The 60,948-nt window shown below is 37.3% G+C and overlaps 7 protein-coding genes across 8 annotated transcripts; 3 read left to right on the top strand and 4 right to left on the bottom strand.

The window, feature by feature from the left end:
• Nucleotides 1-663: 663 nt before the first annotated feature.
• On the bottom strand, nucleotides 664-14,735 carry LOC103977673 (uncharacterized). The gene is made up of 9 exons (XM_009393250.3): nucleotides 14,432-14,735; nucleotides 13,506-13,619; nucleotides 13,257-13,325; nucleotides 13,075-13,094; nucleotides 12,953-13,005; nucleotides 12,833-12,863; nucleotides 12,637-12,715; nucleotides 1,108-1,241; nucleotides 664-1,001 (listed from the first exon to the last, which is right to left on the bottom strand). The coding sequence occupies exons 1-9, from the start codon at nucleotides 14,589-14,591 to the stop codon at nucleotides 945-947; spliced, it is 717 nt and encodes a 238-aa protein (XP_009391525.1). The 5' UTR covers nucleotides 14,592-14,735; the 3' UTR covers nucleotides 664-944.
• Nucleotides 14,736-20,101: 5,366 nt separating this feature from the next.
• On the top strand, nucleotides 20,102-20,871 carry LOC103977672 (ubiquitin-ribosomal protein eS31 fusion protein). Its single transcript, XM_009393249.3, has one exon. It carries the CDS (start codon nucleotides 20,178-20,180, stop codon nucleotides 20,649-20,651), a length of 474 nt encoding a protein of 157 aa, XP_009391524.1. The 5' UTR covers nucleotides 20,102-20,177; the 3' UTR covers nucleotides 20,652-20,871.
• Nucleotides 20,872-23,210: 2,339 nt separating this feature from the next.
• LOC135607104 (uncharacterized) lies at nucleotides 23,211-25,619 on the top strand. The gene is made up of 3 exons (XM_065098632.1): nucleotides 23,211-23,835; nucleotides 24,142-24,386; nucleotides 25,132-25,619. Exons 1-3 carry the CDS (start codon nucleotides 23,387-23,389, stop codon nucleotides 25,377-25,379), a joined length of 942 nt encoding a protein of 313 aa, XP_064954704.1. The 5' UTR covers nucleotides 23,211-23,386; the 3' UTR covers nucleotides 25,380-25,619.
• Nucleotides 25,620-26,831: 1,212 nt separating this feature from the next.
• Nucleotides 26,832-30,165, bottom strand: LOC103977670 (probable protein phosphatase 2C 47). The gene is made up of 4 exons (XM_009393246.3): nucleotides 29,776-30,165; nucleotides 28,621-28,812; nucleotides 28,292-28,527; nucleotides 26,832-27,704 (listed from the first exon to the last, which is right to left on the bottom strand). Exons 1-4 carry the CDS (start codon nucleotides 29,980-29,982, stop codon nucleotides 27,119-27,121), a joined length of 1,221 nt encoding a protein of 406 aa, XP_009391521.2. The 5' UTR covers nucleotides 29,983-30,165; the 3' UTR covers nucleotides 26,832-27,118.
• Nucleotides 30,166-39,679: 9,514 nt separating this feature from the next.
• LOC135607103 (polygalacturonase At1g48100-like) lies at nucleotides 39,680-42,225 on the top strand. The gene is made up of 6 exons (XM_065098630.1): nucleotides 39,680-40,657; nucleotides 40,721-40,888; nucleotides 40,965-41,009; nucleotides 41,087-41,294; nucleotides 41,370-41,451; nucleotides 41,534-42,225. Exons 1-6 carry the CDS (start codon nucleotides 40,067-40,069, stop codon nucleotides 42,036-42,038), a joined length of 1,599 nt encoding a protein of 532 aa, XP_064954702.1. The 5' UTR covers nucleotides 39,680-40,066; the 3' UTR covers nucleotides 42,039-42,225.
• Nucleotides 42,226-45,783: 3,558 nt separating this feature from the next.
• On the bottom strand, nucleotides 45,784-49,715 carry LOC135607102 (ABC transporter I family member 20-like). The gene is made up of 7 exons (XM_065098629.1): nucleotides 49,419-49,715; nucleotides 49,162-49,295; nucleotides 47,815-47,934; nucleotides 47,528-47,623; nucleotides 47,282-47,434; nucleotides 47,124-47,201; nucleotides 45,784-46,212 (listed from the first exon to the last, which is right to left on the bottom strand). The coding sequence occupies exons 1-7, from the start codon at nucleotides 49,603-49,605 to the stop codon at nucleotides 45,973-45,975; spliced, it is 1,008 nt and encodes a 335-aa protein (XP_064954701.1). The 5' UTR covers nucleotides 49,606-49,715; the 3' UTR covers nucleotides 45,784-45,972.
• A 930-nt stretch (nucleotides 49,716-50,645) lies between these two features.
• Nucleotides 50,646-56,555, bottom strand: LOC103977666 (pentatricopeptide repeat-containing protein At1g13040, mitochondrial). Of its 2 annotated transcripts, XM_009393243.3 has the most exons (4): nucleotides 54,283-56,553; nucleotides 54,076-54,201; nucleotides 51,699-51,773; nucleotides 50,646-51,112 (listed from the first exon to the last, which is right to left on the bottom strand). In XM_009393243.3, the coding sequence occupies exons 1-2, from the start codon at nucleotides 56,288-56,290 to the stop codon at nucleotides 54,179-54,181; spliced, it is 2,031 nt and encodes a 676-aa protein (XP_009391518.3). In that variant the 5' UTR covers nucleotides 56,291-56,553; the 3' UTR covers nucleotides 50,646-51,112; nucleotides 51,699-51,773; nucleotides 54,076-54,178. The 2 variants fall into 2 exon arrangements, with proteins under 2 accessions (XP_009391518.3, XP_064954700.1); XM_065098628.1 differs by lacking the exons at nucleotides 50,646-51,112; nucleotides 51,699-51,773; nucleotides 54,076-54,201 and having other exon boundaries at nucleotides 54,398-54,533; nucleotides 54,601-56,555.
• Between the last annotated feature and the right edge of the window lie 4,393 nt (nucleotides 56,556-60,948).

The following is a 60,948-nucleotide window of genomic DNA, read 5'->3' as shown; positions in this document are numbered from 1 at the left end:
AGGGCTGCGGCCTTTTACTCCAAGGTGCTTTTTTTTGCGTTTTGCTGCATGGTAAAAGTGGGCCACATGTTGGCCCCGCCATTCTCGCCAATCAGAAGGGGGCAGCGTGATCCCATACGGTGACCGATCCGAGCCCCTTTCTGGCCAAAGAAATGTATCTGAAAACTACTTTTCGCAAACCCAGAAGGCTTTCCGGAGATGGACGAGTTCTCACGTGATGCCATAGAAAGGTTCGAGATTTACTTCTGCATAAAAGGACGGCTGCTCTGCACCGTGGCTGGAGAGAGGGAAAGGTGGAAAAGGGTGAACCGGCCATCAGGGGAAGGCAGCTTCCGGGGACGGTTAGTCAACCAGAAGGAATTGGTCAGACACAACACTGCACCCGATACAGATCACTCTCTGGCAGTCTTACCTGGCAGAGTCAAAGAACGATAAACCAAAGGCACGTCAGCCATACTACTAAACAAAATCATACAGAGGTGACATGGTGGTTCAGTGTTCTTACATCTGTAACAGGGGTATGGATCAATGTCCGTGCAGGTTCTGTACGATTAACATCACAGGACACTCAAAATTGCCATGCGTGCAGCTTCATCAGTGTCGATAATGGCTGCATTGCTCGTGAGGATCGACTGTCAGCAACTCTATATAAAAACCACAGGATGAAGATTCAGAACTGATCACGATGGAATATCCGAAAATTGCTATCAGCTAAGCATCTCAGAAAGTATACTAGTGGCCCAATCCCACACACGCACACGATAAACTCCTCGAACAAGGATTAGTGTGCAAAAACCCAGCTCAACTCCGTTTGGGAAATAAGAGTAACTCCCCAAAAATGAATACAGACAGAATACAGCAATTATTCTTTCCTCGTTCCAGTGTCACAGTTTCCCACGGTGGGAGGCCCAAGAATTATGGGATCCCCCTATCAATATCTGGAGCTATTGTTCGGCTGTGACATCGTCAGTCTCATTCTGAGGCGGTCTTTGAGATTCAAGCTGAAAGTGTGCATACCAGCATGAGGAGTTCACAAATTGGGTAATCAGATGACGAGTTTAGAGAAATGAAAGTCCTGCATATAAAGATTTGGAAAGCTATACTAACCTTGGTGCAGACATAAATGTAATGGACTTCAGGGTTTGAACCGAGAAGTGTAGCAATTGAGCTACCATCGGTATTTAATGGCACCGGATTGGTCAGCGTCCAAGTCTTCGGCCCTGGACTCTTCTCTACTCTATCTTCAATAGAGGAATTGAGTGGCAGTCAGTGAGTAGAGAAATTAACCAAGTTTATCCAATAATTGCATGTTACATACAACCTCAAATGTACAGAATGAAAGCACCGCATGTCATGTTACATGGAAGGATAGTTAATAGAAAACAGGTATTTAGGAAGGCACACTTGTTCATTCAAAGAAGAAGCAGATACTATTAGCACATCATATTATAATCTCACATAGACAGGACACGAGAAGCAAGTTTTATAACACACTACATGATTCTTCAATAGAGTCGGAAAAGCTCCCAAAAAGAGATCAGTTCCTTATATGACTAAATTGGAATACTGTTACGATACATATGCATATAACATTTGCATATTATAACAGGCAACACAACTTATTCCTCTTTCTGACCTACACCAGGATATCATGGAAAGGCCAATGCACATCAAAGGGTTTCTACTCCAAATAATATATATTTTTAGCAGCTTAATTTATCCCTGACCATGGTTCCGAAACCAATGGTTCCAGTTTGGCAAAACCTAGAACCAAAATCAAATCGACAAGGGTCGATTCTAGAACCAAATCTGCAACCGACGGTTTCAGTTTTGGTTTTGGTTCGAACAGATATTATTTTATTATTTTTATTTAAATTTTTTTATAATATGAAGAAAATTTATATTTTATTTCTAAAATTCGAAAAAAAAAATAGATGTATAACTATAATGAGTGTAAATATGTAATAATATTAAAAAAATAATATAAAATTGAGTAAAATTATAAATCGTTAATCACTTCCGATGTGGAATGTTTCGAACCAATTTTTTAATTTCCCTAGTTTTATTACTGATATCAACATCTAATTTTAAACTTTCATAATAAGTGATTAAATAATCACTTAAGCCATCTAATCTAATACAATGATAAAAAACACAAGAAACTAAATAAACCGATGGAATTTCAAAAAAATAATTAGTCTATTTTGATTTCATAGCCATTCTAGTCATATATTTAAATCATTATCATATTGATATTCTTCTAAGGCACCAACAATATTAATAAAAATAACTAAAAATATATGGGCAGTAGGATAATAAACACCAAAAAAAGTATATGTTGTATTATTAAAAATTCTTAAAATTTCTAAAATTCTTTTACACACAATCCAACGTCGTGAATATAAATTAACTTGCCTAACATTATTTGCAATAAAAGTGTATAATAATTCTTTATATTCAAAAAATTCCTTCAGTAATTCATATGTAGAATTCCATCATATAGAAATATCCTTAAATTTTTTGGACCTGTTATTTAATTTGCAAAATCTGGCTCATTTTTTCATTACTTATGGATGACCCCACAAGAATGAAATAGCCTGCTTAATGAGAGAAAGAAAAGTTTCAAGAGATCTAAGACCTTGTACACATAAATTTAATATATGGCAAGCACATCTAACATGGGAAAAAATACCACCAAAAGCAGGTTGACATACTTGTTGTAATTCCGGAATAAAAGCGGTATTTGTCACTGTATTATCAAGACCAATGGAAAAATTTTAAAAAACCAAATAATATTCTTCTAAAATTATTTTTATCATTCTATAAATATTATCGGTTGTATGTCGTTTATCAAAAACTCTAAAAGCAATAATTCATTTTTGTATGGTCCAATCACTGTCAATCCAACAACAAGTGATTCTCATGTAGGAGTGCATTTACCAGTGATCACTCCAAATATCAGCAACAGATAAAAACACGATCATCTAAAGCTCGAAAACTTTTTGTAAATCCCTTTTTTCCTTTTCTATAAAGATTATGTAAAGTACGGGTAAGAGTAGTTCAAGGATGCGGCAGACTTTAAAACCTCTTGACAATCATCAACAAAACCGATTTTTCACCCAAACTAAAAGATAAATGTTCAACGAAAATTAATCTAGTTAACGCTTCATGATTTTTTTCAATAAAAAATAAAAAGTGGGATTAGTAGAGTACCCAAAAATTTGCGTTTAACTTTTCTCCATACCAACTTATATTTGATGTTTCTTCTGATATGCTTTTAAAAGGCTTCATATCCTCTTCATCCTTTGAATTTGAAATTTTAACCACAGCAATTGCATATGACATGGAAGGAGTCATGAATGTTTCAGACCTTCTTGAAGTGTAGCATGAAGATGTCCCACTTGACTTTGGACGTCGTATCGATTTCCTCCGGCTTATATTAGATGTTTCTTCTAAATATGCTTTTAATAAGTTTCATATCCTCTTCCTCCTTTTGAATTTGAAATTTTAATCACAGTAATTGCATATGACATGGAAGAAGTCATGAATGTTTCAGATCTTCTTTAAGTGTAGCATGAAGATGTCGAACTTGACTTTGGTCATCGTATCGATTTCCTTCAGCTTGGAATCAATGTTGATGTGTTAGCTTTCTTGAGTTGCCATGGTCAATTTTTTTAAAACCTCCTTGGTGGTGAAGTGGTGGCTTCCACTTACCATTGGAATTAGGGAGAGAGCTTCCCAACGTTCAAGCTTGAAAGAGTTCTTAATCAAATATGTAAGGAAGAATGAGGGGTTTGAGAGGGTGTTTATATTTTTGAATATTTTTTCCTAAAATGGCCCAAAAACAAGCTATTATTTGGTTGTTAAAATGGGTCAATCTATCTATTTTAGATATTTATATTTTTAATTATAAAATAACCAAAATAAGCCTCAAAATAGTCATCAATATGACTGTTGGGAGGGGCAAAGTAGTCATTTGCTCCTCCATCGACCATTGGGTTAGCACAAACCATTGGGCCCGACCGTTTAACACAACGGTCAGTCAATAGTCCTATTTGACCGCACCTTTTTATATTTTTAAAAAACGACCAAACCAACAGTCCAAACCGAAACCGTTAGTTCCAGAATCAATGGTTCCGGTTTCCCAAACCTAGGAATCAAAACCGAAACACCCCTGGCCAATTCCGATTTAGTTAATTGGAGAACTACCAGATCAATTCGGTTCCAGTTTCGACCCGGTTCGATTCCAGTTTGAACCAAAACGTGGTCAGGGCTAGCTTAATTACCGCAATCATTAGCCTAGACTAAAGTTTCAAAGATAATTTGATAGAGAACCATCGAGCTTTACAAAGGATTTCAGAAAAGTTTATTCTGAGCAAAGATATCAACAAAAAGTTATCAATTGGCCTAGAAATTATAAGAGTTGTGTTGAAAATTAAAGTCTTTTGGTCTTTCTAGGAACTCCTTGTGTATCAAGTGCACTCATTTACTATTTAGGTATCTTAGAAGTTACATTTTGGATTTCTAAATGACATACTAATTCCCTAGGAGATTACTCTTGGGAATCATTATCTTCATCAAGTGTACCAAGACTCCTAAACCCCTATAAATAGTGGAGCTTGTTATGGATCAAACATTTCAAATTTGAATGAAAAGAATTGCATCTTCTTTAGGCTTTTACTCTCCTCACTTATCTCACACTTCTCTTTCTTCTCTTCTCCTTTCTCTCTCTACTTCCCTACTTTGTTCTACATCAGTCTGGTATCAGAGCCCATCAAGAAACCTGCCCTGTACCCCATTGAGTTCCAACTAGTGGCAAATGCTTCGATCAACACTCAAGAATCAACGTGTGGAGTTAGACTTTGGGGCGATTTTCTCCACAAAATTGGTGGACCACATAGCTCTCAATGCCGAGTAAATTTACTAATATTTTTTGTCGAAAAGAAAATTTGTATATTTAATTAGATCATGGTTTTCATCGCTTCTCTCTCCCCCCCCCAAAAAAAACATCATTTTCTTTGTTTTATCTCTATGAATCATCCTCTCTCTCCCCTTTAACTACAACTACAATACCACTAAAATTTGAACCCTTGACAGTTGTCCAAAAAAACAAAAAAAAACAAAAAGTGAGAACCATTTGAAGCATTCCATATCTGCCTTGTGCATTGCAACAATTAACAACCTTATTACCGAAAGGTAATATGTCGATAGCATTAGAATCAGGACTCGGCAAGGTGAAAACCAAGTCAATCCTAACGAATCCCTAATCCAACAGAGTGACGTAGACACCCTTAGGACCAAACTAGCATATCATGATGTCGAATCTCGTATTTTGATGATGAAACCACTTGATATGTGTTTATGTTTTAATCTGCGTTTTGAGTGACGCTGGATGCTTCGATCAGGATGAGAAAATTAAAACAGGAAAAATCATGTTGTGCCGGAGGAACATGTCAGAAGATTGGACGTCGGGCCGATGGATCGGTCGACGTATCGACAAAAGGCTTCAGGCCGTGGACTTGGGCATCGGGCCAAGAAGAGCGGGTATTGCGCCAAGGATATCGGAGTTGCGGAGTCAACTGGCCGATTGGGCAATAGGCCGCAGGAGAGGACGATGCGCCGAAGAATCGGACGAAGCGTTGAGGGACCAATGACATGCCCGACAACTTAGTTAATTGCTTAGAATTAATTGTCTCGATCGAAGTTTTGTTTTAAGTGTGCAGGATTAACTACGATGAAAGAAAGACATGCAGCAGGAGTTGCGCCGGAGTCAAGACTATGATCACGTTGGGAGTTCGAGAGCTCGACGGAAGTTCAGACGGTCATCGGAGGTTCTGCGGGAACAAATCCGAGAAGTCCAGGAGCTTGCCAAAAGAAGCTCGTCGGAACTCGCCAAGTGAATCGTCGCAAGTCCAAGAGTTTGTCGAAAGTCCGTCGGAGCATCGCCGGAGGTTCGCCGGAAGCTCGCCGGAAGAAGCGATTGATGCACCGAAGCAAGTTGCAGTAAATGTCTTAAGAAATTCGTAGTTAGCACGATGATTTAAGTTAGAAATGGGAGGTGATCCCATTAACTTAATCTTGGGGCAATTGGGCCCTTGAAAGACCCAAATTGGGCCGAATGGATCAGCCCATTCGGACCCAGATTACTTGGCCAGAGGTGGCACCGCCTGGATCGGCGGTGGCACCGCCTGGATCGGCGGTGGCACCGCCCAGGGCTCAGTCTCCGAGCTCTAGCTGGGCAGTGCAACCGCCTCTGATAAAGGTGCAACCGCCTGAGCTCGGTCTCCGAGCTCTGGCAGGAGGTGCAACCGCCCCTGACAAGCGGTGGCACCGCCCAGAGGCTCAGTCTCCGAGCTCTGCCAGGCGGTGCAACCGCCAGACCCCGGAATTCCAGGAATTGACAGTTTTGAGCTCGGAATTCAAACTGGTTTGGGGCCTATAAATACCCCACTCTTTCAGCAATGAAAGAGCAACGAAAACCACAGAAATCCTTATCTTACTCTGTGATTTGTAGAGCTCAAAAGTGTTGTATGAGTTAAAAGTTCTTCTCCCTCTTTTCTTCCAAGTTCTGATCTTTCAAGAGAGGAGAGAAAATTCTGTAAGGGTTGTCTCCTAAGCCCGTCAAAAGGAGTGAAACTATAAAAGGGTGGTTGGCCTTCGCCTATTGAAGGAAGGCCTCTAGTGGACGTCGGTGACCTCGTCGGTGGAGGAAGCCAGAAGTAGATGTAAGTCAAGATTGACCGAACCACTCTAAAATCGCAGTGCTCTCTAGTTTGCATTTACTTTGAGCATATTATCTTTTTACTGCAAACCTCCTCAATAGCTTACTGCCTTCTGCGAATTTACGATCGTGTTTCAAAGTTCAGTATTTTCTGAATCGGTGTTTAGACGTAAATCAGTTTTATCGTACGAACATCATATTTCAGTTTGCGCTTACATTCTGATTTCCATCATAACTGCAAACTGCCCTTATAGATTCGCTTTAACTGCATCTTGCTTGATCACAAGTTAAAGTGATTTACGAATCGACTTTTCTACCGAAATCGCTCTTATCGTACGAACGCAGTTTTAATCGTCGAAAGTTTTCCGCTGCACTAATTCACCCCCCCCCCCCCCCCCCCCCTCTTAGTGCTCTTGATCCTAACACATGACACAATGTTGAACCAGTTATGTGACCAAATGACCCAAATCCTAAGAGCACTCCAACATCTTGAAAAACGACCCATGAATAAGGAGGTTAATGAATCGATTAGGCAGCATGTCCATTCTCCACAATACATAGTTTCAAATCAAGAATTTTACCTACTCCCTAAGCCCCAGTTCGAATAAATCCTAAGTTCACCTATAGGGCATTTGTTCACAATCATGCTCCAATAGTTCTCTTTAGCCTTTCACCCCCAGACAGATGGTCAAACTGAGGTTGTTAACCATTCCTTAGGAAATCTTCTTAGATGTTTAGTTAGGAAAAAACATAGAAGCTGGGGCTTAACCTTACCCACTGTAGAATTTGCATACAATAACTCAACCAACCACCCCATCAGAAAAAGTTCATTTCAAACTATCCTAAGCTATACTCCTCGCACCTCTATTGACCTTGCACTCCTTCCACTTGGCTATTGTGCCTCATAACAAGCACACTCCATCGCTTAAAAGATTCCTGATCTACATGCCGAGTGTCGACAAAATGCCCCAAGTAATGAAAGTTATAAACTTACTGCTACTGCACATTGTAGAAATCAAAGGTTTCAAGTTGGCGATTATGTCTTGGTTCATGTTCGCCCTGAGAGATTCCCTAAAAACACATTCAAAAAGTTGTATACACGAGTCATTGGTCCTTCCTCATTATCCAAAAATGGGATCTAACGCATATATGCTCGATTTGCCTTTCAACTTAAATATTAGTTCAGTTTTCAATCTAGAGGATTTAACTCCATATCATGGTACTTTTGAGCCTCCTTTGTTTACCGGTGTTCTTGCAGGTGATAATCCTCTCAAAGCATCAATTCTCCCACAACACAGTTACACAGGATGACGTAAAGGTCATTCTTGATAACTTCCTTATTATGCCTGTTACTAGATCTTGTCAAGTGGCATGATCGTCCAGCTTCCGATGCTACTTAGATTACTTTGAAGGAACTTTGAGACTTTGCACTAGACTTATTGAACCAGTACCTTGTAGATCATTCTCTGGGATCGAGTTCTTTTTCATCAGGGGAGACTTATGGAGAACCATCAAACTTTACAAAGGATTTCAAAAAAGTTTATTCTAGAAAAAAAAGATCAACGAAAAGTCATCAATTAGTTGGCCTAGAAATCCTAAGAGTTGTGTTGAAAATTTAAAAGTCTTTTGGTCTTTTTAAGGACTCCTTTTGTATTAAGTACACTCATTTACTATTTAGGTATCCTAGAAGTTACATTTTGGATTTCTAAAAAACATACTAATTCCCTAGAAGATTACTCTTGACAATCATTGTCTTCGTTAATTGTACCAAGGCTCTTAAACCTCCATAAATAGTGGAGTTTGTTAATGGATCAAACATTTCATATTTGAATGAAAAGAATTGCATCTTCATTGGTCTCCAACTCGCGCCTCTTTATCTCACAAAAAAGATTGCACCTTCTCTCTACTTCCTTACTTTGTTCTACATCATAATTGCACCATGTTTATAAAAAGATTCTCAAATACAGGTGTCGATGTCCTCTTTTAACTGGGTAATGAAGCTGTACTTTTCCTTCGTGGTGCACACATGTTGTCTTGCCAAAATAAGCTCATGTAACCAAGGCACCTTCTAGATCTCATAAATAAAAAAACTCAATGCCATCATCTTTGCCTTCATTGTTTTTTGTGTTGCAGAGACCCCTTCTAATCTCAGCATCAGTAATTGGAATCTTCTGGAAAAAAAAAACAGCCATGTTTTCCAGATCTAGCATCTTATATATATTTACATCTAGGGAATTCTGGTAATTTACACCAACTCCTTTAAGCTTTTAACACATTTTTTTTATTGGTTATAAGGGCACCATATTTGTTGATATGTAATCTCAGCTATTATATGGTTCCGTAAACTCCCATTCATCCTAAATTTTCTCCTCATTAGGGCCACATCAATGAATAGGCAGTACATCCGACTCAACTGCTGGTTATCACAGTCAATCAACAGCATATGAACATGTTTGAAAGTGTAATAAAACAAACTTTCCATCTAATTTTGAAAAGTTCATATCATTTACGCATCTGCATGCAAATCATTGGCATCTCAGATGACTGGCTTGGTTAATCACAAGACCTCATATGTCATAGATTAAATATTCAGCCAGAAATCCATAATCACCCTATATAGTTTTTGATGCTTCCTTCGCAAAGCTTCTAACTATATACATTCCAAAGTGATAATTTGACTACCTAAATTAATATTACGTTAAAAAGATGTATACACAAATAGCTGCCTCGTTATGGCAGTTGATTACTTCATCTCTTTGCATTTCATCATTCTGAAGTCTTCCATTTCATTGTTACATCAAAGTATCACTGTATGTCAAAGTCACTACAGTGACACAGTAAGTAAGTTCAATCATTTTCTTTTGACGTATTTGCTCAATCCTTTTAACGCCAAAGCACAAATATCATCTCCAGCAAAACTTTGCATGAGTGAAGTCTGCAGCATGCAACTGAGTACCACAGCAAAGCCTCTACCTTTAGTAAGATGAATATTACTTTGAAGGATCCAGTAGCTTCTAGTATCCTGATATTAGATAATCTCCAGTTGTTTTCTCGATATTAGAATAATATGGCATAACTTATATACAACTTGGAACATTCTCCATTCTGAATAAAATCCAAAAAATCAGAAGATATCAACAAAAACTGTGTGTGGCATGTAAGTGTTAGAAATCCATTAAAATAATCTTCATTTTTGAGTATCAGTTGCCACGAAAAGCATTCTGTTAAAATAAAAGCAACAAAAATAATGTGTCACATGTCAGTGTTAGAAATCCATTTAAAAAATTCATATTTGAGGATCAGTTTCCATGAAAAACATTGTGTTAAAATAAAAGGATTAAAACATTAGAGAAGTAGAAAGAAAACATCTTTGGATCCAGTTCTGCTCCCCCTTCTTCCCTTCGTCCTCCTTACATTATCAAAATTTCTTTTCTCAATCCATTCAAGTCACAGCTTTTCTTTCATTACAAAAAAAAAAAAAATCTCTCCGATGATAGTTGGCATAACAAATTCAACCATTAAAGGTATTCTCGTATCCATAAATGATACTATAAATCCATATTTGTATCAACATTAACAAAGAAATACACTACCTAGACCAGTATATTAGTGCTTAGATAGACACGTAATGAACACCCTTTAAATTGAAATTTTTCTCTACATCCATTTGCCTCAAAAAAATTTACTTATTCGCATCCTATCACCACCATCTCTCATCCCCATAGCCTTTACATCCCAAAAAAAATTAGATAGACATTGTTATTGCCAAAGCCCAGCAGCTCACAAAAAGGCAGGATTTTTAGCAAGTAGAAAACTACATAGGTCAGGTTTTAATAAATACCTTAAAGCCCGATTACATTCAGGACCAAACTTGAGGAAAAACCTTCTAAGCTCAGCCTACACCTACCTCAATATATATTTATTTTAAAGATAATGACTAATATATAAAATTAGAATCATATTATATTGCAAAGGCAGCACATACGAAATTGAAAGGTAGTCTGCATATCAAGTTATTAAACCTATGCTTGGAACTCATCTTTTACATAATATTTTTCATTTTATTGTATAATTTTTAGGATCGATTGGGTAGGCAAGACAGGCCTTGAATCTGGTAGGAGCACTACCAAGGGCTTCAATCTGGGGTACCGGACCTGCAGTGGTCCTAGAGGTATCGGTACAAGTCCAATTAGGTATTTGTCTTTGTTTTACATCTCATTTATTATTTTATAGACCCAATTCTAGTTGAAGCTATCTAATTTGATTGTATATAACCAGAAAAGGGGAGGAAAAAAAGGGATAAAATAGGGTTCTTTTTCTTGATTTCTGGTATTTTAATGTTTTCCTCGAAATCCAGTACATACCAGTGTACACTGGTATGGGACAGTACTGTGCCAGTCAAGCACCTGACTGGTACATACCAGAAATTGTGAATCCTAGACTGGGATTTTGGAATATGTTTTCAATTTGCAACCTATGACATTTGTAAAATGCACTCATAAACTAATTAAATTTATTCAAATAAAAAATACATTAAGATTGTCCCACATCAGCTAGCCTTTCAAAAATTGGGTCAAGACATCACAAATGCCTGTCGAGTTCCTGTTTTGGTTGATAAGTCATTTAAAACATGTAGAAGAACAAGAGTACAGACACAATGAAAGGCTTAGTATAGAATTTAGGTAAAGTTGTTTGCTGCAATGTGGACCATTTTTAGCTGGCTTTTTCATGGATGATAAGGCTGCCAGATATATACAGTCATCAAATAGAATAGGTGTGTCAACATGTTCCACCAATACATAACACCCTCATCATCCAAAACATTACATTGACAGAGTTACCATCATCAGAACAAAATCATAAAGTAATAATGTTCCTGAATATCTTTTTTATTATAGACAGCATTTGACATCTGATAACCTAAATCATGCAGCTTCTATAGGAAACAGTCCCTAGCATTTGAAAGTTACAAGTTAGCTTGTTTCTCTTAATGAATATATATATATATATATATATATATATATATATATATAATAAAACCTTTTCTTGGATATGGAGAACCGACTCAACATACACAAAAAGCAAAAAAAATCAAAAGAAGCAAGAAGATAAACAGTTGAAATAATGAAGTCATTCATCCAAATAAAAGCAAATAACAATGTAGCTGACAACATACTCCAAGGAGAAAATGAAATAAGTGGACCAATATTATGACGTTCTTACTTGGACGAAATAATGGATCGACTGCCAAGTAGCAAGTGCCAACAGTGTCCACCTAATCACTGTGCTCTAAATTAGAACATCAACATATTCAGCGGCTCAAAAGCAAAGACAATTAAAAGTTCGGTCTCAATGATTGATTTCATGACATCCTGAGAACACCATGATTTCCATATGGAAACTATCAGATTCATCTTTTATCAAAAGCCCCAATACTTTTTTAGAATTTTCACAACAAATTAACTTTAAAATTTATGCATTTTTCAAACTACTCAAGCACAAGTGTATCTATAACCCCATATTACTTTCGAAAATCATATACGGTTTTTTATCACACGACAATCCTACATTCCTACTCATATATTCATTACATAATTCTCCCAGAAAAATCATTTTCTTGGTCCATAAACACTCTAGGTGTGAAGATGTATGCATCCACTAGTGGATGATTAGTCAAGATCTTGTTCACATTACTAGCCTGGTTGGCTCATAAATAAAGTGAATGATCAAAGATTGGATACTGAAATTCCCCACCCACTTCCCCTCACGTCTTTTCTCCTTCTATGTTTTGTTTCTTTCACCCATTCACATCATAGAAAATACTAAATTAAACACAAATGTTTCAGGGGGTATAACAAGATACAACAATTTTCAGAAATTAAGAGCAGAAACAAATTAAAACTAAGATAGCCAACCTATTACATGCAGATTTATAGCCCAGCGTTGAATACTCCTTAACATATACAATCTGTAACTTGGACCTCCATATGTGATCTGAATTAGCCAAAAAAGAGTTATATATAACAAAAAGATACATGCTTTCTTTCTCTGAATGCAAAGTGAATAATTACTCGGAAGTACTGAGCTTGAAAATCCAAGGGAAAAAGATACCAGGATATATACTCCTTTATCCTTGAGGACCCTGACGAGATTGATATACAGAGGGGTCCACTCAATGTCAAACAATTGATAATTTAATTAAAGACATAAATTTATTTCATACAATTTTACCTGTCAACCTCCAGTAGCATCTTAGTTGCATTTTGCATTGCATCATGTCCACACTACAATACAAAACCTCCAGTATCAGCATATTACAATGAGAAGAAGGATCTTAGTTATTGTACACTCACCATGAGAGAGTCAAGGGTTCCTGCAAACATAAAGTAACTTAGTTAACCTTGCACTACTTTCACAAAATTTGATGCTATACACTTAAAGAAAATCAATAAATAAATTCGAAAAACCAAGAGATTTTGCTAGAATTATCTATAGTAGAAAATTTTAACCACAATGCCGATCATTGCATGAGTACCTTTATCAATAACAGCATCAAATGAACTAGATTGGAACAAACTCATATCTCGTACATCCATGTTAATATCTGTGAATATGGTAAAGAGGAAAACATAGGAAGTACAATATTTTATCCAAAAAAAGACATATTAAAACAATAACAAGCAAAGCAGAGAATAACATTGTCCAGTCCAGAAACTGAAGGGGAAAAAGAATGGAGGCAGAAAAACCTATAATTAGAACAATTTAATGTTTTGTTAAAGGATACACTTGAGTCCTTGTTTATCCATATGCTTCATCTGCATAGCTTCTATCACCACAGATGATATATCGATGTTGACAACATCTTGGTAACCATCATCAACCATGCTCTCACCAAGTGCTGTTGAAGTTTGAACATTAGACCAGACAAGCTAATAATCATCAATAAGAATGTAAAATTGTAAGTATATAAAAACCAGTATACATGTCAGTACAAAAGCATTAATGATATTTGATGAATCTAGGATGATCGGCTTAAGTCCGCAACAAGGAGTAACAAAAATATATTGACCAGTTTTCTAAAAGAAACCAATGGGATTTGTGCAACGATGCAAAAGGCAAAACGTATTAGGTGGCCAAAGTCCACCCATAATATAAAATTAAGCTGTCTGCCAATTTTGTTATCATGTTATCATCCATAAATTCCACCAGATATTTCAAGGGTCTACCTAAAAACTCAAATAAGGAGCTTACACTTGGCATGAGAATTATAGAATTCATTTAACGATATGGATTACTTATCAGTTTTAGGTAGAAGAAATTAAGACATCCACATCAGTTGTTTTGCTTTAGACTAATACTTCTGGTGCATATCAATGCAGCAAAGATAAAGCATATAATAGCACATCAGTTCGGATTTTGAAGAAGCGATTCTCCCTTAGATAGCGACCTGAACCCACGCATACCAAAATCCATCACAGCCGAGATTCAAAAGGGACAAAGAACATTTCCCTTTTACACAAAAGAGGCGCCCAAGATTCGAGTTCTTTCCCCAGAAACCCCATTCGGTCGTCTTTCGTCGCGAAGAGCGAGATCAAAAAGGACAGGATCGGGAAACGGAGGACGAAGCGTCCATCCGGAGATTAATGGGCTCGAATCGATAGCAGAGGTGCGTCGAACCAAGCAAGAAGACGGGGTGAAGGGTGAGGATACCTGAGTTGCCGCAGCCGACGAGGAGGAGCCGGTGGTGGCGAAGGAGGTATCGGTCGAAGAGCGGGGCTAGGCTTGGGTATTTCTGGTACCAATCGAAGGTCCCCGGGTCACTCTGGTATCTCTGGTCCCAGTACGAGGGCTCGCCGTAGGCGTGCGTCATCGCCTCCGCCGTCGTCGGACCGCCTGGATCTCTGTCTCTCTCTCTCTCTAGCCTGAAGTGTAAGCAATTGATGGCCCGAAAAGGCCCGAAGAAGCTGTGTTTCGCCGACAGCGATAGGTTTCCGGGCAAAAATGTTAAGGAAAGTTAGTTGTTTTTACATAGGGATGTGTGTTTTTATAGACGATAAAAAAAATTCCCTCAATGGAAATTGAACAGATTTTGAATAATTTTAATTAAAATCATCCTATTAGATAATTTGCGTTAGACTGTGATCGAGTGTAATCCTAATATATCTGAGATGAGGGGTGCACTTGACAATCCATCAAATTTTATTTCTTTTGACATCTGCTTTCTTGCAATGTCCCCTCGATATCGATGTTTTCTCGATATGATCGAAGTGGTCGGAGTAACTATTGTGGATAACGTGAATGACGATAAAAGATGAAAGTCGATCTATATTTGTATCGGCATCCACACAATTATGAGCGATACCGCTCGATATCTTTATCGATAATTATGTCAATACCAATGCATATGCAAAGCAACCTTTATCGCTCGTCGCTACTCTCCTCATCCACAACAACCACTCACGACCCTCAACGACGTGGTTGTTCGTTATCATTGACGTCATCCGTCATCACTGATTAGAATATTAAAATTATCTCTTTGCCCGTATTTTTATGTTTCTACCGGTAAAACTGATAACATTCAAGTAAATAAAGCTAAATATTTTATTTTTATACTTATAAAATATTTTAATATATATATTTTTTAAGTGTAAAAATCGATAATTAGCCCCATGTTCCTAACGCAGCTTTACGGTGAACTCTCGGCTTTCCCAAAAGCTGATTTCTCTTTGATTCCTGCTTTGCTCGTTCAAAAGGTAAAATTTTCAACCTAATTTTCTCTTTGATTTAATGTTAGAATCTCTCTTTCAGATAAAGAAGCGTCATCTTTACGATCAATCGCTACATTGTTTGCCTAGCCATTTGAAATTGTTGTTGTCTCTTATTCGACACTGTTACAACACCTGCACATGAAATCAACTTGATATCACGAGTCTAACCCTAACACTGAAGCTAAATTAGCTTTGTCATGAGATAATGGGAAGTTGAGGGGGGATGAAGACATTAGGTTCTTCTTCTACCACTACTCTTTCTTATCGGTGTACATCTATTTTCGTTTTGACGAGAAGGAAGTAGTGTGTTATTTCATGTTAGAGGATATTGAACTACCAAGACAAATATATTGTACCCACTATTGTTACCATGGAGCCATTAACAAAGGAGTTAACATGGTATGATTCGATCTCAAAGGTATATAAATTCATCCTAAGGACCTGCACCGGGATAAGAATGGCAACTCGAGCGGAAATCTAAGGTGACATTTGGACTCATGAAGTGTTGCAGGATTTTGATGACTGACCTGCGATCATATTGGGGAATGGCTTATCTATTAAAGGAGGTTCGGGGTTATCTCGAGGTATGCCTTGGCCTTGTCTGGAAGTACTTAGTGTCGTTCTGAGGTACTCCTTAGATACGTTTGGGTTATGCACAAGTGATTGACGTTGGAAGATATTCTGACTTAACTTCTCCGACGCTCTAAGTTAGTAGAGTAGGTGGGGGGAGCTTAGTGAAGCTCATAAGAGTTTAGATAGAGACTACTTGCCCCTGTTTGACTTGGGGGCTTGGGTTTTATACTTGAGCAATTAGTGACATGAGACCAGCAATGAGTTAGGGTGTCCCTTACCCTATCAGGGGATCATTGAGGATGACATCAGGATAGGATAGTTGTGATAATAAGTTCTACCAAGGCTCTTGACATATATAGGATAAACGGGGGATGGCCCCCTGCGTCGTTCCTTCTAAAAGGTAGAGTTTGGGTTGTTGTATGCCACCCGGCTTTGATGTGTGTGTGTGGGCTTTCCCTTTGAAGATGCCAACGAGCGAAGGTGATGAGTGGGCCTTATTGGCCTTTTCTCGGGAATCGAGATAGACAGGGGTCGACGGGTAATTTTCCTACTGACGACTATAGATGATTGGTGTGAGTCTGCCCATGTTTTTACTTAGGTGGCTTCCTCGGCTTAGGTGGCGAGGTGAGTTGGTAGCACTATCATTTTTATCATCATTGATTGAGACTAGAAGGAGAGCCCAAATATCGCAAGAATACCCATCCATAACTTATCCCGACGAACGCTCTAGTGAGTAAGTGCTGCTGTCGACACTCAATGCCTTTAGGCAAGAAGGACATCTACCTTCCTTTCCTTGGGTGGATGCCTCCATCTCGACATAAACATCAATATGTTACTAGCATCTGTTCAACAATCCTAGACTCTCCCCTCTAGGATTAAGTACAAGACATCTACTTATCCCATCCAATGCCTTTCTAGGCCTTACCCATCAAGTGTAGACATTCATCGACATAATACAAGCGATTGCCCCTCTCCAACCCCAACTGGGGTAGTAGGCAGCTCTAGCACCACAGTTAGCAATCCAACCCTCGCTCGCCCTCTCGCCTCTGGGAGCGCCCACATCAAGCTTCTAACCAGTGTCTCTAGAATGCCCTCGATAAATTGAGGTGGGTCTCGAAGGGCCAATACCCCAGTGGTGAAGCTCAACACCCTGTCTTGTCGCAAGGTGGCCAAGCTTGAGTTGGGGACACAGTCCATCGACTCAGTGGAGGATTCACTTAAAGCACAACTCTAGACTATGAACCAACACCTAGATGACGTACAATAAGAATTTATGCATTCAAAGGATGAGTCTGACACCTCGAACATCTCCTCATTTGTTCAAAGAATCTAGGAGGAGCCCCTTTCAGCTAACTTCCGCCTTCTAGTATTGGAGGCCTGCGACGGTAGCTTCGACCCAATGGAACACACTATGGCCTTCAGGGCCAAAATATCATTATTCGACACATCCAACACCCTAATTTTCTGGGCATTTTTGATGACCCTAAGGGGTCAGCTCAAGAGTGGTACAATCACCTAAAACCCCTTTCGATCACCTCCTTCCCCTGGTTATAAAAGAGTTTAAGCACCACTTCCTCGCTAATGTGTGCTCGAAGCCATCTATAGCCACTCTACTCGAGTTGAGACATAAGGAAGATGAGCCTCTCTCCTTCTTCATCACCCGTTTTGTCAAGGGCATCCCAGATGCCCACTCCTCATTGGTGATCTAAGTTTTCACGATAGGCTCGAGGCCCACCTGATTCTACTTCTTATAGTCGGTGGTGGAAAAATTGCTCATAACCATATATCAAATGTTGCAAAGGGCCAACCAATATATGGTCATTGAGGCTATGATCTCGGGTTGACGCGAGAAGTCTCACAAAAGATCGCATCAAGAACTATCTCGAGCCTCAACCCTAGGATCACCACCTTTGACTTAAGACACTACAGTTAAAGAGTAGAGGAAATATTAACTCATAAGTAAACTACCTTTTGGAGCTCACGAGCTCTAAAATGATAAAATCGTGCTAATACATCCATTACTAAAACGAATAATTCCTGAAGCTCATCACACCAATGACCATAAAATAAAACTTATAACCCACATTTAGTTTTCAATCAGATCCTTTGCCTTTTAGTTAATATTATATGATATGCTAGTTATTTGATTGGGATGTGATGTTGGACTATACTTTCACAACCCAACATTTTAAGACACTTAGATTATGAGCCAACCTCAAAATATAAGGAGTGACATGGAACTAATACTTAGTTTATTTGATTACTTTTCTTACCAATATCATTCGTTCCTTATTAAATTTTTTATTTCTTGGGAGTATTATTAGCTTATGCTAGCAAAATTATTTGACGATATTTTGGATCTGAATTATTATTTTATTTTTATAATAATAATAATATTTTATTTTTAAATATAAACATAATGACTCTGCGTAGATATCTTCGATATCAAAGAGCTCAAGAAAATACTAATGAAGACAAAATAATGTGTAATGTATTTAATTGTGCAATGATTAATAATAAACATTATTATGTTTCACACAACTAATTAATTATGATTTTTATTAGATGTAAAGTTGGTGATGGCTTTGTCACCCACCTTTATCATCCCAGGCTTCATCACCCACTATTTCATCTACCATACAGTTTATAGCTAATTGTAGTTGTATTAATCATTTCAATATGTTTTTATCTTTCCCATATTCTAGAAGTAAAGATTATATACTCTCCATTTTGCCTAGGCTGTGTCAAATTAATGGACTTAGGTAGACTTCATATGGTAATATAGCAAATATTTTAAACATTCTAAGTGATCAAGGTGCTTTTTATAGTATTATGAAATATGGATAGAGGACTATTTTTTTTATGTTTGTTGGTGTACACCAAACTATAAATAAGTTGTCGATCTTGAAAGATCATCTTCGGGATATATATATATATATATATATATATATATATATATATATATATATATATATATATATATATATATATATAATAAGATAAATAAAAATATACATATTTAAGGATTGAACCAATATTCCAACCTTAAGAATTAAATAAATATTGTATTTAAAATTTTACTTTATTTAAAATTTCTATATTAAAATAAAAAATAAAAAAATTTCATCAAAAGTTCAAAACCTAATCGAGATTTTGTCACATATATCTTATTTCCTAATTTTTATTTTTCAATTTCCTACCAACAAATACAACCCTTCCACCATCAACAATTTAGGCTTTTCAATGTTCATCGAATATATTTGGTTATATTTATATTTAGATACAAATATAAATATTGTTACGATGAATAAATTTTATAAATATTATTATTATTACTTTATAAATTTTGATATTATTAATTATTTTTTTTAATAATTTTATTTTTTTTGTTAATATAATTAATTAATTAAGATAATATAGAGAACCCATGTGTTCTCTGCCCACAAAGAATGAGGTAGAGATAAGGGATGATAGCACAAGAAGCACTCCCCATCCTTTTCCGTCCTTTTAATATTCCTAATCTAATCTTACGTGCTACATACTTATATGATAAAATAAAATATGATGATATTTTATTAAATAAATTTATCAAAATTCCAACACTTTAGAACTCAAATATGCTTATTCTATAATTTATGCAACCAACGCATGATGTCCAAGTCCTACTACTATTATTGATCTTACGTGATAATTTCATGCAATATTAATAATTAATATTTTCATGTGGAGTAATTTATAACATGCCATCACTTCGTTGCTCATATCAAGTCATCACAAATAGAAGCACGATCATATCAAAAATTAGCTCATATCACATGATGCCCAAATATCAATATACATGGATTGGAGACGAGAGAGTAGAGGTTGGAGTATAACGTATCATTTTTTTAGATTTTGTTTCTAGAAGTGAAAAATTATATGATGAGCGATAATCACCAAATCAACGTTCCAGATCATATGATCTACCTTAGTCTCAATGCCTCGCGAGGTAGCATATCGTTGTGTCCACTATATATAATCGAGCTGAATCCTTCGAAACCCTAAGAGCGTTTTCCGGCCGTCGTAACTTAAGCCAGCGGCGCCACGTCCGTGGGCCGCTACCCCCCGCCGGCAAGATGCAGATCTTCGTGAAGACTCTCACGGGGAAGACGATCACCCTCGAGGTGGAGTCGTCGGACACCATCGACAACGTGAAGGCCAAGATCCAGGATAAGGAGGGCATCCCGCCTGACCAGCAGCGCCTCATCTTCGCCGGGAAGCAGCTCGAGGACGGTCGCACCCTCGCCGACTACAATATCCAGAAGGAGTCCACCCTCCACCTCGTCCTCCGCCTCCGCGGCGGCGCCAAGAAGCGCAAGAAGAAGACCTACACCAAGCCCAAGAAGATCAAGCACAAGAAGAAGAAGGTAAAGCTCGCCGTGCTCCAGTTCTACAAGGTCGACGATGCCACCGGGAAGGTCACCCGCCTCCGCAAGGAGTGCCCCAACGCCGAGTGCGGCGCTGGCACCTTCATGGCCAACCACTTTGACCGCCACTACTGCGGCAAGTGCGGCCTCACCTACGTCTACCAGAAGGCGCAAGGTGAGTGAGCGGGTGATTGCTCGCCCGATTTAAGGATTTGTGTCTACCCAAGCAAAAAAAAAAATAGGTTTTCATACTTGGAACTAGTTGTACGTGGAGGACAAATGATCAGGGGCGTCCTGTCTTTGCAGTTCTAGCTTTGTTTTATCTCGATAAGGATGATGGATGATGATACATTTGGCAATTTGATTTCTCTTTATTCTAAAATGCTTTCTATGGTTGCTTGTATTCCATCATTTCTATAGTTTTGTGTTTGGATTACATTTTAGCTTGATCCTCTGAATCGTAACATTTGATTGCTGTGCATGTAATTGTTGGATTAGCTTTTGGCTTGATGTGAAGATTGTATGTCGAGTAGAATGTATATAGGTGTATGGATTCCCTTATCTCGTCCTTTTACCACCTGGTAAAAGGACTTGGTGTAGGTCTATTATAGGACTTCAATATTGCTAATGGTATTGACTTTGATGCATAAATATTCACCAGCCACCGAAAATTATGTTCTCATGCATATGCATCACTTCTGTTTGGCGCTAATAGTTGAGTGTTTTTGCTGATTCCTATAGAATGAAGGTGGCCTGACATCTAGTTCTTCTAACAGACTGTGCCTCGCTGTGAATTTTAACCTTGTTGAATAAATTGACCGATCCTTTGCCATATCAATTGTTTAGCGGAACATCTTGTTAATGCATTTTCCTTTGATGTTTGACAATATATAATGCTTCTCATCGTGGCAAAATGGTCAGAATATTTCCTTTTACTATATCCAATGCCTTTGGTATTGTTAGTATAATATCTCTCTTCCGTTACAATATAGTTCTTGTGATGAAGTGATAGTTTTTCTATGATAGTGCTAGATAATCAGATAATTTTATGCAGGTCATATGCTATGGGCTGTTCTTGAGTGAAGGATTTTAAGGATATTTTTTCTGTAGCCTAAGTGTACAAACTGTCATACACATGATAAATAATGTGTCTTTCCATCCTTTGATCATTGAATTAGCACCAAATTTTGTGATAATTCTTTGGAACTTATAATAACTTCTACTGTTTGTTACAAAGTTGTTCTTATGCTTTGGTGTTAAATTTGGTATCTCCATTTTTGTGCCTTCTCATTTTCTTTTTCTTTGATACTCAATTGCGTGCTTCTCTATAGGTTTTTACTTTTCATGTTCTCGTCAGTTGGTATGCATTCAAGTGCCTCAGAAATGTTGTTCAGAGTTCAGATAGTTTAATCTGTAGATTTCACTCTTGTGGGGTACCCTTTTCATGTATTTGGAACAATAGGTTTGTATTTCTATTTACTTGGACTACAGGTTTTTTTAGCTTATTCAAGTGTGTGAAGAGGGTTGTACATTTTTTATTAAATTGCAATTGTCATATAAAAATTATGCTTCATATAGACACCAAATATTTAATATAATTCCTCGATGAGGAGACCTCTAAAATTAAGTACATGCTTGTATATATCTTTAATATTTTAGTTTGCTAATCTACCTTGTTGCTTTAGTACAACTTCTTGAACTTGATTTTTTTCAAGAGAGAGAATTACTGAGATTCACTACCCTCTCAAATTCTTATTAGCTGATGATATGTTTATTGGTATTTTATGAAAGATAAAAATAGTTTATGAGCAATATCGGATTCTGAAAATTTATGATATTTAGTTCTTAAATAAAGAGTTGAATTGCTAAAATTTTCAGCTCTCCATGTTTGTCCAACACAAGTTTCCTATTAAAAGGCTTCTAATTCTCAGTATTAGTGTATTCTTCCCATCTTTTTTTTTAATATATGAATGCCTGTTTTTAGTCAAAGACTCTACACATTTTTGGTTGCTTGAACTAAGGTCTAATATTTTCATGTATTATCTATGGTTGTCGTCATTGGATCCTCTTTTCTTGCCATGATTTTGCAGCGTATGTGTGTTGATGAGATAAAAAAACACATGTGATTTAGATCTAGTGGAATATAAGTGTAGTGAGTTCCATATCACTATTATATGTTTGCCTCAGAGATTAATTTAATTCCTTGTTTTCATTCAATTAGCGGATGAAGAACCTATTATTGTTTGACATTGTTCATACTGTTCTTTTATGACATTGTTGTGTGATCATCAAAGAGCTAAGTTAGATAATCTCTTAGTTTCGATCCTACGATGCATGTTTGGAAATGAAAACATCGTATATGCATCAAGATGCTACAAAAAAAAAAAATATATATATATATATATATATATATAATGTATGTAAAACCTTAAATTTGTGACTAATAAATATCATGGTAAAATGATAACAACTATTTAACCAGAATCCCATATAAAAAATGTTTTTAGTAACATGGTATTATTTATAGGTCTCTGTTGAGACACAAGTATACGTCTCAGTGCAAGAGAACATTACAGATAATTAATAAACTACGAAAATCTAGAAACTAATTCTGACAACAATATAATGGTAAAAGTTAACGTGAAATTGTTAGGGTTCGGTTCAAGCCAACCGATCAATCCGAACCCGGTTTAACTCTAATTCACTCGAGTTCTGTCCGATCCAATCCGAACCCGGTTCAACTCCAATTCACTCGAGCCCTGACCCTGGTAAAATTCCCTGCCGACCTGCTTCCCTCGGTCGGGGCCGTCTTAAATCCCAAACCCTAACCGACCCATCTCACGACCCTCCTCGCTCTCCACCCCTGCTCTGTGTTCTCCGAGCATTCCCGTTGAGACAGCCTTCACACCGCCGCCATCATGTTGTCCATCGATCCGTCGAAGCGGAGCTCCCTCGAGCGCCGCATCTGCGACGGGGATCTGGTTATCGTGTACGAGAGGTACGACAAGGTAAAGGCCGTCAGAGTGCAGAACGGCTCGGACTTCCAGAACAGGTTTGGGGTCTTCAAGCACTCGGATTGGATAGGGAAGCCGTTCGGGACCAAGGTGTTGAGCAACAAGGGCGGGTTCGTGCATCTGTTAGCCCCCACGCCGGAGCTATGGACCTTGGTTTTGAGCCACCGAACTCAGATTTTGTACCTCGCGGATATTAGCTTTGTGATTTCGTACCTGGAAGTTGTCCCCGGCTGCGTGGTTCTCGAGTCTGGCACGGGGAGCGGATCTCTCACCACCTCTCTTGCTAGAGCTGTGGCGCCTTCTGGCCATGTTTACACATTCGACTTCCACGAACAAAGAGCTTCCTTGGCTAGGTAAGCTATCTAATCCTGCATTGTATTGTCAAAAGGTCACTATTTTTTAGTGGGTTGCGTTTGTGTTGGCTACTCCGAAAGACCCTGAAGTTGTTCATTGTTTCTTTATCCGAAAGGTAACACCATTTGTGAAATCATATCTGTTTTTTTTATCCTGCGTAACACTCGCGCGCTGTATAGAATGGTTTTTAACATGCTCGAGGATCATGATATTTTTGCAAACCCCTTTGTATCCACACTTCGATATTCACATGGTATTTTGATAAACTCTTATAAGTTCTAATTTTGGCTTTTTCGCCTCTGCAGGGAAGACTTTGAGAGGAATGGGATGAGCAGCTTGATTGCAGTCACAGTTCGAGACATTCAAGGTGAAGGTTTTCCTGATGAATTTTGTGGGGCTGCCGATTCAGTGTTCCTTGATCTCCCCCAACCTTGGTTAGCGTTGCCATCTGTTCGAAGAATGCTGAAGCAAGACGGTGTATTGTGCTCGTTCTCTCCATGCATTGAGCAAGTGCAGCGCTCTTGTGAGGTTCTTGGAGCAGATTTTACAGGTCGTCCATCTTTATACTGCCATTTGCCTTAAGTCAGCGTCTCTGTGCTTTTTCTTTGCCTTTCGGTATGAAAGCCCAATGCTTTGCATATGCACTTATAAGCCTTTTTTCCCCTCAAACTAATTCAAGATATATAGACTTGAGCTTTACTTGAAATAAAGACTTGAGCTGCCTGTTTGCAATTCCTCCAATATAATGCCTTGCTTTATTGCTAACAATTTCTCAAGATAAAGGAGCACAACTCTTTGATTTCCTGTCGCTTTGAGTCAGACTCTTCTGATCCACATTTACCTACTCTTGGATTTTTTGAGATCGACTGGACTATATTTTATCGTACCTAGTTACTTACCTGAAAAGCCTGATTTGTTGCTTCCTCTGAAGTATTTAGTTGCTTGAAGTTTGTGTTTATGAAATTGGACATCTCATCTTGAAGCAGTATATAGTTGGAAAGGTTTTTAGTTAGTACTTGTCACTTGTTAGCTCCTCCTGATTTTTGCTTTTGCTTTTATTTTGTTTCTGTCAGCTATTTGTTTAGCTAATGAATCACTTTTATTAGAGTTCCAAGTGTAACTAAGAGTATAACTCAATTCTTTATTTTCCTCTTACTTTTTTGTATTGTCCTCGCAAGGTTAAGTGGATTATGCTGGTTCATGAGCTCCAGAGAACTCATTATTTAATTCTGACTAAAAGATATGTGGTCACCTTTTTCATGTAGATTGATGTGTCCTATTGTGCTCAACTGCAGATATAAGGACATTTGAGGTTCTACTTCGTTCCTATGAAGTCCGAGAAGAAAGAATGACCGGAACAGAAGGTGTCCAGGACAGCCCTGTCGGATCCCTCCCTCGCAAGAGACGACAATGCATTTCACATGATGTCAACAACGATAGCAAGGAGATAACAACTACAACTTCTACCATCATAGCTAGGCCATGCCGAGAGACGAGAGGACACACGGGCTATCTAACATTTGCAAGACTTGCATGCAGCTGATTTGCAATAGATATGCCTAATTCATGTGATTTAAAGACAGGAAGCTAAGAATTAGTCCAGAGTTTCCAAAGTGATTGTTTTACAACCGAGCCTGTGGGATCAAATGAAGTGCATTGTCTTGGCTCCATATGTTTTTGGAGGGAATAAAATCTTGGTTTTGCCAAAGAGGATGTCTTGAAGAACTCATCCTACCAATTTGTTGAGTTTAGTTGCAGGCCATCATGTTTCTTTGCTTGTTAATTGGGCAGTGATTATCAACCACATATACCGATTTGGATTGGGTCGAGTAAATCAACTTGTTATGAAAAGATAGCAGCCTTATACGCATGATAGTATCGTCGACGTGTGAAGGGGTCGGGCGCGGGGATGTCAGTTTATCAATTACTAGTGTTAGATCTGCATCATAACATCACGTCAAGATGGCCGAGTTGGTCTAAGGCGCTAGTTTCAGGTACTAGTCCGAAAGCGCATGGGTTCGAATCTCATTCTTGATATGATGAAAACGATAATATTTTTTGATCTTGTTTACTACTTCTGTTTGAGGTGACAACATGGGGGGTTTTTTTTTTCTCGTTTCCTTCATATATATATATATATATATATATATATATATATATATATATATTATACTTGCCTCCTGGTGATGTTAGCATACCTGCAAATAATATATTATACGTATATGCAATATTGTTCTATCAAAATCTGAATCCAACAATGCATGCAGTCATCCCAAATCAGTTTGATGTAATATCTAATACAACTAAATTGGATCAGATATGTGCCAAATACCTAAAAAAAGAAAAAAAGTAGATATGATGAAGTGGAGTGATTTCCATGTATCAATTTGGATTCCGTCGAGGTTAAGTTATGGCCGAGTAAATTGCGAAACCTCATGTAAATAGATGGTAATAAGATTTAACAGTATCACTGTGTACAAACACGAGGCAATAGTTGGATCACACCAAGCTATTCAAAGTCAAGCCAGTTGTTGGGTTCTATTCAATGTTAATTCTCTGTAGCTAAATTTGTTGGGTTCTAGTCAAACAAGGTGGCTGTTTAGAATAGGATCTTCCACTCTGGTTTCCAGCAGTCTCTCGGTTCCTTGCGATTTGGTCTGTCTTTTTGTCAAACCATAATTAGCCATGCCGTTGATTGGATGGAAGACTACAATTCAAGCTGGCAACTACTAGAAACTCAATCGACAAAGGTCGTAAAGAAGTATCAGTAGACATACAAGGAAAGATCCACCGAGTCAATAATGGACTTGTAAAGATAATGACCTATATCAGCATACTCTTCTACTCCCACCAGCCACATTTGGGATTTAGTCTGGACCTTTTGTCAAACCAGAACAATTAGTTTCAGTTATCTTAGAGCCATCACATTGATTTGATGAAAGACTGCTTCCATTCAAGCTGGCAACTGTTGAAAAGTCAATCGACAAACAGAGAATAGCACAAGTATTCTGGTCTTAAAAAAAAGTATCTAAAACAGTAGACATACATGAAATGATACGCTGAGTCAATAATGACTTGTAAACAATGACCTATCCCACCATCCACAATATTATGTACATGCCCTCCCTCCATCACACGGGGGCAATGAAACAAGAGGAACTACAAAATTTGTTTAGCTGCTCTTTACCCTAAAGCAGTCAAAAAAGAGGAAGATACCTTATTACATATTTTCATCATAATCACTGAATGTATTTACAGGAATGAAGCACAGGATCTCCGGTGTCAGTTGCTACCCTCATTTGCCAGCCAGCTCCTGAGATTACAAAGAGCCTCCGTCGACAGGCTTTTGCAACACCTCAACCTGGATTGCTGCTGTTCGTCTCGAGGAGGGGTAGAAGAGGTGCAGTATTCATCGGAGAAGCAGATCACAATCACCGTGAGGTTGTCAAAGGTGTTGAGCCTCAGCGCTTCCATGACAAGTTCCCTCGCACACCGCTCAGGGTCATCGTGCCGCCTGAGGCCCTTTCGTACAATGCTCACGGCACGCTGGCTGGACATGACATCCCATATCCCGTCGCAACCAATTATGAGGAACTCGTCATCCTCGGTCAGGACCGCTTGCCTGAACTCAGGCTCTGCAATGAGGGGTGAGGGAGAACCTCGAGGCATTTTCACGTCCCAGTCCCCCAAGGCACGCGTGACAGAGAGGACGCCATTGAGGTAGCCATCTTCAACAAAGCCTCCTGATTGCTCGACCCTTTCGCGCTCAGCTGCATGGATGGGTCTATGATCCTGAGACATATCCACTGCTTCACCCTTCCTACATAAAACTGCCCGGCAGTCCCCTGCATTTGCTACCAGGAGAAGCCTGCAAAGAGCGTGACAGAAATATAAGTATAGAGTTCTACACTGCCATGGAAATTAAATTTAAGGAATTGGAAACTTGTGTTGAACTGAAACAACAAAACAAATCAAATCAACAATCAAAGAAACATAAAAGTTATAAAAAGGGCAAGGGCAATAACATCTCTTTGATAAGTGTAAAGAAAGATCATCATCAAGTGCAAACCTTTCTCAAATAGCAATAACAAAGTTGTACTAGCCCAAGATCTAAAACCAACTGGAAGAAGAAACCGGGATGGAAATAAAAAGGAAAACTGTATCAAACTTCTTCACCTTCAACTTGAAGACTTGGATCCTTTAGACTTGGATGATCTACATATCTAGGTATCATGCCTATCCACGGGTGTAGAATAATAACTTAACCCAAGAGGATATTATCTTATCTCATTTGAATTAACTACAACTCTATTTAGCGAACTTATCTAAACCTCTTTTCTCATCTTAATTAATAAGATCCTATGTAAACAAAGGGACTGCAACCCTATCTTACAAGATACAACTTAAAATTCTCCAAAGATAGACCTTAAAATTTAACAATAAGTTACTACATACTTTCCAAACACCAAAGCTGTGAGTGCAGTCGTCCCAGAAGAGCTGTTAATAGAGCAATCCTCAGCCAATGCAAGGTCAGCAAGAAGAAATGCTTCCCGAACTGAGTTCTCAACAGATACCATGAAATCGTTATCAGCTACTGATGCTTGGGGAAAGTTACCATCCTCAAACAAAAACCTAAGTGCATGCCTCTTGATGTAGGCTGCAGCATCTGGGCCTCCATGACCATCAAACACCTGCAGACAAGTACAAAAGCTTCCATCATTTCTCATTTACAGGGTCGAATAAACACAAAGCAGTTTCCACTTCAAAGAGAAATCAAACGATACCCCATAGAAAGCGCTAGGCGTTGGGCACGTGAGCACAGATCCCAAGTGTGCTGAAAGATCATCAATACGAATATGCTCATCTTCCATGTAATTTCGAGGTCCAATGTCAGCAAAGCTGCCAGAACGGATGCTAGGAACAAATTGAGGCGGTTCTACAGACACATCAGAAATGGCATCTGATGTTCTCAAGTCCTACACAAGTGTGAGAGAAAAAACAAGAAATGCCGGGAGTAAGTAACCAAACAAGGAAAGAAAACACCAAATACACCACAATATAAACAACAAAAACTGCTAGAAAAAAAATGGTCAAGATGGATGTATAATAGGCAGAATTCAAATCAATTATCCTAATGGAAAAAAACCTATAATTAATAACAATACAGTAAATGACATAAGTCACATAGATCTGGAAAGATCACACATACATACAGCCAGGGCTATTCAACAAATCTGAAATTCGGCATGATCATATCTAATTAACACACACACTTCATTGCTACAATCGGGATATGCACTTTTTTACAACACAGTTTCTCTTTAGCCAGTGCTAACAGAATTCAAGATTCTTCATTTGGCAAGAAAAATCTCTTAACAGAGAGGCCAGGTGGAAGGTGGAACTTCAACAACATGGCCTATTCAATCAATTTTATACCAATCTGTAGTTGCATAAAAAACATCTCTTCATCAAAGATTCATTTGCATCATGAAATTTCAAAGCAGAAACAAATGGACAGGAAATTGGATAGGACCGGAAACCAAGTACAAAAAATCAACTAGCACAAATGTTTCATCTGCACGTGAACCCAATAACAACTTCTTGAAAGAAAACAGAAGAAATCTACAATAAGAGCCAAATTACAATATCATGATCTTGGCCACATCCATATCCAACATCAATAAGGTTGATAGAAAATAAGAACACAAGTAACTAATTACAACGATCTAAATATACATAATAATTTTCTAAAACAGGACCAAAATTCTATGTTATAACCCCCTAAATCATCAAACCTTGAGAGCAAAAGCCAAGTAAAGCTAACTTGTAATAAGGGAAGTCCAAACAACCAAGAGCAATTCAGATCAGTCTAGATCTTTACATCAATATGATTCAATTAAGGCTCTCCAAGAAGATAAAAGAAACGGCGGAAATCTCACCAGCTCAGAAACGGCATCATTAACAGCCGCCGCGGTCTCCGATCCCCTCGCGTCCTGCCGAAACGCCGGCGACAAAGGGGCCGTCGCCACCACCGCCACAGCCGCAGCGGAGAAATCAACCATCTCCTCAATCTCCTTGGCGATGTATCGGCACTGCACGTCGAGCACGGGGATGCTCTTGTGGATAACCTCTGCGCCTGCCACCATTTCGACTCCAAGAAATCGCCCGCTTCTCCGGCACCAATCGAATTCCCACGGCAAAAGATCCGATCCTGATGAGATCTTAACAGCGCCAAGATCCGGCTTCTTCTTGCTTCTAGGGTTTACCTCCGGCTTCCTTCTCCGATTGGGTTTCCTCGGATCTTATCGGTATTTCGAAAATCTTTTCGCGTAATTAAGAGGACGCGTTGCCTTCCACGCTGCATTTATACGAGGTCCACGGGCAACCGGCGGCGACCGGTGGGTAAGTGAACGGTGACAGGCACGTGCGGGTTTATAGTCCGTCTCGAAGTCTGAAACGGGCATGTATCGACGGGCCGAACCGGTTGCTCGTGGGCGTATTCAATGACGAAAAAGTCCTCAGCCCCGACCCGGCACGCGGTGGAACGCGGGCCGCGTGACGGCCGTGGGATGAGCGTCGAGGGATCTTGTCGGGATTTGCTACAAGTATGAAGGCTAATTTGGGGATAAAATGTCGTCGGCGGATCAGCTCTGCATGCGTTGACGAAAAGGTCCTTGTGCTCATCATATATTTACTAATTTAACCATAACAGTGTTTAATGGCAAGGATTTGGGTTAGGATTAGATCGTCTTCGACGAAGGGAACTGTTAGCGCGGCCCGTAATAATTAGCATGACTGTCGGAAGCCTCCGTGAAGGAAACGCAGGCGCTGTTGCTATGGTGGGTTTACGGCGGCAAAACCGCGGTTCCCCAGGTTTCCCATGGAAAGAGCAGCGCCCGCTGTCATCCGCTGCAGTAGAGAAGTCGTAAGGTAGGGATGGCCAATTAACTCTCGTCCGCGTGAGCCAAGTCAAGCATCACTACGAGGGGACGGACGACGAATTGGTCAAACATGCAAACAGGATTCCTCCAATTCCGGCATGCATTCCATGCCGTCTTGCAGCTTACGTTATCCTAATCGATTCTAATGGTTTTAGTTTATGATCATGTCGAACAAGGTATTCCCAGCTACATTTTGTTATAATTAGAATGGTCGCCGACTCCTTCGCCATTAGAGGCATTGCATTATCGCTTCGCTGTAGCGATTGTATGTTTATTTTGCAGGTTGCAAACCCACTATGGAGATCGACAAACCCTATCATGAAACATGTCAACCTCTAAGATGTCATAAAATCAATCTAAGCATTAGAGAGATTTAATCGAGTGTACCATTCGATTCTGATCTTCTTACAGGTCAACCTCCATAATCATCTCTTTGATCATTTATGAATCACCAACTATCATCATTATCAAATATTATGATTTTTATTTCATTAAACATCATCCTAAGTTAATCATGATGCAAGTTTATTGATGTCAGTGCCCGTTAATTTAATATTGTACATTGTTTACAAGCTTACATGGTACTTGGAAGGGAAAAAGAACAGCACTACCTTCTTCTTCCATCAATCAAGTATCTACAAGCGCTCTTCTGAAAGGATTGTCATGTGGACGGACTATAATGAGAGGGATATGCATGAAGAGAACCAACCACATGATGGCGTGGATAAGCTTCGTTTGTGTTTCATTCGTTCCTCCATCTTTTATCTTTGGAAGTGTCTCATCAACCCGACATCTGTCACTAATGGGAAATGAGGCATCGCAATCTTCACATTTATGCCATGACTTATGATTGAGGTCATTAGAATAAGGAGCAGGTGGGAAGACCTTCGATTAAAACATGTCCAATGTTAACGAAGTAGGTGGTCAAGGTACGTGAGTGAGCTGATGGTTTGGCTGATCACATGTACAAATTCTATAATTATAATCATAGGAGTGAAATGAAGTTTGAGCATATTGGCAAACAAAGTTTAGACCATTTTCTCTCATTTCAATATTTATGATTAATGCTTAGAGGTTTTTTTAATACCCCAATTAAAAAAAAAAAAAGTATATAACATTACAATCCTATAGATTTTCCTATATAAGAATCTGATAGAGTTAAGATCCATTTTAACCTTTGTGGTTTTAGTTATCGATCATCTAAGTCTTTATGAATTTCTGAATTAACAAACGTTAAAGTATGCTAACTTATAATAAATTATTATTATAATAAAAATATATAATTTAAGCTTAAAAAAAATGATCTATTTTAATCCTTATAGTTTTGATCATGTATTACTTTAGCCCTTATAGTTCTGTTCGTATCTAAAATAACCTCTATATATTCAACAACATAGTATATAAACCCCTTCTATCAAATCTAAGTTAACAAATGTTAAAGTTTGCTTATATGATATATTAATTTATAATAAATTATTAATATAATAACATATAAAATTTAAATAAAAAAATTGAGACCATCATCAATGACGAGAGGAGATGTTATCGTGGAAGTGACCACCAACAAAAATATCGAGCCGCTCTGCCTAGCCGAGTATCGTATACACGCAACATCTCTCGCGTTGACGACAAGCTCAAAAGCTTTCGGTCCTACCTCAGGTGGATGTGTGTTGATCAGTTCGACGTTAGGAATGCAATGGTCTCCTGGTCCCTCTTTCTTCGTCCAAGCATTTTCTTCCCCACTGCCTCCCACTTCGTCCACTCCTGCACCCCCACTCGTCGTGCCTATGACGTGATGATCTAGCTCTCCCTCACTACTACCTACAGTCTCTCATACCTTTGCCTCTCCGCCTTCGTCCATTGTAATGACCTAGGCCACTTTATCTTCATCGACAAAATAGATTTAAAAAAAATAATTAAATTATATATATCATTATATTAATAAATTATTATACATCATGAGCAAACTTTAACATATATCAAGGCTTGATGGGAAGAACTTATATGCCATATTCTAAAAAATATAAGGGTTATTTTAGATATAAACAAAACTATAAAGACTTAAGTGGTCCATGATCAAAATCATAGGGGCTAAAATATATCTTGTTTTAAAAATTAAATTATACATGTCATTATATTAATAATTTATTATGAGTTAGCATTATACTTTAACGTATGTTAACTCAGACTTAACGGGAGAGACTTATATGTTATGTTTTTTAAAATGTAGATGTTCTTTTAGACACAAGTAAATAATACATGCTTAAGTGGTTCATAATGAATACCACCAGCTAAAATGAACCTTAACTCGATAGGATATCAGAACCTAAGCAAAAATATATTTATCATATAATTTAATTAATAATCAATTAACCTATAGGATATTTAATAGATTTAATAACTCATTGAATATTTATAACATACTAATCCAAATTATATATATATATATATATATATATATATATATTCAATATACAATAATATCAATAGATTAATTACATGATTCAATCATAATCGATCCACTATTAATTAAATTAAAAAGATAAAGATATCATATAAGCAAATACTATGACTCATATACTAATAAAAACTTATCATAAATAATTTTTAAAAAATAAATATTTTTTTTTATAAAGTTTACAAAACTTTCATATGTATGTATTTCAAATCGATGTCTTGCTAGTAATACTTTTAAATATAAAATATATTTAAATATATTTCATAATGAAAGCTGAAGCTACCGCCATATATCACAGTATAAATCATTGTAGCACAAAGATTATTATTAACTTTTCATAAATTAGTATAAATATAATTAATGATTCATAAGTATAATATGTGTAAGTCAAAAGAATAGTAATATAAATATTGATGATTTCAATCATATTATCGTAATAATATCAAGAATCATGTTTAATTACATAGAAGAAAATAATTTTTAAAATAAATATAAATATATAATCCTTATTGGTAAGGATTCAGATCATAACCAGACAACTGTTGTCATTGAAAGTAACTAAGAGTTTAAACAAATCTTTAGATTGCATGTGTTTACAAAGCTGAGGTAATGACTTTTTCATATAAATTCTAATAAAATAACTTAAAAATACTTATAGAACAATAAAGAAGAGTTCAAACGATTTATTTTTTTCGAATGATAAATATTTAAAGTTTTAATAATATTTTTAAATAATAAAATAATTTCGAAATTATGTAAATCATATGAGTTTACCAATATTGAATACATACATTAATACTTTTGAAAATAGATTAGTTGGTATATCCTTGATATAATATATTTTAATACTTTATTTCCTTATTTTTATAATATAAATATCTAATTATCTAAGAATAATATGATACATCAATCTATAATCCAAAACATGAATCTAAATAATAAAAATTATAAGAGAATTCAAAACCATATCTAATATACTTTTCTTGACATTATCTGAATCCATTTAATATCAAAACGAAATCTCCATAATTTTTCTTCTATTTTTTTCTCTCTTTCTTTTCTCTCACTCCTCTGTTTCTTTTTCTCCTGCTTGCACGAATCCCTTCTTTCTTTTTCTTTCCTTCCCTTCTTCCTTTCCCTCCTTCCCCGATATCCTCTCTTTTCTTCTCCCTTTCTCTTTCTTCTTTCTTTCTTCCTATTCTCTTCTCCCTTTTACTTCTTTTCTTCTTCTTCTCACAGCCGAGACCTCTTTTCTCTCTCTCCTTTCTCCCTTCTCTCCCAGCACAGATCCTTCCTCTCTTTCTCTTTCCTTCATCTTCTCCGTTCTTTTTTTATTCTTTCTCTTCTTCGTCTTCTTCTCTGTTCCCCCCCCTCAGGTCTTCCTTTCTCCCCCACACGCTACCACGTAAGCAGCCTCTGTTTTCCTTGTAAGAGAGGCAGCCTCAAAGAAATTATTTTTTGATCTTTTTTTTTGCCATGGTTGTACCTCGTGCAAGTAAGAATGACAAAGAGTAAGATCTCCATATACTAGCCAGCTAGAGAGAGAAGTCACGAACCATAGTAAATATGAATAGAGAAGAGACTACTAACATGGATCGGAGAGACATATACCTGATGCAGTATGCGAAGAGAAGGAAGTCTCGCTGCTACGTACTGTTTTGGCTTAAGATCTAAAGGATGCACTTACGTCACTGCCGGATATCCGGTACTGTGTTCGATGTGATCTTAATTTAAATAATTAAAATCAGATAAAATAAAATAAAAAATTAAAATTTAGATTAAATTAAATAGATGGGGATAAAAAGGTTTATTGAACTATGATGAATTTTTTATTATTTTAAAAAAATTATACTTTACTTTTAGCTAATATAAATATATATTTTTAGATGAATCCTAATAAGTATATATTGGAAGTAATCCTCGTTATTTTTACTATATTCTTTTTTTTCTCATTGAAATTTTGTAGAAAGCTAATAAGTTTGGTATCAGAGTCTAAATTGAAAAAAGATCAATAAGAGTATATCAATTAAAAAAAGAAAGGAAGACAAATAGATCCAAAAAAAATAAAAATAAAAGGATGACAAACATTAGAGGAAGTATTTCTAATCAACTTCTTTCGTATCTTTAAAGGTGAAAATTATCAATTTTGAGCTCATAAGAATTACGAAATTTAGTAAAAAATGATATTGTTGAGTATGATATATAAGATCATAATATTATTTTTTCCTCAAATGTTTCTTCTATTGTGAACCAAATGAAGTCTAATGATGAAAACTTTAAAGATCAAATAATAGTAGAAAATATTTTATAGAATTTATCTTCAAAATTTGATATGATTTCTATTATTATAGAAGAAGCTAAAGATTCAAATATATTATCCAATCAATAGATTCAAAAGTGGATAGATCAAAAAAACTTTCAAAATCATTGAACGATTTGGCGCTCGAGGCAAGGGACGAGGTCAATCAAATAAGAATTAACAGAACTCTCTAATGAAGGTAATAAAGAAACTCATTAATATTTTTACTATAAAAAATAGATATATTAAAAAGATTACCAGTACAAAAATAAAAATCTAAATATTTTTCTTTACTCTGATCGTAAAAAAATTAGTCATCTTGAAAAATATTATTAAATAAAAAATATTTATCATATAATAAAATAATAAAAATAATTAAAGAAAATATTTTCTTTATAGCATTTGACAAAGAATATTCTATATCTATTTGATTTTTAGATAGTGGATGTATTAATTATATAATAGAAGGCACAAATTTATTTCAAAAGCATAAGGATTCAATCAGATATATAGTATAGATGAAAAATGCTAGATTCAAGTGGAAGGGAAAGGAATGATTACTTTGAATAATAAATTTGATAAAAAAAATATTGAAGTGATGTTTATTTTTTATTTAAAATAAAATCTCATTAGCATAGGAAGAAATAGATATTATATTATTTTTTTTAATAAAAATATTTAATTAATGATTAATTTTTTTTTAAAAAAAATAGTAACTGTGAGGATAATAAAAATAAATATTTTCTCATTATTTGTTTCATCTAATCAAATAGTTAATTCTGCGTCATGAGCTGTCTCTCTGATCCGTTTGAGCCACGGTTGCACGGTCGTGTTGTACTTCCGCGTGTCGATGTCGCTAAGAAATGATTGGATGCGCTCGAACTTAGTTTTGATGCGGCCCATCAACCCTTCGACTCGTGTGAGCAGTGACGTGGACAGACCGCGCCCGAAGAGGAAGCTTGCACCTTTGACAGCCTCCCCACCTAACGCAGAGCTGATCTTTCCGGCAATCAAGAATAGGAAGGTCTCCATGTTTGATCCTGAGCTGCTTAATTAGTTTCTTGTCATCTTTGGCTATCTTCTGCTATTCCTTGATTCAGACTTCATTATGTGGAACAGCTTCATTATTTGTATAGAACAGAGGGTCAAAATCATAGTTTGGAGTAGTTTATTTGCTAATCACTTACTGTAAGATTGAGAAGCCTGCAGAGGAATTGATCATTAGCTCATAAAGTATTCCAAGTAATAGCTTAATTATATGAACTTAAGGTCCAAATTCCATCAGGCCAAAGTCAACTTTAGAAAGTCCTAAGATTAAGATTCCGAAAGAGGAGAAAAAAGACGATGGTTTAATTCAATCGAAGCAGTGTTTTGCTTCATCTCGTGGCTACTCTCACCAATGGCGAAGTAAAATTCCAGAAAACATGGAAAGATAATCATACCTTACTGTATTGAGTTAAAAGAAAGAAGAACGAAGGCGTACGGCTCTGTCAGTTTATCTATCACGAACAAATTACTGTATTGAGTTAGAAGATCGTGACTGGATTCCAGAAAAGTTTACCTGTCGTCAGCCAACCGGTTAAAAGTCCAAGTCGAATGCATGAAGGAGAACACCCTGAGTACAGATTGCTGCCAACCAGAGAAGAAACCTTCTTGCCAACTGACCTAGAAAAGCTGTTGCCTAGTCCAACAACGGCTTATGGTCCAGAGAGAGAAGGCACAGATAGTGGAGAAGAAGAAGAGGTTGCTCATCCGGAGTGTTGAGGAGACTTGAAACAGGAGATGCTTGTGACTCAAACGTAAGAACATTAATCTGTGCTGAGAGGCAACCAACCTTGTTTTCTTTTGAATGAAGGGGAGGATGGACTTATATAACAGTCCTCTCTACATGGCACTGTTGTTTATATCCATCTATATAATCTAATTCAATAACTTCTATGCACAAATATAATGAGTCTTTAGAAGATAACATAGAGTACATATCGTAATAATACACAAATCAAATCGAATTTCTCAATAGAGATTAATTTATGATGATGTTGGAGCATAAGAGATGTAATTGTATGTATTATTAAAATCTTTACTATCTAAGCTGGTATATTTATCCTTACATATTTTGATATTATATGTACCAAATGTTTAGTATACATATGAAAAGAAATTTCCCATGCTTTTATATCCTCTCATTTTAGAAACAATATGGAATTGATTAACTCTGTGAATGCTGTAGAAACTGCACAGATTTAGGAGGAGATTGGCCACATTATTAACAGTAGAATAGACTGAAGTGGTTCTACCAACCTAGGAAAGAGAGAACCATCCAGTGATGGGCCACACTATAGCTCATATTGGTTCACCACTGAAGACATCTCTTTCTGTAGCGGAGCTCATGAGTGAGAGAGAGAGAGAGAGAGAGAGAGAGAGAGAGAGAGAGAGATAGAGAGATGTAACAGATGCGTTGACTAAAGAATTGGATACAGTTGTTTTCTCCTTACTCTTCATTGTCATTGGAGGGACGACATCTTCTTCCGTGAGTGAGGGCACTAAGCATTTTGATTTCTTATTTGTATTCGATGACATTTGTTTAGGTCAAATGATATATGATAGAAGCTAATGCTACGATCATAAGAACTTGTGACACGTAAATCTTAATGCCACTTTGAATTAGTGGCTGCACATCACCTTTCAACGAAAATTAATTTGGGGACATTTGATTACTTGCAATTGAAATAGTCCACGAGTGATGATTACATGCATAGATGTTACTTCCAATTGAAATTAAGATAGAGCACACAACGATTGGCGTTTGAAGAGAAAAGAGATGAGTCGTTCTACCTCAAACTTGAGGAGACATCCAAGAATAGAAGTGTAGTTAACCCACTGATTGAACTGCTAATCCTACTTGAATATGATTGCAACATACTGTATTATGTTCTAATTAATCGTTTTAATTTGAGATTATACACTGAAAAGTTCACATCTGTTATTTATTGACTGTATTAACACACCAATAGCAAGCAATCATCTCATAGCAGATGAGTTTTGTGACTCACAGCACACTGTTCACCAAGCAAATTAAAATAGAATCACTGATGTCACTCTTGACTCAAATATTTTCTATTCAGAAGTGAAAGACTTAAGTTCATCGACCAATAAAAAACATTATCCTAGAATGTTTGATATATGTATATAAATAATATATTTAGCAAGGTCAATGTTGTCCATAGATGTCACTTGAACTATCTGCATTCCTTATAAGCTATCCAAAAATTTCAAGTTTGGCATTTTAGGAGCTTGATGTAGTAGAATTGTGATGGAATATATATATACGTATATATATTTTTCTGATTTTTAGATTTGAAAAAAAAATAATTATCATCATTAAACAGCCTGTTTAAAGGTGCCTTAAACCAAGTTATTTAATCTGTATTAAGTTAATTAATCTGTATTCCCCTTATTATTTACCATGCATAAAATCATTTGAACCTTTAGATATGAAGATACAATTTATATTACATGTTTCAGTGACACAAGTGACATGAAGTCATGTTTGAAGAAGCACTTGAGAGCACTTAGATATGACTTTGTATCCATTGGACAGGCCTTAATCCCATTAGCAAGCAGAAGATTCAGGAACAGATACAGTGCTGCTCTACAGAAACAAGTTTACTGAGATGGAATCCCACTGGCAGCCGTCCCACTTATCTCTAGCCAACCCTATCCAATCCCCAACTCCAATACCTCACCAATTACAGCCTTGCCTTCTGGCTTTTCCAACTTCAGCAAGCATTTTTAATACCTCTAAACACTGTCATCAAGCAACGTATCAAAGATAAACTCCTCTTGCGGAGTTACAGACCCCAGAAATGAAAGCACAGAGATAGAAAAAGAGAGAGAGAGAGAGAGAACAAATTGGATAAAGCTTCTGTATCAATGGCCACATGCAATGCAACAGTTGCAAAGTCATTGAGAGAGTCCAGTCTAATACACTTAATGCACCTGAATCAAGTGATCACAACCAAGTCTATCATCTTCCTCCTCCTCCATTTGGTCCCCAAGAATCACCATGCTCTCACCACCTTTACCTTTCCTCCTCTCCCTCCCCCCTTGTATGATATGCAGACTCCACATTCTCAAAAAGCCATGCACGCATGGAACTGGTCGGTCGCCACCGATAGAATAATGCATCGTGCAGCAGCAGGAGAGCCACAAAGGAAGACCCAGCCACCACCTCCCCCTCCTCACCCTATAAAAATGGCTTAGTCAATCATCCAAATCTTCCATCCCTCCCTTGTGACGTACCTCATCTCCCACTGCCCTCTGCTGAGCCTCAGTTCCGCAACCCTTGCTCGCATGCATTCTCCTCCACTTGCCGCATGCAGTTTCTAAGACAACGACAACCGCCCTCCGCCGTAAAATCCATGAGGTCATTGTGAATCGGAGAGCGAGAGCCAGGCTTTGTGTATTATAAATAGCTGCCATATCTTGGCTTTGTTCCAGCACATTTGGCAGTGTTCATAGGCCAAGCACAAATGGAAGTGAGCAAGATGCTCCTATTGCTTGTCCTCGTTTGCTCTGGCTTCGGTTGTACTTCTGTTCGTGGAAGATTCCATTACGGCATTGCTCGGCCTCCAATGGCAGAACCTCCATCTCAAGCTGTAGTTCCTGCAAATTCCATTAGTCTTCCTCCTGCTCTTGCTCCTCAGCCTGTCCACCCAAGCTATAGTGGGAACTCTGCGAACTCCACTAGTACAGGTTATAGTGGGAATTCGACAAACACCACTAGTGCATACCCTCCTTCTGAGCCTATTGGTGCAGGCTATAGTGGGAATTCTACGAACTCGAATACTACGAGCACTCCCGTTTCCTCTCCACCTCCCCTTCCTGCGCCTGTCGACGCAGGGACGGCGACCCGCAATTCCTCGAACGCCACTGCGGTGCTCGACGTGCGAGCCTTCGGAGCAGTAGGCGATGGAGTCGCCGATGACACCGAAGCATTCAAGACCGCGTGGGATATTGCCTGCCAAGACGGGCCCGGAACCATCCTTGTCCCGCAGGGCTACGCTTTCAAGATCCTGTCGACCATCTTCGCAGGTCCTTGCCACAGTGAGCTCACGTTTCAGGTACGCCCTCATCTTCCCTCTCGTCGTGTCCAGAGCGGATGCTGATGCTAATTCTATGTCAAGGTTGATGGAACAATCATTGCCCCCGACGGCCCAGACGAGTGGCCTCGGAACAACAACCGGCGGCAGTGGCTCGTGTTCTACAGAGCCAACGGGTTGAAGCTGCAAGGAAGAGGAGTCATCGATGGGAGAGGAGAGAAGTGGTGGAACCTCCCCTGCAAACCTCACAAGGTATCCACGAACAAACTTGTCAGCCACAAGAAGTAGGATCATGACAAGATCTAACATTACTCTTCTGACATCGCAGGGGCCAAATGGCACGACATTGTCGGGGCCATGCGACAGCCCTGTGGTAAGCTCAACCGAATTACCTGTCATCATCAGCCGGAAGGTTTCACGACAACTAAGCTTTCTTCTCGTTCCTTACAGGCTTTGAGGTTCTTCATGAGCTCAAACCTCATAGTACACGGGATCAGAGTCCAGAACAGTCCCCAGTTCCACTTCCGGTTCGACAACTGCCGGAACGTCACCGTCGACGCAATCTCGATCAGCTCACCCGCGCTTAGCCCCAACACTGATGGCATCCACGTCGAGAACACCGAGATGGTTGGAATCTACAACTCAGTCATCTCCAGCGGTAACTCATCACTGTTTCCTCCATCGTCTCAGATTTGCTTCCGTTTCGGTATCCTAAGACTCATGATCTCAACAGGAGATGATTGCATATCCATCGGAGCTGGTAGCATCAACATAGACATAAGAAACGTGACCTGTGGGCCAAGCCATGGAATCAGGTATCGCCAGAAACACTTCTTCTTTTCCTTCCTAGATCTTCTTTGCGAGCATGAATCCAACTCAATCAGATTCCTGGTTCAGCATTGGGAGCCTGGGCACGAAGAACACTCGAGCTTGCGTGACGAACATAACAGTAAAGAATTCAGTGATTAAGCATTCGGATAACGGGGTCAGGATCAAGACATGGCAAGGTGGGTCAGGATCAGTATCATCTGTCTCCTTCGACAACATCCGCATGGACGCCGTGAGGAACCCCATCATCATCGACCAGTACTACTGCCTCTCCAAGTCGTGCAAGAACCAGACGTCGGCAGTCTACGTATCGGACGTATCATACACCGGCATCAAGGGCACATACGACGTCAGGAGTCCGCCCATCCATTTCGGGTGCAGTGATTCCGTCCCCTGCACCAACATCACCCTGTCGGAGGTGGTGCTTCTTCCAGCTCAAGCATACTTCATCTCCAATCCATTCTGTTGGAACGTTTACGGCGTGATGGCGACGCAGACGATCCCTCCTGTATCGTGCTTGCTGGAGGGATTTCCTTCCTCGATCACGGACATTGGTTCAGATAGGTGCTACTGATGTAGTTACATTACAGTGTTGCATAGCAAGCACAAGGTGGTGTAGAAATGTACACCAAAGTAAAAGGACTTCATCTTATACTCAATGTAATAGTTGTCTGAGATGAGCATCTGTAATATACTGATGTTCGAAGCAAGAGCTCTGTTTTACAGCAATCAACACATATCTCTGCATATGTTCATCCAAACTGCTAATGGATTCTCTCTTTCATTTAAAGGAAAATTTCTTGCTGAGAGATTACTCTTCATGAGATTAAAAACCAGATTTTGGACTTGACAAGGGAAATCTTCTCCCCCATTGGTGGCTCGACACAAGCAATACAGTGAGAGGGCAAGACTTGACTATAATGTGGACATCAATCTAAAATATTCCTCTCTATCGTTCCATTATAAAATGCTAACCAAAGACGATAATTGTTTACTAACTTAAGCGTCTGAGAGATCAGATTGAAATACTCATCCGATCTCAATCTTCGTATACGTACCTATGTTTACCTAAATCCGGAGGTACGTTCGACCCTTCTTATCAATCATCTTAATCCTTTTGTGCACATGGCTCGAGACCGAGTCGGGTTAATTCAGACGTATTCGACGTCATCACAATCAGGACTAAAATTTATTTTTCAGTACCAAGAACATGCAGTCTAATTACATACTATAAATTAACCTATGCACTTGCTGACATAAACCTTAAAAGCTAAAAGCTAGTGTGCTACAATTTGTCCCAGATTGGCTTCTCATCGCACCAATCAAGTGGGGTAATTGTTGGGTTTTGAGAGCACATGCGAAGGCTCTCCACCTTGTTCTTCAGCAAACAAAAAGAGGCGGCTTCGGTGTGCTTGTTGAGTGCGTGGGAAATGCTAGACACCATGCATTGCACCATGAGAAGTCCATGAACGAACAGATCAATCATGAATGTGTAATTGAATGGGAATCAAATAAAGGAGGGCAGCCATTAAAGAACAGCTTCTTAATTCGCAAGAGTGGTGAGCGTGAGGCACGGAGGCCAAAGTTGATGTGCTTTTGACGAACCGAAAGCGATCTCGGAATGACATGCGGGAATAATCGTTATTGCTCTCTCTCTCTCTCTCTCTCTCTCTCTCTCTTTCTCTCTCTCTCTCTCACACACACACACACACACACACACAAACACATTCACATGCGCAATGGCGAGCAGCAATGATGGCATCGGTAGGCTTGTGTGCCGGTGCATGCTCTAGATTCCAAAAGCCGCCACCACTACCGGCAGCCGCCCATCGACTTGTCTTCCCTAAACGCCAAACTCTCTTTGTCCAGTAGGTCTCCTTGAAAAGCTATGGAGGCAATTGTGGCAACATAGAGAGAGTGGAGGTAGGAGAAGTAGGATGTGGGTGTGCATGGTCGAGGTTGGCTTCATCTCCCTTGCCCCTCATCTTGGGCACCTCAAGATACTCCGAGCATATCTTGGATAAGAAGATGTCAAGAGAGAGAGTGTGTGTTTGTGTTTGTGTTTGTGGAGGATTCATGTGGGCTTCCCATTCCTTTCCCATGCCAACCACTGCTCTTCCCTGTCCCTCGTGTTCTTTGGGATTTTGGAGGAAGATTCCATCGACCAAATGGTACTGTAGTGGGACAGTAACTTCCGCGTTATTGCCGTGCTTGAGATCCCAACTTCCAACTTCCACAGATAAGAACATTATTTCCTTTACTCAGTGTCCATTAGCAGCACGCATCTTTTGTGTGGTTCAAATCAGCAGCAAACACTTCGCAAGCATCGTCAACATCAAGTTGCCTCAAGTTACAGCACTCTCTCTCTCTCTCTCTCTCTCTCTCTCTCTCTCTCTCTCTCTAACTATCTGTCTCTGTCTCTTCATTGCAGCTAGCTTACTACAGTGCAGGCAAATTTCCTAGACTTCTCTTAAGTCTGTTTTCGAGTTTTATGACTTGCAATCGGTTTGTCTATTGCAGGTCACAAGCCAATGATTTCTGATAAGATAAGAGGAATAGTGGGACTCGGTGGAGGATGCATGAAAAGTAAGTTTTGATGATGATAAATCCTCGCATAAAGAACATCATAAGAATTAGGACATGATAATAGTATTTGAAGGTTCATATGCCCTCTTATTTGATAAGATCTTTCAATCTCTTCCTAATAAAAGAGATTATCTATACCTAAATCTTGTGAAGTCTATCTTCGTATTCTTTCCTCAAATCTTTGAAATATTTGTTTGGCACGCCCCATCATCAACTTGCCTTCTTCTATTGCGTCGACTATATCCAGCTACGGTGAGACAAGGAAGTTAAAGTTGGAAAGCCCTTTGAACAAAGCTCTGTACCAATTTGATACGGAAATGGGAAAAAGATAAGAATAAGACTTTGGTGAAGATAAAAAATACATAATGAATCTCCATAAATAAATATGAAGATTAGATTCATTGTATATATATATATATATATATATATATATATATATATGTATTTGTAAGATTCTTATGTGATGTTTCATGATGACTCTATTTAATGATGTATTTCCCAATTGAAAAGATAATTAAATTAAATTTACTTCACAAAAGAACCACAAATTGAAAGAAGAATCATTCAAGAGTTGGCATCCATTCAGCCACCATCTCTTGAAGGGTTCTCTCTTGGTGAACCTTCAGAATCGAAGCATGCGCCGTAAAGCCACCATAGATAACGATCCGAGGTGGTCCTCCTCCTCACGGCATGTTGAAGGCGGAGACGGGCATTGGTTTCTTCGTGTTAGTAACCATTGACGGACGAGAGCACATCTTTCAAAGTAGGACAGAACAGAAACTATTGTTGCTATTTGAATCAGAAACGATAAAAAATCAAACTGAATTAAAATGGACGTTTGACCAAAATAGACGATCTCGATTCGGATTCGGATCGGAAAGAAAATAAATAAATAATATTACAAATTTAAAATAAACATTAATAAAAAAATTTAAAAAAAGACAGTTCGATTCAAAACCGGAATGGAAAAACCACCTAAAACTGAAAACTGATTCAATTTCGATTCTAAATTTCTAAAATTTAAAATTTTACTGAAGAACCGAAGCCGTCGTTTCCGAAACCAAGGTTAGGTCTGGCTTTACATCACCAAATAAATAGTAATCATGGCTTCAACATACTTATGTAATTCCCTCTTGTCCAAAGAGAGGTAACCGTATGTATTTGAGACTAAAAAGTACTATTAATCTGAAGTCTTAAATCACATATAGAGCTTTTGGAAAGTTGATACCATGACCTGAGTATTCCACTTTGAAGGGGAACATGTCTGAGACCGTGACTGGTGAGTGCACAAACACAAAGGTGACTACAGATTCACAGCTGCTTACAAAGATGAGAAGAATGTTGGGTGCATAAAGCTGCACAAAGATAATGGCATGCCATACCTTCTCATAAAGAGAGAGAAAGAGATTTGAGTCAAAAATTTAAATAAAAAATATAAATTAGAACTTTTTCTGATAAATTTTTTAGGATGCCAACATAATTCTCTTGACAAAATATGGTAAACAAAGGAGAATGATGATGATGATGATGATGATGATGCAGTTATAACAATTGCCAGAAGCACAATTGCATTGTTTACAGCAGGCGGCAATTTGCTGTTACTTTGTTCCCCTACCTTTGTTGACTGACCAGACCTAAATCTACATGGACATGTTGCAATAAGCAGAGCATTAGATCAATATTCACATGTCTCAATACTAGATCATGTAGTCTCCACCATTATGAAGAAATGATGATGCAAACCATACCTTACATATTGTGAATTTAATCCAACAAACAATTACTGCTCTGCATTTTTTCTATATATTTCAAGTACAACAATAATTATCTTTGGAATATGAGCACCTATAACCAAACATTTTCTTTAGTTCTCGTAAACACAACAGACGAGATTCACCAAACTCAAGAACATGCAGAAGTTGTTATTGCCTAAGGACTCTATTTGAACTCAGAAAAAAATTCTCCTGACCTGCTACAGTTGAATGAAGTCTCCCAGCTGCCCAACCATTGTTCATTACTTGAACTGCACTCCGGGCTGGATCACCTGTCACCCGTGTCCCCTCCAGTTGCTTTTCATGTTCTGGGAGGCCAATTGCCTTTCTCTCCTGTCGCCTCCTCCTGTCTTCATCCCTCTCCTTCCTTAGCCAACTCTCCACTGTTCTCTAAATGATATAATTTCAAAGAAAAGGCTGATTAGATAAGCCTACCAATGTAACCAATTATACATAATAGTGACCATAACCACACTAATTTAAGAATCATCAACCTATTTTTATTAAATACTATTATATACTACCTAATCAAGCTTAGCAGAGGATTTCATTTTGTCAATTATTCCATATAATTCACATAAGATACCAATATATCAAATCTAAACTAGAATAACTGAAGAATCATGAAGTAATTGTTACTAGATATAATAATCTAGTCTGATGATTGATACCCATGAAATACCAATATTATTTCTTGTGCCACTATCTAAAAGTTTAGTGGAGCTTAAATTGAAATAACCTCATAATAAAAAGTAAAGCAAGCACCGTCCACATGTTTGTGCACATCCATGCATTTATGTATGCATATATCACCAACTAATGCATTTGTTTCAATTCACTGTATCCATCACAATGTGGACATTGAGAAGGTAAGTTATAACCTGATCTGGAGAACAGGAGAATTAACATCATCGCAAATAGCCAAGCAACTACAAACTAATATAGGTCTACATCAGTTTATAGCTTCTTCAAAAATGGACATGCAAACAATATAATGAAAACATCTAGGCCATCAAAGTTCAGGAATACTATGGTATTACAATGCACTGATCCCATCTTCATGCTTCCCTTCTAAATTTATAATAGGTCCACCATCTGTGTATTTGTCGAATGACAATCTATCTGTTCTGCCTTCACATATTCTCTAGTAACAAAATAAAGTACACTGAGCTAATAAAAATAGAGAACACAGATTATCATGCACAATATATACAATCAAAACATGACAACTGAATTCCCCATTTGTTTTCTTTAGGTCACGACTCACTTCACATCAATTTCTACGCAAAGAATTCACTTACCATTAAAGATAAGTTACTCATCTCCTTAACTTTCTCCAAAGGTACTGCTAACTGCAATTTCCCATGAGCAACATATACCTGTTATCAGCAGTATATCGACGTTAAGGAAAATAATCCCACAGAACTTCAGAAAACAAGATCTTATGTGGTGAACTTACAACATGTGTTGGCCAGTCTTCAAGACCATCAAAAATATGAGTTGCGTAGATAATTGTGGCACCTCGTTCTTCACACTCCTTACTTAGATATCTTAAAAGGTTAGCTCTTGCAAGGACATCTAAGTCCACTGTTATTTCGTCAAGAAGAAGAACCTAAAAAAGCAATATTATGAATTATGGCTTTTAAAAACTATTTGTCCTTTAACTAATATGATTACAGGTTTACTATGCACAAAGGTGACAGACCTTAAATGGCTTAAGCAGTCCCATGCATATTTGAATTCGTCTTCTTTGACCATCAGATGCTTTGTGCATTCTCCATGATAAATCAATGTCTAAAACCTGCATAACCATGGTCGAGCAGCCCATTTCAAGCAATTTTAACTGAGACACATTGTTAACTCCGCTCTTCTTTGTTTCTCATGCATCCTTCTTTCACGAAAAATTAGGCAGAGTAACAACATTAATAACGAATAGTAAGTTGAAAGGCAATTATGTATGCTACAAACCACATGAGATTATATACTACATACATTAATCAGTTCGTCTCTCCTTTGAGGATCAACGCCAGAAACACCATATATCATCTTCTCAGCAGAAATGTCCATTTGTATCGAGACCTCAAAACCAGCAAAAGCAACATCTCGCCGCCACTGCATCAACATGTATAAAGATAGCGTTAACGTAATCTACTAGTCAAATAAGAACATAAACATATGTGTTATGCAATGTGCACAATGATTTATACAATTTAAAGAGCTAGTCATGCAATCCAAACTTATCATGTGAAAGTTGGCCAACGTATACTTCATTGTGATGATGGTATAAATACTGTAACTCTTCAGAAAATAATTTGTTATAACGGAGGTAAAGATATTTACATATCTCCTGATAGAACTATTCTATTGTTTAAATTAGTCCAAAATAGAGTAACAAATTCCTCTTAAGGATCATATACAAGATCTAAGATTTATGAGGAAGTCACATTTCATTTTATGAGGATGCGTCAGTACCTTTCATCACGGAGATGTGTTGACATGCTTCGGGCATATACTAGCAGGCACATGAATCCTTGAATGTGGCACAAGTAAAACACTCAAATGCAGAGCCCTAAACATATCTAAGGTGCTAGTTATGATTGTCATTTTACATAAGCTATGATAACAAATGCTTTGATGTTCATAAATAGTGAGAAGTCAAGAGTGTGTACGTGTAAAGATCGAAGGAAAAAAGAGAAGGTATAAGGTGCATATACATGTGATTGACCTCATGCCCTCACACATCTAAAGTGTCAACTTAATCATAAAACAATCCTTTTTGATGGTTGGTTGAAGAAATGTGATAGCCTTCTTATATAAAATTCAAACTTCTTTAGGTATGTTATCCAAGTACTCAAACAGTTCATTGCTTGATACAAATGCACAAAGTAAATTGCAAAGGGAGTCAAAATAGCGACTTTGAATGAAGAAAAAAAATGTAATAAAAAACTCTGCTCTGCACTATATGCCATGATAATGAGTTAACATAATCTTTCTCAATAAATTGCCATAATATTCAGCACATCACTATCCTTAAAAAAAGAAAGTTACAAGTTACGTTGAAAATGGAGCAATTAGGACAAATTTTGTTCAAAATATTCTCTTTTAATATTGTATCTATTAAAAAATATTTTTATTATTTTTTCTCATACATACATAATCATGTGCAATTTGCTTGTACTTGAAGGATGCTCATGCAAAACGAGAGAAGTAACAACAATCATCTAAAAGTCCTTTCTTCTCTCAATAGAAGATCACAAGCAGAGAAGCTCCTACATTATTTGTCTAATATCACATAATTAAAGACTATAAGGATCATTTCTTGACCATCCTATCCCTTACCTCTCCACCCAAGTAAGAAAGATCACCAGAAGAGGTTAGAGCGGTGTCATGGAAGGCCGACCTACCCAGGATCCGGACCATCTCCGGGTCCACCATGTGCTTCCCTCCTAGTATCTTCAGTATCGTGGTCTTCCCTAACAGATCCAAAAACAAACCAAGAAAAAAATCAAGAATTTCCACCTCAGAAACATGTCGAAGATCTCAACTTCTTGAACGCAAGCGACGCAAATCGGTGGAGAGAATAAGTGAGGACCAACCGGCACCATTGGTTCCGACCAGGAGGCATCGATCGCCGGCGCGGAGGGAGAGGGAGAAACCGTCGATGAGGGGGGCAGACCCCGGAGGAGGGTGCCCGTCGATCCCGGGGTACGTGAAACGGAGGTTCTTGACTTCCACAACTGGGCCAACGTCGGCGGCGGAGGTGGCGGTGCCCTCGTTCCCCATCGTTACTCTCTTCCCGCTTTCCTCAAGGAAGGGCTAAAACGGCGATCGAGTCGGGGCCTGTCATCAGCTTGCGCAGTCCACTGTTCGTGCGGGGTAATGAGACCAGCAACGTGGAGCTCTGTCGATCGCCAAAGCCGACCTTCTTATGCTCCTTTTATTGGTGAAAGGAGGAGCCACGTAATCTGTTGTAGGTTTAAAGTTGAAGCAGTGGAGCAGACTTTAATGTCACACCCACCCACTCTTCGAAGATTGTTGTCGGGTGAATCCGATAACTCGATAACCCGGTAACTCGATACACAAATATTGATATCCTTTATATAATACCCCGCTTAGTAATATCCATGTCTCGGGTTAACATTAACTGATTTATTAAATATATAACTAATTTGATTTTACTAAAATAGTTAAATTTATTTTTTCAAAGATATATGAGTTATATATTCAACAATATACATTTAGTTAAAGATGATTTACTATTTGCTAAGTAAAAAATTAACTATAAGGGCATATATACAAGTTATTTGATTTTACAGTAATATATATAAAACCTAAATTTAGAGTGATTATATATAAACATAAATATGTATATATATATATATATATATATATATATATATATATATATATATATATATATATATATATACACATATACATACACATACACATACACATACACATACACATACACATACACATACACATACATATACATATATATATATATTCAATTTTTTCTTTATTGAGATTCACCTTTGTTTACACAAAAAATAACAAATTTTGTTTATTTTACCTCTCTTGTATTCTCCAAAAGGCAAGACAAAAGATCCAACTTCTCATTATTTGCAATCAGCACTTGGCGTCGTGTAAGAAGACATAAAAGTATGGAGATCACATAAACTCACTCTGTGGAGTACAAAGAAGACTTTTTGTTGAATGCGTTTTGAAGTCTCATAAATCTAATGCAGAAGAGCATTTTGAGACTGAAGAATGTGGCATTCTTCAGGGGAACCTTTCTGATCTTTGTTGCAATAGCAGGCTGAAGCAATAATATGTCCACAAACAAATAGAAAAGTGTCAGTAGCCACCTTCTGAAATAATAAATAATAATAAAAAATATTGTTCACAGTATTTACAAGGGGCCCTTCCTTATTCCTGTAAAGTTCTGATTGCCTTCATGGTGATGTTGTTCTTGTGACATCTAGTAGATAAACAAGTTATACCATCTTAGCATAAGAATGTTGTGCGCTAAATTAAGTCCTCCCTTCAGAACTACCAGCCGATTGTTTGATGGCAGGAATTGACTCTTCAGATACAGATCATCTTCTCATAAAATGCATCATCTGATATGTCGATACATTGGGTCCCATCATCAATATTGGTTGATATGTTGTAATGCAGTCTGTGGATGGAATCATCTTGGATCATTTAAAAGGGCAGATATTTCCATTATGAACAATCATCCACCATAATGGCTTTCATCATCAGGATATTTAGTCTATCCTCCCTGCATCACAAACAAATCACAACTGAAATGACACAGAAGAAAAATATCAATAAATAATCTTTCATGATCTACACGAGGGACTATACACTGCCTCACCTTCTGTATATGCACTAGTCTGTAAAAAAGGAATAGTAGAATTACATTCTGTTAGTGAAGTCCATTGTGAAAGTAGATCTTTTCACCAATGCACATATACAAAAGTGCCAAGAGGGTAGAATGAAATTGGAATGTGAGGCAGTCTTAACAATGTATCAGTTTGGCTTTTTACAATCATGTCTATATGTATGATGCTCAGAAAAATCATTTGAAGTCTGTAAAAATCTCTCTCTAATAGCTTAGTTTTCGATATACAACATTTTGTAGTAGCAAACTACAGATTTCAATAAAACTTTATTTTCCATTCTAGTGCACATATATGTATGTGCAAGAAATTTACTGAAAAAGGCATGAAAAATTAACATCAGATCCAGTCTGCAAGTTACAGAAGTTTGTCCCCAAGGAAAATTGATATAGCGATGATAGGATAAACAGAAAGATTTAAATAGCTTCCCAGTTGAATAATGAGATTTAACCATAAGAATCTTACCTGATGTGGCTGATTGTTGCGTGAAACATGTTGGATATAGATTCTCCAATTCATCAATAGTCTTCAGCATCATTCCTACAAACTCAGAAATCAGCTTGAATGCCTATTTTTTATAATTTTATCTACAATGAAGAATCAATATGCATGTCAAAAAGAAGACTTGTATAGTTTAGGATGATCACAGTAATCAGTTATATTAAGCACAAATAACTTCCATCTAGACCTAGAGTTTGAGGAGTTGCTAAGTATAAGATCAAGAACTAGATGGATTTGGTTCAGGTTAGGATCAGAGTTCTCAATTTCGATGTGTACTGCCCGCGGTACGAGCAGTACATACCGGTCCGAGAGGATACCGGTACGCGGACCATCCTCTACCGGGCAGTACTAGTGTTTTAATCGGTACCGAGGTATATCGACTGGTACTGCCTCGGATTTCGACCGTTACCGAGGTAAACCGATCGGTACACCCTAGCGTGGTAGGTGAAAGTATTTTTAAGGTTTTAGGGTGTACCGTCAGTACGCGATACGCCTCGGTACCGCCCCGGATTTCGACCATTACCGAAGCATACCGATCGGTACGCCATGGTGTGGTAGGTGAAAGTATTTTTAAGATTTTAAGGTGTACCATTGGTACGCCCTAGCGTACCGATGGTATATATCGGTACATTCCGTACCGATCCGAGCTCAGTACGTCGATACGGATCGATATTCAAAACCTGGTTAGGATATTGATCCAAAGAATATTGAGCAAGAAACTAAAAGAAAATAAAGTTGTCTGGAGCAAGAGCCATCAATTTGCTAAGCCTACCTCGAATCATTTATTGTCTTATTACATAATAAGATATAGCAAAGCTGATAAAAGACTCTTGGATCTTTTTTCGCAAGAAGGTTGTGGCTATGCATGTCACTCTTTCAAATTTAAAAGGTTCATATTCTTTGAGGGAGCAAGGGATTGCGTCCAAAGCAAAATTCTTTATTGAGTGTGCATGTCATTCTTAGTTCCTCAAGTACCACAAGATCTCAAGGTGGAATAGTTTGGACATGAAATTGCAAGAAGAAAATCATAGTTTTTCCTAAAAAATAAAGAAGGATTGCTTAGAAGGCTCCCACCAATGAGGAGCTAGGGAATGAAAATACGTAAGAAGACTTGCATCTGCATGAAAAAAGTTTATTTTTATGATAAGAATCCTTGAAAATGATATTGCAATGCAGCAACCTCAGCATAACACCAAGTACTAACCCTTAAGATCAAACTAAGCAGTGATTTAAAACACAGAAATAAAAAAAGGACTGTCTGGGTTGTGTTTTGATGTAACTCACAAGTTTAGATTTTGTGCCTGAATCTGAAGTATGCTCACCATATGCACGGTCTTATACCGCAATAACTAAATCAAGTTTCTCTGATCACTAAATAACCTATGGCAGGCCTGTCCCTCAATCAAAAGTTTCCTTACTAGGAAACTGCACCAAATATTGCAAGGTCATGTCTAGTTATGGACGCTTTTGGAATCTTTTTAGCCCTTCCACCTACAATCTAGCTCATAGATAATGATAACTATACTAGGAAAAGTTCCTTGTTTAAGTAACCAATTGGACAAATCATGTGACATCACTTGTAGACCTACCATATAATTCATGATTAGTGCAGCAGAGCAATATCGAAGCTTAATCCAAATGATAACTTTAAGTGATTCGTTTACATGAACATGATATCACTTGGTATTAACTTTTCTTAAGCATCAATGTTGACCAAATGATACAATGTCTAAGACATTAAGTGAAATGGTTTCTCATTTAACTGCAATCTAGAATAAAATTGGTGATATTATAATTAAAAACCTTATAATTAAAAGCGAGAACATTTTGCTGTATATCCTCAAGTACTCAACATGATCACAGCTGGATGATTATATGAATCACACACAAAGAAGGGAATTTGATTTTTTTGTTGCAAATATAATTTCAAATTAGTAGCATCAGTAGGCAAAAGATCCTTAAAAAAGCAGTCACATTCCTGGTAAAATATGCTATATTGTCCTTTTATAAATGATTTGAGGAGAATGAGCAGACAGCAAGGTCATCAAGCACCAATGTAGCTGCAATTCTTCACTTGTTATTGTACCAAAATAAAACAGGCATCGCAATCTAAAAGGCCACAAGAAATTGTATAATTTATGTGTGAAATTTTCTGATCCAATTTCAAGGTGCAGTTATTTTTCTACTTAGCATGCTGCTAATAGACATGAATTTGGAGTACTGTGACACAGTACATGTAAAAAAAAATGATATTCAGAGGGTGCATTTAGTAGTAAATCTCTAGATACTTCTTTATGACAAGTTATATGTCATGTTATTTAGAAAAGCTGAGAGATTGGACCTGATCAGCATCCTTGATCCTGACCACTTCTAAGAGGTATAGAGGTCCTGCTTGTGAATTTTCGTGAACCTGGAGTATTACCAACAAACTTTGTTCTGCTCAATTAAGATCGAAGTTTCTCACCTTCTGCACAGAAAAACAAGAAATATTAATTAGATTTGTTAGTTGAGACTTAATTATTAAGTTCACAAATGTTATAACCAATACCTTCTCTATTTGTGTCCTTGGACTTAATTGCAGCAATCAGCCTTTCAGAAATAGCTCTGTCAAGAGTAAAGCCCTTTTCCATCATCTGGTCCCAAATTCTACAAGCTAGGATAAACTTTCCTCCCTTCAGAAGTCCTCCAATCAGTAATTTGTACGTCAATTCATCAGGAGTCACTCCATTTTTGCACATGTCGTCATATAGCTTCATGGCTTCATTTATTCTTGATCCTTTCAGCAACCCATTTATAAGACTGCAATAGGAAACTATATCAGGGGAGATCCGTTTTTCAGTCATGTCAAGAAAATATCTGCGAGCACCTTCTATGTCGCCAACTTTACAGAGGTGGTGCACCATAACGTTATATACACTAACAGTTGGAACCACTCTAGCCTTGAGCATTAGGTGAAAGAGTTCCTGAGCTCTAAAAGCATCACCAATTTTAAAGAATCCATTGATTAGAGTGCTGTATGTAATGGCATCTGCATGTATTCCTTTATGACCCATCTCTTCGAACAACTTAGTTGCAGTTCCCATTTTCCCAACTTTGCAAAATGCATTAATTACAGTGTTGCAGGATACTGCATCACACAAACCTTTTACCTCCATATAACTGGTAATAAAATCATATGCCTTTTCGAGCTGGTTACCCTTGCAAAGACCTTTCAATAGTTGATTATAACTACACCTGTCTGGACTTATCCCACTCATTTCCATCCTTTTCATTAAGTTACCTGCTTCATTCAACATAAATCGATCGCAGTAATGATTCAGGAGTATGTTACAAGTAACCAAGTCAGGCTTGCATCCATTTCTTTGCATGAAAGACACTATCACTTGGGCCTTATCAAACTGGCCAGCTCTGCAGAACCCACCTATAATAGCATTGTATAACCGAGTGTTTAGCTCAATGTTCATCTTTATCATTTCCAACATTAGTTCATAAGCTTCGTCAACCTTCCCATTAGCGGACAAACCACAAACTAATGTACCACAGTTAATAACATCTAGCTTGAAGCCCCTTTTCAACATTTCATCCCAGATCTCTAAGGCAGCAGAGAAATGTCTAGCATTACAAAATCCATTAATGATTGTCGTGTAAGTAACAACATCAGGCTCTCTTCCTTTCTGGATCATTGACTGCAAAACATCCAAAGAATCTTCCATCTTGTTCTGCTTGCATAAGCAATTCAAATATATGTTGTATGCCCAGTTGTCTGGGACACAACCTATCTTATCCATATCTCTCCAAAGCTTCTCAACAAAGAGAAGATTATTCGCTTGACACAGACCACAGATGAGTCTTGAATAAGTAAACGAGCTCAAAGAAAATCCCTTTGAGGTCATCCTATAATAGCACTTCTCAGCAAGATCAAAACAATTATTTCGAACTAGTACACCCATAAACCTATTAAAGTCCACATCAAACATGCGGCAGCCTGATGCAATCATAGCTTCAAATGTACGGATTGCGAACTTGATCTGGCCTGACCGGACGCAACCTGAAATAGTAATCCGATAAATAGAACGGTGCAAGGAGTGACCCTTCAACCTTATTCCTCTTAAAACCTCTGAAAAGATACCAAAGTTTTGATCTTTCAACGCCAAAGAGATCATAGTCTTGATGGTGAAGTGATCGTGCTGGAAACCTGGCTGGGATTCGGCCCACAGATAAAAACGGTAGGCCATGTAAGAATCCGACACGCTCTTTAATACCTGGTTAGCGATGTATGTATTCAACTCAATGTTGAGCCTCTGCAACTCTATCTCCGTCGACTCCGACCACTTACTGGATTCCAGAACTCTTCGAAGCGTACAAGAAGACTCCCAGAACGCATGCGTCGGCGACTTAAACCTCGCCGACAATTTGTTGCGGGACTCTGATGCAAACCCACGTCCTGCAGAAGCGAGCCGAGCATCGAAGAGGCTGATTAGGCTCGTGGTAACGAAGCGAGAGAAGAAGCGGCCGGTTTCTGGGAGGTGCACATTGCACCGGCCGGCCAAAAACATAAGATTTTTCTCAGGGAGATTTCGTCGAACAGGTCAGAGGGGAACGCGTGCGACCAAACCATGAACGGATCAAACCGAGTGCAATAAACGGCGGAGACAAGAGGCCGGCAGAAGGCAACACGAATGGATTCGCCGGAGAATTGCAGGAAAGATCGTGCCTTTGGCTTTGGATTCGACGCGTCGTATCTCAAGAGACAGAGACTCTCCGCCGGGAACGAGTTGCTCTGCGGTCGCAAGGTGATGGATTTATTTGGGCTTCAATACTGTTGTCGTGCTTCGGGTCCCAAAATTAGAAATAGGTCGAACCCAATCGCATTCGGGTTCGATCGGAAGAGCAATTGAGCTCAATGCTTGCAAGAAGTGCTAATTATTTGCATCATGCAAGTTGACCAAATAAGCTGCGTTCGACCGGGTCAACATTAGGTCAACATAAATCTGTTTGACTCATACCCATCACACGATTCCTTTGTGCTCGACTCGGGTTCGACTCAATCCCATTGAAATCAATAACATATACATAAAAATAATAAAAGCAAAGATAAGTTGCATTTAATTTAACTTAGGGAATATGATTTCCCAATTCCTATTTCTGGTCTAATAGGTTGTATATCCATAAAATTGAAATCTTTGACCCAAGTTTGAACAAAGTATTCGATTTTATTCACCCAATATATATTCATATCGTTCCTAATTACTACAAACAACATCTCTTTCGAATTCTAATGATGATAAGGAACATAGTGAATCAAATCCTATCTTCATCCTAAAAGCCTAAAGTAAGATGGACATCAAACAACTACTAACACATAAGATGAATAAAAACCTACGAGGGATAATTTTGCTCATATTGCCACAAATTTCTTACTTGCATTTATCATAAATTGTAATGCCACAACACCTTGGCATCGTATCTTTAATTTCCATATGATGGCAACACCATTCAAGGTTTTGTTGCCATGGATGAGATTAGGTTCATTTGCATGGCCTAATCACACTTCACTAATCACTAATCCGAGTGCTTATTGTAGTACCAATTTAAATTGAATTGTCATAGTATTTTTCGAGTCAACCATCCAATTTATTCATGATAATAATGTAGTAATGTATTAGCACTGTACAAGTGATGTACTAGTTAATGATATATTATTAGTTCAGTGTATTACTTGGTAATTTTTCTAATGATATGTATTATTAATTTTGTATGCCATTGTTACTAGATGTGAGTACTTCAATATTAAGATGAGTAATTAATATTAAGTTTTATTATTTTTTTATTATAAAAATATTTTATGTGGTTGACATTCATATGTGAATTTGAATTTGAGACCTATCATAAAAACTAATAGAGGTTAAGTTTTATTATTAAAAATTATGATATACAGGTGATTTGGCACTATAAGAAAAAATAATTATTAGCTACCAACATAAATTATTATTATTAAAATATAAATATATATTATTCAAAAATTTAGTGATAAAATAATCTATCACTATCTCATGTCAAACTAAGTCTTGACATGATAGACTTATTTTTACTAAAAAAATTCATCAATAAATCTTTATATGTTTATAATTAAAACTATTATATATTATTCAAACATTTTAAATAAAAATATATAATAATAAAAATATATAGTTGGAATCTTTCCATCTATTGTGGCTAATTGGTTGGTCACATCAGTTTAGTTGACATCAACACTATTGGGATCTATCTATCTATCTACCTCAATCTATTTATATGTCAAACTTCTCCTTCAATGGGAAGTAAGTATTCCAAGGTGGAAAACCTTTATGCTTTGCAGCTGTACAACTACATCTTTTCCTCATATATTACATGAAAAGTTCATATTGGAGTCTTCATAGATAAAAAAAAAAAACATGTTAATCAACAGATAAAATAAAACCATCCAAATGAGTCACTTCGACTCATGAAATCTCAGTCAATAGAAAAAGACATAAAGAATATCCTCCTAACCTAAGCTCTTAGGAGGATCGACTACGTAAGAGAGACGTGAGGATGATTAATGAGGTTTGACTCTTCTCTCTTGTTGAGAATCCATTCGATATCGGTCTCGATATAAGTCAACTCCACATCAAGTCGGACTGATTGATCACCCCTCATCAACAACACTAGTGAGTATGCATTGCTAGAGACATGGTTACATCAAGGACGTCGTCAAACCCTAGCGATTAGTATCTTGAAGACAATAACTCGGTAGCTTTCTGCATCAATCGGACGTAAGCTTATCACCTAAAGCAACTTTTCTTGCTTCTGCCAAACTGTTGACATCCACTAAAGCTACATCCACTATGATATATATCGTCTTCAGCTCATCATAGTGATGGCTGAACCATGCAAATGTGAACGAAGAGAAATGGAGAACGTACTGCGTGTGGTTCGAACCAGTGGAGTAGCAACGAAGGAGAAGACTTCACCGTAAGAGTCTTCGTTCTATCTACCCTCAGACTTGTCATGCAACTTTCCACATCTCTCTAAGCAACGAAAAGATTGGTGGAAGACAATCAGCAGAAAATAAAGAGGAAGATGAAGATAATAATAAAAATAATAAGAAAATACAATCAAATAAATAATTATTTTGTATTTCTTTAAAGAAAGAGAAATTATCATATTTGTCTTGACATATAACGAGTCTTTTTGTTCTTCTTCATAATAGAAATACCTCTTATTTGAGTGGATAGATAATGTGCAAAAGAGATGTTAAACTAATAGAAAGGTTACTTGAATAAAATAATAATTAGAGGAAGGTTGGTTGAGTGGATAAGAAGGCTTTAGTGGAGGATGAGATGGATGTGTGATATATCTTTCTCCCACCTTTAGTGTCTTCTTTTCTCCCAACTCAATCATATCATCGATCGAACGAGGAATAATTGACTGCTCATTATGATACATATACATAGTTGGTCAGTGGAGGAAGTGTATGCATGCATGCATGCATGCATCATAAATATGAACTCCTCCTCTGCCAAATGTGAATAGCTTTTGAAAAGTGTGTATTAAGTACAGCGAGAGGAGATCGAAGGAGTTTGCTTTTTGGCCTTTTGAGGTTGCAAGTACAGGCAACAACAACTATATATATATATATATATATATATATTTATGATGAAGACTATCACATATGGAGTTTAAACATCATCACAGTCCAAAAAAACTGAAGTATTTAATTAAAGGACAACCAAATATAAATAATCGACTATATTGATATTTTGTCACATGAGATTAACCTCTATCTCACTTTCATTTTCATTTGAGTCAAACTGATGGCATTATATGTCATTATAACTGGACTTAACTAAAATATAATCCAAACTTTTTTTTTGAAATATTTGAAAATATATTTGAAAAAAATGTATTGATGGCACAATACACATTTCAAATGTAAATTAATGTTTGATAATTTTTTTTTCAAATCACATATGATTTAGATGCCATATTGAAAATATTCAAATGCTAATGCTACCTCATATATCTCGACATTTACATGATGTCAATATAATTTTTTTTAATTTTGAAAATAACTTATGATTTTATTTAAAATTATAAGATTGTCAAAATGATTTAGTGAGAAATCAACATGATTTATATTTTCTATAAGGTGAGATTTTATTTATTTATTTATTTATTTTTAAAAGCTATTTTATATTTATTTATATGATTATATTATATATTTTTATAACATTATATATATTTACTTATTAATTTAAATAAAAAATGTGTATTCACGTTTGAATACATATTAAAATTATTAGAAGGATAAATTTGTCACAAAATATTCAATGGACTTTTGAAATATAATTTTACCATACTATACTTATATCAATACATATTTAAAATATAATTTTTATCTATTATTTATCAAATAATTCAGCACATTCACTCAAACCTTTTTCTCCAACTTCATATTAAAAATATAAATATATTTCAAACATAGTCTTAATCAATACTAAGATTGAATTTATTATAACTCAAAACTTTAAGTTACTATATGACAATCATAACTTAATATATATAATTCAACTCTTTGATCATTAATCAGTAGTCAATCTCTTTTTCTATTTCATCTCATCCATGAGTTACGAAGAAAATATGTTAAGGTTTAGATACCACGACTTTGAATAAGTAGAGAATTTTTTATCGTATCATACTAAATTTTAAGAAAATTATTCTTGATTTCTTGTTGGTGAAATTATGAACTCCACCTTGAAAAGATTCTTAGTATGAATCTAAACCTTGCATAGTCAAATTAATCACTCCATTCCATAGAGTGGGTTTAATTGCAACAATCATTATCATATGCAAGTTTAAGGTCCAAAGTTGCAACCCAATTCTTGCCCCACAAGAAGACATGATAGTCCACATTCCAAGATCAAAAAGATAGCAGCAAAACAAAACTAAAGAGGAAGACTTTACTTGAGATTGCGATGGTAAACATATGCTTCATAATATAAAACAAATCATCCATGGAAGAAATTCTTAACCTAATAATTAGTGATAAAACCTTCTTCGACAAGATTGGCTTTACATAAAATTATTCCTAAAAAAAATCTTGTATTGGTAAAAGTCTAGTGTAGTAACTTTACCTGATTAAATTAAAGACTATGAGAAGATAAATCTATTTTTCTATAAAAGTATAGAAACC

Source organism: Musa acuminata, chromosome BXJ2-3, assembly GCF_036884655.1.
Source record: "Musa acuminata AAA Group cultivar baxijiao chromosome BXJ2-3, Cavendish_Baxijiao_AAA, whole genome shotgun sequence".
In the NCBI taxonomy this organism is placed as follows: Eukaryota; Viridiplantae; Streptophyta; class Magnoliopsida; order Zingiberales; family Musaceae; genus Musa; species Musa acuminata.
This window is presented reverse-complemented; position numbering and strand designations above follow the sequence as displayed.

Excerpts from the sequence above, each read along its gene's own strand:
- LOC135607104 (XM_065098632.1), top strand. The coding sequence starts at position 23,387 with ATGTTGTCCATCGATCCGTCGAAGCGGAGCTCCCTCGAGCGCCGCATC. Across the intron at positions 23,836-24,141 it reads CAAAGAGCTTCCTTGGCTAG|GGAAGACTTTGAGAGGAATG; the intron begins GTAAGCTATCTA and ends TCGCCTCTGCAG. Across the intron at positions 24,387-25,131 it reads TCTTGGAGCAGATTTTACAG|ATATAAGGACATTTGAGGTT; the intron begins GTCGTCCATCTT and ends GCTCAACTGCAG.
- LOC103977673 (XM_009393250.3), bottom strand. The coding sequence starts at position 14,591 with ATGACGCACGCCTACGGCGAGCCCTCGTACTGGGACCAGAGATACCAG. Across the intron at positions 13,006-13,074 it reads GAACCCTTGACTCTCTCATG|TGTGGACATGATGCAATGCA; the intron begins GTGAGTGTACAA and ends TTTGTATTGTAG. Across the intron at positions 1,242-12,636 it reads TATAAATCTGCATGTAATAG|ATAGAGTAGAGAAGAGTCCA; the intron begins GTTGGCTATCTT and ends CCTCTATTGAAG.
- LOC135607103 (XM_065098630.1), top strand. The coding sequence starts at position 40,067 with ATGGAAGTGAGCAAGATGCTCCTATTGCTTGTCCTCGTTTGCTCTGGC. Across the intron at positions 40,658-40,720 it reads ACAGTGAGCTCACGTTTCAG|GTTGATGGAACAATCATTGC; the intron begins GTACGCCCTCAT and ends TTCTATGTCAAG. Across the intron at positions 41,295-41,369 it reads CAACTCAGTCATCTCCAGCG|GAGATGATTGCATATCCATC; the intron begins GTAACTCATCAC and ends TGATCTCAACAG.
- LOC103977670 (XM_009393246.3), bottom strand. The coding sequence starts at position 29,982 with ATGGTGGCAGGCGCAGAGGTTATCCACAAGAGCATCCCCGTGCTCGAC. Across the intron at positions 28,528-28,620 it reads CGCCTAGCGCTTTCTATGGG|GTGTTTGATGGTCATGGAGG; the intron begins GTATCGTTTGAT and ends ACTTGTCTGCAG. Across the intron at positions 27,705-28,291 it reads ACAGCTTTGGTGTTTGGAAA|GCTTCTCCTGGTAGCAAATG; the intron begins GTATGTAGTAAC and ends CGCTCTTTGCAG.
- LOC135607102 (XM_065098629.1), bottom strand. The coding sequence starts at position 49,605 with ATGGGGAACGAGGGCACCGCCACCTCCGCCGCCGACGTTGGCCCAGTT. Across the intron at positions 49,296-49,418 it reads GGTCGGAACCAATGGTGCCG|GGAAGACCACGATACTGAAG; the intron begins GTTGGTCCTCAC and ends TGGATCTGTTAG. Across the intron at positions 47,202-47,281 it reads AAGACTGGCCAACACATGTT|GTATATGTTGCTCATGGGAA; the intron begins GTAAGTTCACCA and ends TGCTGATAACAG.
- LOC103977666 (XM_009393243.3), bottom strand. The coding sequence starts at position 56,290 with ATGTTTTTGGCCGGCCGGTGCAATGTGCACCTCCCAGAAACCGGCCGC. Across the intron at positions 54,202-54,282 it reads CAAGGACACAAATAGAGAAG|AAGGTGAGAAACTTCGATCT; the intron begins GTATTGGTTATA and ends TTTTCTGTGCAG.
- LOC103977672 (XM_009393249.3), top strand. The coding sequence starts at position 20,178 with ATGCAGATCTTCGTGAAGACTCTCACGGGGAAGACGATCACCCTCGAG.